General features: G+C 37.8%; 2 protein-coding genes and 1 long non-coding RNA gene across 3 annotated transcripts; 2 read left to right on the top strand and 1 right to left on the bottom strand.

The window, feature by feature from the left end:
- Window positions 1-11,710: 11,710 nt before the first annotated feature.
- LOC112423303 (small ribosomal subunit protein uS14) lies at window positions 11,711-12,021 on the bottom strand. The gene has a single exon (XM_024787041.2). It carries the CDS (start codon window positions 11,970-11,972, stop codon window positions 11,802-11,804), a length of 171 nt encoding a protein of 56 aa, XP_024642809.1. The 5' UTR covers window positions 11,973-12,021; the 3' UTR covers window positions 11,711-11,801.
- An 8,815-nt stretch (window positions 12,022-20,836) lies between these two features.
- On the top strand, window positions 20,837-51,985 carry LOC105499715 (histone deacetylase 2). Its single transcript, XM_011772495.3, has 14 exons — window positions 20,837-21,097; window positions 31,930-32,042; window positions 33,671-33,788; window positions 35,764-35,838; window positions 36,306-36,444; window positions 39,049-39,190; window positions 42,879-42,971; window positions 43,049-43,157; window positions 46,562-46,702; window positions 47,237-47,345; window positions 48,299-48,429; window positions 49,194-49,349; window positions 50,944-51,001; window positions 51,614-51,985. The coding sequence occupies exons 1-14, from the start codon at window positions 21,046-21,048 to the stop codon at window positions 51,642-51,644; spliced, it is 1,467 nt and encodes a 488-aa protein (XP_011770797.1). The 5' UTR covers window positions 20,837-21,045; the 3' UTR covers window positions 51,645-51,985.
- On the top strand, window positions 21,116-24,823 carry LOC139363284 (uncharacterized). The gene is made up of 2 exons (XR_011623309.1): window positions 21,116-21,364; window positions 22,380-24,823. It is a non-coding gene; the product is annotated as an uncharacterized lncRNA (long non-coding RNA).
- Window positions 51,986-71,700: the final 19,715 nt, after the last annotated feature.

The following is a 71,700-nucleotide window of genomic DNA, read 5'->3' as shown; positions in this document are numbered from 1 at the left end:
GCCACTGCGCTCCAGCCTGGGCAACAGAGCGAGACTCCGTCTCAAAAAAAAAAAAAGTCTTCTTTTGAGAAGTGTCTCTTCATGTCCTTTGCCCACTTTTTGATAGCGTTTTTTTTTTTTTTTCTTGTAAATTTGTTTAAGTTCCTTGTAGATTCTGGATATTAGATCTTTGTCAGATGGATAGATTGCAAAAATTTTCTCCCATTCTGTAGGTTGCCTGTACACTCTGATGATAGTTTCTTTTGCTGTGCAGAAGCTCTTTAGTTTAATTAGATCCCATTTGTCAATTTTGGCTTTTGTTGCCATTGCTTTTGGTGTTTTAGTCATGAAGTACTTGCCCATGCCTAAGTCCTGAATGGTATTGCCTAGATTTTCTTCTTGGGTTTTTATGGTTTTAAGTTTTATGTTTAAGTCTTTAATCCATCTTGAGTTAATTTTTGTGTAAGGTGTAAGGAAGGGGTCCAGTTTGTTTTCTGCATATGGCTAGCCAGTTTTCCCAGCACCATTTATTAAATAGGGAATCCTTTCCCCATTGCTTGTTTTTGTCAGGTTTGTCAAAGATCAGATGGTTGTAGATGTGTGGTGTTATTTCTGAGGCCTCTGTTCTGTTCCATGGATCTACATATCTCTTTGGGTACTAATACTGTGCTGTTTTGGTTACTGTAGCCTTGCAGTATAGTTTGAAGTCAGGTAGTGTGATGCCTCCAGCTTTATTCTTTTTGCTTAGGATTATGTTGGCTATATGGCTCTTTTTTGGTTTCATATGAAATTTAAAGTAGTTTTTTCTAATTCTGTGAAGAAACTCAATGATAGCTTGATGGGAATAGCATTGAATCTATTAATTAGTTTGGGCAGTATGGCCATTTTCACAATATTGATTCTTCTTATCTGTTAGCATGGAATTTTTGTCCATTTGTTTGTACTATTCTTGTAATAGGGAAAAAGTCTCATGAGATCTGATGGTTTTATAAAGGGCAGTTCTCCTGCACATACTCTCTTGCCTGCCACCATATAAGACATGGCTTTGCTCCTCCTTCGCCTTCCACCATGATTGTGAGACCTTTCCAGCCATGTGGAACTGTAAGTCCATTAAAACTCTTTTTCTTTATAAATTACCCAGTCTTGGGTATATCTTTATTAGCAGCATGAGAACAAACTAATACACTACTGAATCATAAATACTGATCCAACAATCAATTTTCAGCACCTCTGATATGTGATCACTCTGCTGCAGCTGACACCAGCGACATCTCCAGCCCCTCTTGGCTTCTGTGCCTCCGTTGACACCATGCTTCCCCGTGGCCTCCTCCTACTCCAATGCTGCCACAGTTTCCTCTCCAACAGGCACTTCTTCACCTCCTCTTATAAACACTGCTGTTCCTTGCAGTTCTGTTCTGGGCCTCTTATCTTCCCACTTCACACATTCTTCCCCAGTGGTCTCATCTACGTACCTTTGATTGGTTTTCTACTATTTGCTACTGACTTCCAGATCTTATATCCAGTTAATTACTTACAACTCAAAACCCTTCAAAGTTCTCTTGGAACCTTGAGAGTAATTTGCTTTGGAACCCAGTTATGCCTTTAATCTTTGGCCTGCCACCTCCATGTTTTTCCTGAACTAGACCTCTGGCTCAAAAATGACCATTGCTATGGTTTGAAGTTTCTTCCCTAACCCTCCTTATTCATATATTGAAATCCTAACCCCTAAGGTATCAGGAGGTGGGGCTATTGGGGGGTGATGAGGTTATGAGAATAAAGCCCCCATTAATGGGATCAGTGCTCTTATAAAGGGTATTCCAGTGAACCCCCTCTCCATTTTGACCATGTGAAGACACAGAGAGAAGATGGCTGTCTATGAACCAGAAACAGGCCCTCACCAGACACTGAATCTGCTAGTGCCTTCATCTTGGACTGCTCAGCCTTCAAAACTGTGAGAAAAACTTTCTGTTATTTATAAGCTATTCAGTTTATGGCATTTTGTTATAGCAGCCCAAACAGACTAAAACAACCATTGAGCATCTAAGTCATCACCACAATCGCTGTAATCAATCCTATTATATTGCCAGCATTTTTAAAATTGGTTATCATGACCCATTACTAGTTCTAGAATTAATTTCGTGGGTCACAATTGACTTTTTAAAGAATAGAACAAAGAATAGAATGGAATGGAACAGAAATAGCAGAATGCTTGCCTCCCTAGTAAGTATTGTTTTAAGATTTTTTAGTGTGTGTGCATTATGTTATAATAAACATTTTATTTTTTTATTGTGGCTCATAGACAAAAGTTTAGTACCCACTGGATTAGACCTCTGTGTCTTCCAGAGCATCCTGAATCAAATTATAAGAAACACAATTTGGAAACTAAATTTTCTGGGTTCAGTCACAGGTTCTGGTGCTTACTAGCTGTGTTTTCTTGGGAAAATTACTTAACCTCTCTATTTCTCAATTTTCTCATCTGCAAAATGGATTTAAAAATTGTATATCCTCATGGACCTATAGTGAAGATTAAATGAATTAATACAGTTCTTGCCTGACATGGATGAATGCTTTCTAAGTATTGTCTACTCTTAAACAATAAAATATCTAAATACTCTATTAAAGTTATCAAAATCATGAAAGTACATGAGAGATACTGAAACATAAGCATATTGTATATAATACGAAAATAGAAAAATTCATCAGATTGCTTTACCTAAAACAATCGCACTTTGAAAGACTTTACATTCATTCAGTGCCCTTTCTTGGTTTGGCACTCTTCTTCACCATTTTAAGGATTTTTTCAATCAATTCTTTTGAGGACATTTTGACTTAATTTTTATAAGTCTAATAAATGATTATCAGATTTGGATTTTATTTATATCATGTGGGCATGGAAGTTTTCTATGCATTATCCATGCTCCCTTCTTCCTTCTTACCCTGATATCAGTAAGAGATATACTTCTAGTCTACACATCCCCATACTTCTGGAAAGGGACTGTATCCACCACCTAAGCCAATGCTTCCAGCTTTTTGTGTGTGTGTGTGTGATGTGACAAAAAAAATAGTGCTTGTATAGCACTGTAGGATAAAAGGAAGAGGCCGCTCTGCTTGGAGATGACTGGTCAGATGTGACAGTGGCTTTGGGGCAAGAACAAATGGCAGCCCTAAGGCCTGAAGGGATCCATATCTCTACATGTGCAACCCATTCTCAGCATAAGATGGAAACCTCTGTATTCTAAACCAAGAAGTGCATGTCTTTCCCATTGCCACAATTACCAGTTCAGCATGGGCCCATGATCAAGTCTGGCCAAGGAAACTGACAAGAACAACTTAGACCCCATCATATCTTCCTCTGTCTTACTAGATGAGAAGAAGGACGACCATTGCCCTAATTGATGCCAACTTTAGGATGACACTAACTCTGTGGATGGTAGAAAATGTCATCTAAGGAACCTGGCTCTGACAAAACTGCAGAGCTGCTGCATCAGCCAACCCTGAAGTCTACCCTATTCTAGATTCCCTGTTAAGAAGATAATAAATGTCTTTATTGCTTAAGCCATTTTGAATTATGATTTCAGTTACATTCAGCCCAAAGCATCTTAGCTGATTCAATGGCTTGTTCTGTTTTATAGATTTTTCAAAACTGCAATTCACAGAATTATATTGTACTATGAAATATAAAGTATTACATACAACTTTGATAATTGGTGTTATGGACCACAGAGCACAGATAATCATAAGTGTTTAAATTTGGGGTTTTAGTCTCTTCTCAGACCCCCATTAACCCTTCCTTGGAAAAGCTTATTGCTAACTAGAGGTTTTTTGCCCCATCTATACCTCATTTAGATTCTTTAGCTTTTTGGTGGAATCAAAAAGCACTTCCCTAAGTCTGGGTAATTTCAACATGTAAGCTGCTGGAAGCCAAAATGACACCTACCTGCGTAACTGCTTTTTTTGGTAGTCCATAGGGAACTCTGGCACAGGAATTTTATATTTACTATAAAAAGATTTAAGTTCATAAAACAAGTAACTGTGGACATGTGTATTAATCCATTTTCATACTGCTATAAAGAACTGCTCGAGACTGGGTAATGTATAAATAAGAGAGGTTTAGTTGACCCCACAGCTCAGCATGACTGGGGAGGTCTCAGGAAACTTATGACCATGGTAGAAGACAAAGGGGAAGCAAGGCACCTTCTTCACAAGGCAGCAGGAAGGAAAAGTGCTGAGCAAAGTGGGGAAGAGCCCCTTATAAAACCATCAGATCTCGTGAGAACTCACTCTATCACAAGAACAGCATGGGGGAACCACCCCCATGATTCAATTACCTCCACCTGGCCTCTCCCTTGACAAGTGGGGACTATGGGGATTATAATTCAAGATGAGGTTTGGGTGGGGACACAAAGCCTAGTCATATCAACATGTGAGCCCCAGTGCCCTCAAAATGGCCCATAATTGATTGTGCTGGCTTTCATAGTATGGCCATCTTGAATGTGTCAAAAATCTACAACTGCCACAACTAGGAAAAGGCCAGGGCAAGCACCATAGGAGTTTTTTTGTATGTTGGCCATTGCTCTCCCAGCTATTCTTCAGGCTGCTATCTGGCATCATCCTCCAAATGTATTGGCATCCATGGAGCAGAAGGCCTGGAAACTCACAAAAACCCCTGTGTGGCCAGCATTTCAAAGCCCCTCCTAACTGACAGAGGATGGACAATGGGTTCTAGCTCCTGCTTGTGTCTCAGCAGGTGAGTGTATGCCAAAGGAGAGGAGTGGACTTAGTTTACAGAGCCCTAAACAGTGGTTGGGACAGTAACAAAGCAGTTCTGAAGATCCCAACCACATAGCTGCCCCTACATTTTTAGGCAGCTTTGAATGACAAATGGTAGCAAACTCACATCTTCGGTCTTGCAATCACTGTAGAGGAACTCCCTCCGTCTTCTCTGCCACTGGAATTCATCTAGAAGAAGCACATCTAGCTATGAGTAGGGGTCACTGGATTGGCTAGCCTATTCTTACAAACTCCCAGACTGCTTTTTGTTTGTGTGTCTAATATTAAAAATATTAAGGAGCTGAAGAACCTTGGCTGCTCTGACCCCTGGACTTCCCTTATGCATGAAGAACTTCCACTCCTAACTCAGCTGTTTGAATTTAGCATCTACAGAGCAACTCCCCTTGGGGAAGGATGACTGAGATAGCACAGGTTCTGGGGGCCCCTTCATGAGAACCTCTGCATTTCCATCACTTGAAGATACAGGGAGGCCAATCCTCTACCTATCCCAAGGCCAGTTCCAAGTTCTTGTCCCCAGGGTGTCTGACGCTTCTTTGAGGAAAACTTAACATACGTATTTGTTTCAATGGGGGTATGCCCTGCCCTTTTGCACAGTTAATGGCAGTTTCACTCCCTAGAGAGGAAGACAGCATTTGGACTTGATGCCCTTCATTTGAAAAAAATTTATGAAATTATTTATAAAAATAAAGCAAGTAACCATCCATTGTTCTCAGAGATTAGTCTGAGGTCACTGAAATCTATGACAGATGCTAAAGCCTAGGATTTTAAGGATTATGGAGAACAATAAACATTGACTAAATGTAGATTTAGATCCTTCCCTGAAAAAAAGAGAGAGAGAGAAATAGAAAAGATTTTCAATAGAAGAAAACTTAGGTGGTGGCCCTCTTATGAAATTATTTATTACTGAAGATCTAGATTTTGAGAATTATACTATCACTGACAGCACTGCTTTTCTAGGCCATAATGTCCTTGGTTATTTACATGGAGCACATAATCTGTGTGCAGTTAAAAGAAATAGACTATGTATATTCTTGGATGTAAATGGAGACGACAGCACTTGTTCTGGGCAGAGCATGTGGCTGATGCCAGGGCCTCTCCTTACCTGGCACCTTGAAGACTCCTTGATGGGAATAGTAACAGCAGCAGCAAACGTGCTGCTTCAGCAGACCATTAGATTTCCTCATCATGTAACTATGGCCCTTTTAGACAAATCACCTCAGTATTCTTTTTTTTTTTTTTTTTTTTTGAGACGGAGTCTCGCTCTGTCGCCCAGGCTGGAGTGCAGTGGCCGGATCTCAGCTCACTGCAAGCTCCGCCTCCCGGGTTCACGCCATTCTCCTGCCTCAGCCTCCCGAGTAGCTGGGACTACAGGCGCCCGCCACCTCGCCCGGCTAGTTTTTTATATTTTTTAGTAGAGACGGGGTTTCACCGTGTTAGCCAGGATGGTCTCGATCTCCTGACCTCGTGATCCGCCCGTCTCGGCCTCCCAAAGTGCTGGGATTACAGGCTTGAGCCACCGCGCCCGGCCACACCTCAGTATTCTTAAATGTATCACAATGGAGATCCTGAAGAGATCAAAGAATAGATGGAATGGGAGTCTCTTAAAAAGAAATATGACTTGGCCGGGTGCGGTGGCTCACACCTGTAATCCCAGCACTTTGGGAGGCCGAGGCAGGTGGATCACGAGGTCAGGAGTTCAAGACCAGCCTGGCCAAGATGGTGAAACCCCATCCCTACCAAAAATACAAAAATTAGCCGGGCGTGGTTGCAGGTGCCTGTAGTCCCAGCTACTCGGGAGGCTGAAGCAGGAGAATCACTTGAACCTGGGAGGCGGAGGTTGCAGTGATGGCGCCCCTGTACTCCAGCCTGGGCGACAGAGCGAGACTCTGTCTCAAAATAAATAAATAAATAAATAAATAAATTAATTAATTAAATTAAATAAAATAAAGAAATATGACTTTACTTTTATCCTCCAGCCTGTGAATTGAAATATTCATATTATAAGCATGTGTAATGGATATATACTTAGTACTCTTTTTGTTTAACTGATGTATAATTTCTGTACAACATGCTGCACTGCACATATTTTAAAAATACAATTTGATGTTTTGACCTGCATATACACTTATGAAATCATCCACACAATCACAATAATGAATATATCCATAAATTCCAAAAGTTTCCCCTTGCCTCTTTGTAATCCTTCCCTTTCTGCTCCTCCCACTGCTCCTCCCATCTCCAAGCAACCACTGAAGTGCTATCACTAAGTGCATTTTCTAGAATTTAATATAAATGAAATTATACAGTACGTATTTATTTTTGTCTAGCTTCTTTTACTTAGCACAATTGAGACTCATCTATGTTGCTTCACATATCAATAGTTCGTTTTTTAATGCAGAATGCTATCACACTGCATGGCTATATCACAATTTGTTTAGCCATTCACCTGTTAATGGACAGATTGTTGGGTTTTTTCAAGTCTTTTGCTATTATAAATTAAGCCCCTGTGAACATTCATGTACAAATCTTTGTATGTTTATATCCTCTTATTTCTCTTAAATAAATACTTACGTGTGGAATGGCTGGATCACAAGATAGATGTATGTTTAACTTTAAAAAAAAAATTAGAGACAGGGACTTGCTAGATTGCCCTGGCTGGCCTCAAACTCCTGGGCTCAAGTGATCCTCCCACCTAAGGCTCCCGAAAAGCTGAGACTATAGGCACATGATACTGTGCTTTTTTTTTTTTTTTTTTTTTTTTGAGGAAGAGTCTTGCTTTTGTCGCCCAGGCTGAAGTGCAGTGGTGCCATCCGATCTCACTACAACCTCCATCTCCTGGGTTCAAGCGATTCTCCTTCCTCAGCCTCCCAAGTAATTGGGATTACAGTGCCCACCACCATGCCTGGCTAATTTTTTTGTATTTTTAGTAGAGATGGAGTTTCACCATGTTGGCCAGGCTGGTCTTGAACTCCTGACCTCAGGTGATCCACCCACCTTGGCCTCCCAAAGTGCTAGGATTACAGGTGTGAGCCACTGCGCCCCGCCGAATGTTTAACTTTTATAAGAAACTGTCAAATTGTTTTCCGTATTGGTTGTGCCATTTTACATTCTCAACAATGGTGCATAAGAGCTCAAATTGCCCCACGTCTTTGTTAACACTTGAGGTGATCAGTCTTTCTAACTCTGGTCATTTTAACAGGTGTATAGTGGCATCTCATTGTGGTTTTGATGTGCATTTCCCTAGTGACTGAGGTTGAGCACCTTTTAAAGAACCTGACATCTGCCAATCTTCTTTGAAGTGTCTTTTCAAATTCTTTTGAAAAGTTCAAAAGAATTCAAGTTCTTTTTCCAATTTGTAGTGTACATATATATATAATATTCTTTCATAAAAACATATATTTTTGGCTACCTCATTCTAGATCAATATGATGAGGCAGATTACTACCTAAGAGGTCACCAACCTCTTATCCCCACAGCTACTAAACACACTTTACAAGTAGAAAATTTGTAAAGCTTCAGCCCATTCAAGGAGTAGAACATAGAGTTCTATTCTATGTTTGGAACATGGAGTTCCAAAAGTTTCCACTGTCTCAGGAATCATATACATAGTTTGGAATTTAGATGGCCTTGGGGCAGAGTGTGGGAAAAGTCAACTATGAGTTGTGCATAGATCCTAGGACCAGTGTGTACAAGTGGCATCCAAAGATAACTGAAAATAAAGGAGGTTAGAAAGTCAACTGCTGGGCCGGGTGTTGTGGCTCATGCCTGTAATCTCAGCACTTTGGGAGGCCAAGGCGGGTGAATCACGAGGTCAGGAGTTCGAGACTAGCCTGGCCAACGTGGTGAAACCTCATCTCTACTAAAATTACAAAAAATTACTGAACATGGTGGTGGATGCCTGTGATCCCAGTTACTCGGGAGGCTGAGGCTGGAGAATCACTTGAACCCAGGAAGTGGAGCTTGCAATGAGCCGAGATCGCACCACTGCACTCCAGCTGGGGTAACAGTATGAGACTCCATCTCGAAAAAAAAAGAAGAAGAAAAAAAGTCAACTGTTGTTTCTAAGTGGCTCTGGGATAAAGGGCAACATTAGGGTCTTTTTTATTTGCCTTTGTTCTCTTTGCTAACATGACTCACAGGAGGGTGCCACCCCTCATTATCTGCTGCACTGCACGGTGGCAGCAAGAGGCACATGAGACAACTGGGCCCCAACAAATTCACTGGATGTTAATCCCAGGGCTCTCTTGAGAATGCCAATCTTAAGAAGGTTCACAGAGGCCTAAAATTAAGCAGACTGGACACAGAGTGGGAGGGGTGTTACTGCTGGGAGTAAGTGGCTATGATTCAGTAGGCATGGTACTGCCCAGTGTGGCCAACAGAGCATTTCAAAGATGGCTGCAATAATCCTTTCAATCCGTAATGTTTTTCTGAAATGTTGCCTTGACATTGGAGTAGTGGGCTCTATGTCCCCCCATCTTAAATGTGGGTGCACTTTTGTGACTGCTTCATCCAAGAAGGGCTGTAGAGGTAAAGTTATGCGACTTCTGAGGCAAGATCATAAAAATGCCACCTTCTTCAACTCTGTTGGTACATCCATTCTTAGAAGCCATCTAACCATTCTTTGAGGAACACTAAGGAACCACATGGGGAGTCTTAAAGTCTATTACCACAAATAATTTATTTACAAAGCGGTAAATGAAAACTACGCAGTGGAGAAACCTGGTAGACACCACCTTGACCTAGTTTTCAAAGTTAACAAGACCGACAGACAAGGAAAATAGATTAATGCATCTCCTGTCATGGTCACTAAGGACACATCATCACTCCTGTGGTATTTCTGCAGACATCACAGCTAAGTGTAATATATGATCCTGGATTGGATCTAAAATTAGCAGAAAAATTAGCTGTAAAAATATACTGGGATAGTTTGTAGGAATTTTAATACAAACCCTGAATTAGATAAGTTTTATATAGATTTCCTAATTTTGATGACTTTATCTGATTATGTAAGGGAATGTCTTAGTTCTTAGGAAATACACACTGAAATGTTTCCAACCTACATTTAGGAAAAACAAAAACAAAAACAAAACGTGTGTGTGAATAATTGGCGAATCTGGGGAAATGGTATACAGAAGTTTCTCATACTATTGTTGCAATTATTCTGAAAGTTAAAAATTATATAAAAATTGAAAACTCTCCCCAACCCTCTAAAAGAAGGTAAGGACTTAAGCATTCATGGGATAGGGCTGGTTTGGACATTGGCAATACTTACTCCTACATGTTTCTCTGGATCTAGCAACATTCACAGGCTGGCTGTGTTTTAGAAAATAACAGATGATCCTCAGGGAATGGGAATGAACTACAGAGGGACGTTACTGATATTTAGACAGGGGTTTGGACCAGCAAGGGTCTCCCTACAGCAGAGGGTGGCCAGTCTGTGCAAGCTCTTCCTTCTGTGACACCTTGTGGCAATGAAGAGCTATTGCGGACCTCAGTACCATCTGTTCACAGGACAGACCTGCTTTTAATTCTGTCATCTCCTAGAGTTCTTCGACAATTTGAGAGGAAAGATGTTTAGGAAGGGATACAATCCTTCCAGTTAATACGGCATGTGAAACTTCAAACTAGAAATGGGAAAAATAAGAGATGTAACAGTGCTTGTGTCCTTAGTTTATAAAGTAATGCCAATCATATTTCTGTAGCTTTATTGTACAACAATTGTGTCAAAAACTATGCAAGTATTAAGATATAATGACAAAAGTATGATTGAACAGTTCTCTCCAATGCGAAAAGTGCAACTGCAAAGCAAAGTTGTGTAATAGTGTCTTTGCACATTAATGTGTTCTTGAAAAGCTGAGTAAACTGAACTTTCATAACTGCAACCATATTTTCACTGCACCTTGAGCATTTAGAATAATATTATAGGACGAAATTTTGAAATGTGAAGTCATAGAAACTTTTTATTTATCTAAATATTCAGTCTCTGAAAAAAATCATGTTTTGCTAAAGTACAGTATTCCTACAAATTTAGATGTTTACTTAGTTAGAAGCGAGTGATAAATCATGTAAGCTTAAGAGCTTACATGTTTAAAATTGTGGACCACATAATACGCAATTAGTTTGTATAACACTTAATTTACTGATAAGAAGAGTGAATTTTTGTATTTTATTTTGAATTTGCATTATGTAATAATAAAAGCTGTTTGGGTTATAAGTAAGAGAGATCCATATCAACTAGTTCAAGCAAAAAATGGGAATTTATTGGCCCATATAACTGGGGAGTTTAGAGGCAGTGCTAGCTTTCAGGCATGGCTTAATCCAGGGGCTCAAATGTTTTCTTTCTAGCTAGCTAACTAGCTAGCTCTCCCTCTGCCTATCATCTATATCTCTTTACTTCCCTCTATATTTTTCTCAGTTCCTCTTTGTACAAACAGGCTTCTCCTTAAGGTCAAGGAAGACAGCCAAAAGCAAATAGAGTAAGTTTCTCCAGTTTGCTCTGTCAGCAATGTCTGGGGAAAATATTCTGGCCCAATTTGGATTACAAGCACACGCCTGGAATGGGAGGATGGAGGCTATGTGCTTTACAACCCTACCAGGATCCTGGCCCAGGATGAGTGGCCAAACAGGATGTTAGGAGTTATAGTTCACCCAAAGAACCAGAAGATGAAAGAAAGAAAGAAAGAAAGGTAGTAAACCGACAAAAACTATAGTTACCACTGTCCCCTATGCTTCAATAATGTACACTTTTATAATTCTAATGGACATAGAGATAACTATGCATCAAAAGCTTTTTAAGCTAAATATTGGACCAATGCATGAAGACGTATTTTAATAGATTTAAAGAAAGCACTATTTGAAACAGCCAAAAGTTTTTTAATCTAACAGGGTTTAGTTAAATCTTAATTTATTTTTTTTTATTTTTTTTATTTTTATTTATTTATTTTTTTTCAAATGTTTATTTTATGTACAAAGAACTATCATGGTTTTTCACTGAGTAGATGGCCTTGGATAATGCTTTGAAGGAAGATCATTTAGTCCAACTTAATGAAACCGATATCCTTCGCGTACTGACGGAAACACTGGCGGCACATATTGAGGCCATATTTCCGGATCAGACCGTGCCGGTTTGAACACACGCGACAAGAGCGAGAACCCTGGCCGAATTTTCGCGGGTGGCTCCAGTACAGCTGCTGGTGACCCATCTTGCTCTCCGAAGTGCAACGAGGTAAAAGGCTAAATCTTAATTTATGCATGAAATGTTTTTGCATGTATTTATACAGAAATGTATTATTGAGAGGGGAAAGGCAAATTTAATACATTATGTATGTATGTATGTATGTATTTATTTATTTATTTATTTATTTTTTGATACGGAGTCTTGCTCTGTAGCCCGGGCTGGAGTGCAGTGGCCGGATCTCAGCTCACTGCAAGCTCCGCCTCCCGGGTTTACGCCATTCTCCTGCCTCAGCCTCCGGAGTAGCTGGGACTACAGGCGCCCGCCACCTCGCCCGGCTAGTTTTTTGTATTTTTAGTAGAGACGGGGTTTCACGGTGTTAGCCAGGATGGTCTCGATCTCCTGACCTCGTGATCCGCCCGTCTCGGCCTCCCAAAGTGCTGGGATTACAGGCTTGAGCCACCGTGCCCGGCCTACATTATGTATTTATAAGACAGCATATAAACAGTAAGTCCCAATTTTTGTTTTACAACATATATCCTCACCTGCTTACATAGACTTATGTGTATTTCTTTTTTGTTTGTTTTTTTTGAGACGAGTTTCACTCTTGTTACCCAGACTGGAGTGCAATGGTGCGATCTCGGCTCACTGCAACCTCCATCTCCCAGGTTCAAGTGATTGTCCTGCCTCAGTCTCCCAAGAAGCTGGGATTACAGGCAGGCGCCACCATGCCCGGCTAATTTTTGTATTTTTAGTACAGATGGGGTTTCACTATGTTGGTGAGGCTTGTCTCAAACTCCTGACCTCAGGTGATCTGCCCGCCTCAGCCTCTCAAAGTGCTGGGATTACAGGCGTGAGCCACTGCGCCGGACCAACTTATGTGTATTTCAAAAGTAAGGAAGTGTGTGCGACAAAATGATATTAAGGGCTGGGAAGAGAGATGCATGATAAAAATTTATTTCCTTTTTGTCTGTATTTTCTTATTTTCTATTAAATGACATATAAAACAAAACTCAAATTCCCTACAACTCAAAGTTTTATGCATTCAACCCTAGCTACAAATATAATCCGTTCCTGGCCAAGTGTGGTGGCTCACGCCTGTAATCCCAGCACTCTGGGAGGCCGAGGTGGGCAGATCACCTGAGGTCAGGAGTTCAGGACCAGCCTGGGCAACATGGTAAAACCCTGACTCTACTAAAAATACAAAAATTAGCTGGGCGTGGTGGTGAATGCCTGTAGTCCTAGCTACTCGGGAGGCTGAGGCAAGAGAATTGTTTGAACCCGGGAGGCAGACGTTGCAGTGAGCTGAGACCATGCCACTGCACTCCAACCTGGGTAACAGAGCAAGACTCCATCTGAAAAGTAATATAAAAAAAAATAATAAAAATAAACAAATACTAATCCATTCCAAACTATCATGGTGCCTAGTGGCAAAAGGCAGAAGTCAGGTCCCACTAACTTACCCAGTTAACATGAGCGAAATGATTCAATTTATAAGAAAATTTAAGCTAAAAATCTAAGTGGGCTACCCTGATGTGCAGAAAATGTTTGGATACCAAGCATTAGTCAATGAGTGGATCTCGGCTCATCTATATCAGAATTACTTTGAGAAGTTTGTTAAAATGCAGACTCCCCACATCTCAGTCCAGAACTTCCAATTCAGAAATATAGAAGGTAGGCCATGGAACTGGCATAATAAATCAATTCCCAGGGAGTTTTTATATACACTGAAGCATGAAAACTCCTGTTTCAGAAATGATAAGGTAGAAACAGTATAAAAGGGAAGTGATCGGTCTGCCAAGAGAGACTTCCCTACATCATTTATGTTACAATCATCATTAATAGCACAGTTGCCTTGTATAACATTTTGACTATGAACATTAATCAGAAAAGTATAAAGTTTCATTAAACATTTGAAAAATAGAGTAATTTTATTACATGTAGGGCTCAACATTTTTTTTCCCAGTAAAATACGCTCCAAATTTTTAGGGATTAAAATTCATAAAATTCACAAAATTCTTACTACAGAAACCATCCTAGGATCTCATCTATGTTGTTAACAAAAGTCTTGAAAATATGATTGTTCTTGGAAAAAAAAAAAAAGAAAAGGCATGTAAAGAGGGAGGGAAGAAAGAAAGAAAGAAAAACTCATCAGAACTTTGCTGGGCACCAAAAGAGAACTTAGGGAAAGCACCTTTAAAGTCATAAAATTCCATCAAGGGTAGTCTCTAAATGATTTAAAATATAATTTTAATAAACCAAATTTCAATTTACAAATTAACTTATGGGGAATCTACAATTTTAGGGAATACCTATTATCCTAAAATTTTAAGATAATAAAATGAAGAAATAAAATGATCCAATTAAACTTGCTTCAACCCTCTACCTAGGTAATGTGCATTTGCAAGTATATTGTAATGGAAAGCAGTGAGTAATAAAGGAAACAAATGGAAAATTTTTGTTTAGTAGAGTAAAATGTGTTAAGCTAAATTCTGGTAAATCTTTATTATAAAGACACTGAATAATTTTCTATTGGGAAGAGCAAAAGTCTTCATTGCTTGCTATAAGTACTTTTAAAGTACTTGGAAATATATTGTAAAGGAAAACAGCAAAATACACAAATTAAGTGACCTTTTCAGTTATTTCCTTCTTTAGTGTCTATAGTGTCACAAGAGTTGAAAGAAAATTTTTAAGATGGGAGAGCTTCAGTGTACCAGACTGCAGTTATGTAGCTCTCAGTTTATTCTTAAGTGACATAGTACTGATCCTTTTACTACGGTTGCATTAGAAAGGGTTCTCCAGAGAAACAGGATCACTATCAATCCGATGGAGTTTTCTAGTTAAACCTATCCAAAACTTATGTAAAATTTCCTAGGAATTTTCTGTTTCCCACCTATGATCAGAAAGAATCTAGGAGTCATCCTAATTTTGATATTTTATTCATTCAAATTAGGATGACTCCTAGATTCTGTGGGTTTACAATATAAAAAAATTCTCATTGCTTACAATGCTTTGGCATTACAGTTGACCCTTGAACAAAACAGTTTTGAACCATGTGGAATTGCATTTCAACCAAATGCAGCATTCCCTGGATGTAAAACCCATGTATATGGAGAGCCAGCTTTTTTTATACTGTGGTTCCGTATGATCAACAGTGGGACTTGAGTATGCATGGATTTTGACATATGCAGCAGGTTCGAGAACCAATCCTTCACGTTTACTGAGGGAGGGATGACTACATTTTGTCATGAACTGTAAAGCATTTAAGATTTTACCCTTCTTGCAAGCTAATAAATTAATCTGCTGGTTTCATGGATGCTGGCAGAAGTCACAAAAATTCTAGTTAGGAGACAAAGTACTTTATTGCTTATAGCACAGAAAGCAGCATGAGCATCAGCATATTTGTGAGTTCCTCTTGCCCCCAACTCCCACAGGGAATATATAATGGACCCAGATGCCCCCTGCACACTTAGTGGGTTGCACTGCAAAAGAGAAACCCAGATCCAAGGGTCCAAACTTCTTGAACTAGCAGCAAACAAGCCAATCTCCCTTACCCTGATATTGAGCAGTTACACAAGAGTCATTGTACAGTTACCCTGACCCACTTAATTGTCTATGTGTCTAGCTGCAAAAATGCTCAGTCTCAGGAGACAGGTAAAACTTGCAATCTGGCATACTTAGCAAGATTATGCAGGGACACTCAGGACCAAGACAGATCTTCCTCTTCTAACCACCCACCCTTACACGTTCTTGGTAGAACTCAAAATTTCATATGAATATGTGACTCCATTGACCACTGTGATTAACCTGATGTATAGAGGCTTAATTCCATTTGTCTCATATAGCACTTAATTAAGGGACTATCAACAATACCCAAGCAGCAGGACAAAGTATTGACCTTAATCATGACACCCAGAGTTCTGAATACCATAAACCAACAGGGTCTACCTTGGAAAGTCAGTGGCTTTCTCCTTAAGACTCTCATTTGACCCTTCTACTTGGTTTGTGGCATTAATCCAGGCATAGCTGGATGTTTTAGGGATGGTTCAGAATCTGACATCTGTTGCAATTCTATCATCTATAACAATTCTGGTCAGTGAGTTGAGTTGGAGCTGACTGCCTTCTAATGCCCAGGTGATATCATTAATCACTTCAGCTGAACTCAGTGACAAACTCACTCTGTCGCCAGGCTGGAGTGCGGTGCTGTGATCACGGCTCACTGCAACCTCCGCCTCCCAGGTTCAAGCAATCCCCCACCTCAGCCTCCTGAGTAGCTGGGACTACAGGTGTGCGCTACCACACCTGGCTAATTTTTTGTATTTTAGTAGAGACGGGGTTTCGCTATGTTGGCCAGGATGGTCTCAATTTCCTGACCTCATGATCCGTCCATCTTGGCCTCCCAAAGTGCTGGGATTACAGGCGTGAGCCACCGCGCCCAGCCTCAGGGACAAATTTCTTACCACTTTTCTAATTATCTGACTCCCATTGTTGGGACAACCAACCACAAAGTACACATAAATAAGTCTGCTTTCCCGCTGGAAAGTTCCTCCAAGTAACTAGGGTGGCCTTATTTCAGAGAGCTGCCCACAGTCATCTGAGGTCTATGCAGTCTATTCCAGGTTCCTTAAACAATCTGAAAATTTACCCTATTTGCAAGCTAATAAGCTAGCCAGCCACAGTTTCATCATGCTAGTATTAGACTCAAGACTCCTATGTTAAGGGATAATTTATTACTCATGGCAATAGCAATGACCAGAGCAACAGTATTAATTTTTGTGCTGCTATTCTGAACCCCAATTCCCATATGCCAACATGAAGATGCCACATAATACTTGTACTGGCAATGGACTGCAGTATAGTATAGTATAGTATAGTATAGTATAGTATAGTATAGTATAGTATAGTATAGTACAGTACAGTATAGTATAGTATTAGTATGGTCCAGTCCAGTCCAGTCTAGTACTTAGAGAACCTGATTCTTTTATAATGGGTAGTAATCATGCTTGTTCTTCTCTCCAGAGGGAGTCATTTTTACTATCTTGGAACGCTGTTCACTACACAAACATCACTGAAAAGATAGTTTCAGACAAAACCAGCACCTCTGTTCTCAAGATATTCAGAAACCCAGAAAATTGTCTCCCAAGGGAAGCCTGTAGTTGGGAGAAATTACGAGAAACCACTAACTTCTAATTCAGATTTTGCATGAGTTAGGATTATATTCAGCTACATATAACAAAATCTCAACTACAGTGGTTTACCTAAATGTGTTTTTCCATTTGTTTCATTTTTTTTTTTTTTCCTGCATGTCACCACAGTCCAGGAAGTACACAGTCCAGGTCTGGAACGGCTACATATGCGGTCAACAAGGACCCAGGTCCCTATCCTTCTGCTCCACTATTCTTGTCATGTGGCTTTCCACTCCATGGTCACAACATGCATACGCCACCTCCATCTGTACAGTTCTGGTGGTAGGTGGAGAATAATAATGACTAGATTTTAAGGAAGGTTAAAAACACTAGGATAGGAGGCCAGGTGCGGAGGCTCCTGTAATTCCAGCACTTTGGGAGGCTGAGGCGGGTGATCACCAGGTCAGGAGTTAGAGACTAGCCTGGTCAACATGGTGAAACCCCACCTCTACTAAAAATACAAAAATTAGCCTGGGGGGGTGGAGGGCGCCTGTAATCCTAGCAACTCCGAAGGCTAAGGCAGGAGAATCTCTTGAACCCGGGAGGAGGAGGTTGCAGTGAGCTGAGATCATGCCATTGGGCTCCACCCTGGGCAACAAGAGTGAAACTCTGTCTTAAAGAAAAAAAAAAAAAAAAAAAAAAACACTAAGATAGGAAAGAGGAAGAATTAAGAAAATTAAGATACACATGTAGGGTGATCAGGAGACACTAACAAGTTAATTTTCTCAGATGCAGTGTGAGTATAAAAATTAGAAAATTTGAGCAAGTGGGTGGATTAGATCAAAGTGATAGTTTCGAAGGTCATCTGCAAAGCATTAGTTAACAGTGTAACATGAATGTCTTGAAAGGTTTAATGTAACAGTAATTTAGTAGATAAGTTATAGTTCAAAAATATATTTTTAATGTAAATGGGTAATTTGAAATTTTGTTACACAAATGCACAGTTCAAAAGTACTATAATCTCTCATTGTTAGATGTTGCTATTCAGGTTTATGAATTACAGCTTGTAGTACTGTGTAAAGATAGGCACTATGCTTACAAGATCAGAATTCAGCTTGAGGCTGTTTGAGTTTACGGCAACACTCTAGTGTGCCACTGTACTTCTCTACCTTCTGTATCACCGTATGGAATTGCCACACAAAATTAGCACTAAGAAACCTAAATTTCCTTAGAGTAGAAATAAGCTTATATGAATAATTCTTTTACAGGAATTAAAAATTAAACTATCTGCTGCAGTTGTCAGCAGGGTTTAATTTTTAGCATAAGCTGAGGCTATCAGTTTCTTAACAGTCCTATTCTTAAATAATCATTTATGTTTAAGAGATCATTTTACCGAACAATTTCAACACACTAAATATCTTCAAGATTGAAAAAATAAGCACCTAGAGATGGAGCAGAAACTAAAGAAAAACAATTTAAGGAAAAAGACAGTCCTTAACTATGCATGCATCCTATGAATTATCCATGCTTTCAGTTGGTTTCCTTTTACTGCATGCTGTCTAAAACTCCATATTTAAAAGGGTTTGATACAGAAGAGTTAGAATGTGGTCAATGAAATTTGGAGCTTATCAATGGGTTTCAATAACTGATGCCACTTTTAGCTCTGCTAACATAGTAGAGATTATAGACAGAATTCTCTTGGCCGACTCCTATCATTGGATAAAACTCCTTCTCCCACACCAGTTTCTAAAGGTAATACAACTTGCTTCTATTGGTTTAAATTATTAAATAACAAATAAGTTTCTCAGCCAGTCAAAAGATATGTCCAGGCTCTTCTTACAAGTTCAATGTTAGGTGCTGTGGATACAGAGAGTAATTAGTAATCGTCACTGTTATTATAGTAATCCTAATAATCCCTTATTCATATAGTTCTTCATTTTTAAAAAGTATTCCATATTAATTTTCTTATTTGAGATTCTCAATACTACTCTCTAAGTAATACTGCCCCATTTTACAGATAAGGCAATTCAAAAAAAGTTTTAGTGACTTGCCCTAAGTCACAGACACTAGAGAAACTATTATATGCAAGATAAACCTGGTTCCTTCACTTATGATACTCTATTCATAGTGGGACATTCAGACAAGTTGTGGGCAACTGCAACACGGTGAAGTGTTGAGCTACAGCATACAAGGTACATGGAATGGAGAACAGTCTTGGCTGGAGACGGGTCAGGGAAGTCTTCCCAAAGGAAACAAAGTGTCATTTCAGACTTCATTGTGTTTGCCCTGGGTAAGAACATTCACTTCTACTAAATTCACTTATTCTGTTCTCAGAATCTTCCAAGTTGATTTTGTACTTGATAGAGCACAACTTAGAAGGTCAATTAACTTTACCTCTAGGCCAGTGCTTCACTCACCGTAATTTCTCTAGCAACTTCATCAGTCATCTGGGGTCTTGTTAAAAATACAGAGGAGGGGGCAGAGGGAGGGCAGGGGCCACCCTGGACTTTTTCTAAATCTCTTGGGGGTGAGGTTGGGAAAAATTGCTGCTTTAAGCATGAACACTTTCGGGATTTTGAAGTAAAACAGCAAAATAAAAAGGGTATTTTTGGTAGTGGCTCTAAAATTCCAGCATCAATACAGCTTTTTTTTTTTTTTTTAAGAGGGGTGTATTGTGGGGGAGGGGGAATCTTAAATTATATAATCGGGATGGGTGCTATGAAACAGGCTGTTAGCCTCTAGCCCTCACCTGCAAGGTGGCTGGCTTAAGGTAGGTGCTTGATAAATGTGTATTTATTGAACACAGGAACACATATATTCATAACTTCCAAGAGTTTCGAAAGTCTTTCTGCTCCAATCTTCCAGTGTCTAGGCAGCAGCATCGCTGCAGAGTGGAACAGCAAAGGTGCGTGGAGTTTGCAGAATGAGTTCAAACCTCCAGACATATCAGTTAGCAGTAAGAACAAGTTCCTTAATCTGTCTCCATCTATAATGAAGGAGTACAATTACCACTTACTTCCTAGAGTTGTTGGGAGCCTTAAGTGAGATTACTATAAATAGATTATCAATGAAATATAAATTTAAGTGCTTAGAACTGTATCTTATAAATGAGCTCCACAAATGCTTATTAAAACCCAAGCGGTACCCTCTCCCCTTAACATCAGTGATAGGTCCCTTTATACCTCCTACCCATTACGGGCCAAAACAATAATAATAATAATAATAATAATAATAATAATAAATGAACAAACGACAAACGAGAAAACTAGGCTACCAGGCACTGGGGCGATGGGCCGCAGCCCGGCGCGGTCGTGGGCCCGGAAGGGGCGCGGGAGTGGGCTCTCCCCGCCGGGCTCCCGGCACGTGGTCGGCTCGGGCGGGAGCTTCGCGGCAGTGGGGGAGGGGAGCAGCGTGGGACGCCGACAAGGGGTCCAGACCGCCAAGGCTACGAGGCGCCGACTGCGCAGGCTCGGGGAGAGGCGCAACCACTGCGCGCAGACCTGAGGGGGGCGAACGTTCACCCGGCTGCACGCTCCCTGGATCTACTTGCGCAGCGAAAGCTTGTCTTCTTCCTCATTTTAAGACTGTGTATGGCGCCGCCTTGCGCAGGTTGTTCACCCTCAGAGGGCCTCTAATCTCGAGCCCGAAGCGACCTCCTTCTCCAGCCGTGCCCCTTCCTCCCCCGCGGAGGCCGCAGTGGGCGCGCCTACCTCCCTGCGGCCTCCGGAGGTGGTTTGGTGGCCCCCTCCCCTCTCCCGTGTCGCTAGTTGGTGCCGCTGCCACCCCCGGTTCCGAGCTTTCGGCACCTCAGCCTTCCCGGCGCCCCCTCCTCTCCTCCCACCGACCTGCCCTTCCCCGCGGGACTACCGCCCCCACGTTTCCCTTAGCCCTTTTCTCTCCCGGCCGAGCCGCGGCGGCAGCAGCAGCAGCAGCAGCAGGAGGAGGAGCCCGGAGGCGGCGGTGGCCGGGGAGTCCATGGCGTACAGTCAAGGAGGCGGCAAAAAAAAAGTCTGCTACTACTACGACGGTGAGCTGCGGGGCCGGTGTCCGGGTGGGCGCGCGGGCCGGGTGCTGGGTTCCGCGGCCGCCGTCGCGAGTGGGCGCCGGAGCTGAGGGGTGGGAAGGAGGAGGGACCGACATTTGGCCGCATCTTAACCCGTTCCCGGCCCGGCGCGGTTAGAACGAGACCGTCTTCCTCGCGCAGCACCCGCGGCTCCTGCGGGCGGGAATCGGGGGGCCGCCCGGCTTGTCTCCTGCCTCTCTCCCTTAGTCCGTGCCGTCCGCAGCCTCGAAGGTGGCCGCTGCTGGGGACGGCGCCGGCCTACCCCGCCTTGGTGGTGGCGGGGAAGGGGGCGGCCCATTCTCTCCTCTCTCCTGCCCACCATTCGTGGCAGCGCAGGTTTGGGGTGCCCGGCGTAGGCTTTCTATCCCCTCGACCCGTCCCCCGCGAGGCAAAATTTCTACCCCGGCCTTGACTCTACACAAAGCCCCGCGGCCGCGAGAGCTCCGCCCCTCCCGTCCCCTTCCCCCCTCCTCGCCAGCTCGCCTCCCCTCCCCTGCGTTGGGTCTGGCCGGAGCGTCTTCTCCTTCCTCGGCTTCCAGTCTTTCCCCGGACCCCTCCTCCCGGGTGGGCGCTGGAGAGTAGTTACTGAGGGTGGGGGCTCAAGTCCGGCTTGTGGCTTTATCACACCCATGTTTTGCGTGGGCTCCAACCCTCTCCTTTGTTCGCCGGATTCTTTGAGCGCCTCTTTCTCAGGATTCAAATGGAAGGGCTCCACTTCCTCAATAATAGTTCGGATTTTCCAGTTTCAGGCAGAAAGCCTTCGCAGGAAGTAAGAGGTGGTAGGGAGATGTGGAACTGCTACCGCTTGTGTTGTAGATCACACTCGATGGGTCCTGGCTCGCCTCTGAGAGTGGTGGTTACCACCCACTTCTTTGTTGCTCTTTGTTCGATCGGGAAATCGACCCTGCTTTGGGGATTTAGAGAGCACTGGTATCTTGCAAAGGCTGTTCCTAGGTGGTGGGCATCCTGGTGTGGGAAAACTTTGAGAAGTGGGAGAAGTGCAGAAGTACTAAATATTCTAATAAGGTAAATTTGAGCTCACCGTGTAGTGAATTACAAAAGTCAGATAATTTTAAGCATTCTATAATTTGGAGTATGAGCAGTAATATTAAATCTTCGAATCCTGTTTCGTGGCTGAATGGAGTAGTAACCTGTTTTACAGATTTCACAAAGGCTTGGTAAATAGTTTCTAGTAGGTTACTCTTGAGAAAAAGGATTCCAAAATTTAACAGAGAACCTATCCTAGGCTCCTTGACCTGAAAGTCCTGATTTGTATGAAGCAATACAAATTTTGGAAGCTGTTTCCTACATTTGGTGTATTGTAAATCACAGAATCTTAGAGAGGTAAGAACCTAGAGCACCAGCTTAGAATAAATCTGCCTTTAACTTGTAAATGGCCGTACTCTCTTTTTAGTTAAAAAGGATTAATCTTTTAATGACTCTTATATATAAAATAACCACCTGTGTCATTTGGAGAAAATCTGAAATCTTACAGAATAAATCTGAATTGTCTGATCTGCGATAGCTAGGACAGAATAATAACAGCCCTACTTTTAAAAAATGATTTTTCAGAGGACCAGATATGTGTTATATAAATTGATTTGAAATTATGCCATCGTGGAGGGGTGGAGATGGAAATACATTTTAATTTCAACATGATTTACATTGCATATTTTGGGTTGTTCTTGCCCTGCATTCCTTGATCAAATTGGAAAGGAAGTAACCCTGTGTATAAGTTAATTTGTAGAATTACCTTGTTTATGAAGTTTAGAGATTTATCCTTGTCAAGGGTTGGAGTAAAGAGGAAAGGTTTTGGGTAGGGAAAGTGGTACTGAGGTTCTTCTGGAAGCTGTCAGTTGCTGTTGGTAGTGATGGGCTTTGATGAAGGAAGCTGCTTGTAATTTCTTGTCACCACAGTGGAACCCTAGAACCAGGAGGGTACACTTGAGTAGCAGTTTCTGAACAGCTCTCTTGTCGTGGGTCCATTTGTGATAATCTTTGTTGTGTGAATGGGAGCAGGCACTAGTCCCCGGGGAAGGATGCAAGGTTGATAAGTAGAGTGGAAATATTTGTCTTGTGATTGTGACTTAATATAATACTTTATTGTAGCCCATTCACCTGCTTTACCTGATGGCCAGCAACCAAGTGAATAGCTGATAGTTTGGAAATCTCTGGTGGGTTATTTTGTCTTTTGTCTGTGACTCACTTTTTTTTTTAAAGTGGAGTTCTTAGTTGCTTATATTTCACATAATCTGAATTTTTGTGGGAGGGAGTTAAAATATTTTGCAGAGATTATTAAATTTTATAGGTATTATGCTAATTATTAATATGTGATAGCGTGCTGACCTCATCCAAAAACTTACATTTTTATTACTAGAGAACACTGTTTTGTCAGCTTAGAAAAGCGGCAATACTAATTCTTTTTTTATTGTGAGAAAAGAATGCAAGGAAAGGAGCTTCTGTACCTATGTGACTTTAAGGTATATAACATGAATTGGATTGGGAATGGGTTATATCTGTAGTAATAGGGTCTGAATTATCTGCTAGCCTAGGTTAGATGGTTTTAACTTCTTGGTAAAGGAAGTAGAAGGAAGAAAGTGAGTGAAAAAGAAAAGGAGGGAAGTAGCAAATTCTATAACCATAGGAATCCTACCTTTAGTCTTCCTGGGGCTGTTAGGCACACTGAGCCTCTTGGCCACACAGAATGTCTGCCACTGAGGCTGTTTGCATCTTAATGAAAGAACTTTTAAAGATATACATATTGTTCTCTGCACACATTATGTAATCTTCCGGTAACCGTTTAGGTCACTGAAATGTTGGTCCCAAGGGAACCTTCAGACATTGATGGATTAGGTATCCTTAAATCTTTGAAAAGTAAGAGAAGTTATTACTTCTCTGACTGTAGCTATTGACCCATGCCTCCAAATTCCCAAAAACATACTTCTAAATCATGTTCATTCTTTATACACTAGATCATCATCAACAATCTGTAAAATGATACAGCTAATTAGATAGTCACTAAGATCCTTTCTGGGCCTTAAAACGATGTGATTTTTCTCTACTTAAATATAATTAGCAGCCAAGCTGTGTTAGGCTCTAGTTATAGTACTCACATTTTTAATACTTTATCTAGACATGTTTAACTATACTTTGTTTTGAATTAATCTTGAGGCCAAATATATTTAGTGCCTGTTTTTATGGTGTATGCAGTATAATAGGGTTTATATACCTAATTATGTAACTATACACAAATTGCCCTGTGCTTTAGTTTTTACTACTCTGAGAGGGATGCATAATCAGATTTGGAGACAAGTGGTCCAGAAAAAAACACTCAAAGACTGTATACAGATAAAACTATATAAACATAAAAGTTGTCAAGATTAGGCCAGGTGTGGTGGCTCAAGCCTATAATCTCAGCACTTTGGGAGGCTGAGGCAGGCGAATCACCCGAGGTCAGGAGTTCGAGAAGAGCCTGGCCAACATGGCGAAACCCCGTCTCTACTAAAAATACAAAAACTAGCTGGGTGTGGTAGCAGGCACCAGTAATCCCAGCTACTCGGGAGGCTGAGGCAGGAGAATGGCTTGAACCCAGGAAGTACAGGTTACAGTGAGCCGAGATAGTGCCATTGCACTCCGGCCTGGGCAACAAGAGCGAAACTCGGTCTCAAAAAAAAAAAAAAAAATTACCAAGATGATACCTCCCAATGTACTCCTTCTTTAGCAAATTATAGAAATTCTACTTGGCAGTCAACGGTTGTCAGATTTTCTTAGACTTGTATTTAGGAGTGGTACCAAAGTCTTTTGCTGAATAACCTTTAATACAACTGCATAGATTCTTAGCTGTAGTATAAATCTTTATTATCCGTGAAATAGGTAATCATTTCTTTGGAGGCAAATAAGTGCTAAATTAATTACAGCAGCAGTTCATAAATACCAATAATACTAATTGCACAATAAAATGTGACTAAATAAGACTGAAATTTTCCTGTACTTGTCTTTCCCCCAGAAATCTTTTGCCTCTCTTTTCTTTCAAATTTTACCTTATCAGAGATGCTTTCTCCTATTACCTAAGTCCCTGTTACTGCCTTATTTTTCTTCCTTTCGGTTGTACCATATAACTTTTGTCTCTCTCCTCACTATAACATAAGCTTCATTAGGACAGTCTGTCTGTTTTGCTTGTGTCTGTATCTTTGCCAACTACATTTAAAAACGTAGCTTTTTTTTTTTTTTGAATTAGTGATGAATAAATGATTAATTCCTTATACCTTTTTTTTTTTTTGAGATGGAATTTTGCTCTTGTTGCCCAGGCTGGAGTGCAGTGGCGTGATCCCGGCTCACTGCAACCTCCACCCCACTCCCAGGTTCAAGCAAATCTCCTGCCTCAGCCTCCCCAGTAGCTGAGATTATTACAGGCACATGCCACCACGCCTGGCTAATTTTTGTATTTTTTAGTAAATACGGGGTTGTACCACGTTGGCCAGGCTGGTCTCGGACTCCTGACCTAGGTTGATCCACCCGCCTCAGCCTCCCGAAGTGTTGGGATTACAGGCGTGAGCCACTGCGCCCAGCCAATTCCTCATTAGAACACTTTCATAAAACGTTCCTTCTAATTCTTGGAACTCCTCTGTAGGTAGGATGGGTGGCATTTTGGCATTTTTTGTATTGTTTAGATGAAAACAGATTCACATTTCTGTTTGGTGCAGTCTACCACTTTTCCTTTTCCACATTGACTCTAGTTTTAATGTCCAAGGAGAGATCAACATCTGGAATCTTTATTTTTCTTTTCTCCTTTTCAAAGAGTTTCCTCTGCTACCAAACAAAAATCCTTAACAAAAACTTTAAATGCTTCTGTTGACAAGTCCTTAAAGGAAAACACTTGGGATTGGAGAAGGCATCTCTTAGGGAATGTTAATAAATTTAAACTTGGAAGAATTCAGATAAGTCTAAGAATTTTTTTGTACTGATGAGTAAGCCTTATTCCTCTGTATTTCAGTAGCAGTCTGCTTATACTTACTTGTTCATTAAGCCAGCTTTGGGTTCAGACATATCAAATAGGCTTAAAGTTCCTACTGTGTGCCAAATAGACAAAAGATTGCTCAAGTCCTAAGAAGGAAATAAAAGACTGCAGGTATAAAGTAAGAGAGGGGGCCGGGTGCAGTGGCTCACACCTGTAATCCTAGCAGTTTGGGAGACTGAGGCGGCAGATCATGAGGTCAGGAGTTCGAGACCAGCCTGGCCAACATGGTGAAACCATGTCTCTACTAAAAACACAAAAAAAGGTTAGCCGGGCATGGTGACGGGTGCCTGTAATCCCAGCTACTTGGGAGGCTGAGGCAGGAGAATCGCTTGAACCTGGGAGGCGGAGAGGTTGCCGTGAGCCGAGATCATGCCATTGCACTCCAGCCTAGGTGGCAAGAGCAAGACTCTGTCTCAAAAAAAAAAAAAAAAAAAAGTAAAAGAGAGGGGACCTTTGATAGGGTAATCAGAAAAGGGAAGGCCTGAAGGAAGAGAATGGGCCAGCCTTAAAAAGAGTTACTACATAAGGTATTACAAATAGTAAAGCCAGATAGTTATTAATAGAACTTGGTGCACTTAATGGGAAGGAAGATGAGGAAAATGTGGAGTCCCATGTTGGGCAGTAAAAGGTGGGACTGCACAAAACTGTGTGGTAAGAAATTTGACTTTACCCAGAGGTGGAAAGCCATTGAAAGTTTTTCAAGTACAATGCAATTATTTCTCTTCAAATAATTGATAAGGAGTTGTGGACTATAGGCTGGAAGCAAGAATTGAACGCATTTTAGTCCATATAAAATGTAATGGTTGCATTTTAGATAGAAATAGACACATTTAAGAGAGATTTGGGCCTCAAACCAATAGAACTTTTTGATGGATTAGAAATGGAGTTGGAGCTGGGGGATGGTGGTAGAGAATAAAGCCAAGTTTCTGGATTGAGCAGTTAGGTGGTATGTGGTACTTACTCACTAAGGTTGGGAATACTAATAAAGAGCTGTTTTGAACATGTATTTGGGATCCTTATTGAATTCAAGTGAAAAGACTGAGAAGAGAGTTAACCTCTGTGAGTTTATAATCCAGAGAGGAGAGTCTAGACATAGAAATTTGGGATTTCTCAGTTTATATCAGGTGAAGTATTGAGACTGAAAAAGATGCAGCATAGACAGACAACTGGTCCCAGGACTTAACTCCCAAGAGAAGAGAATTTAGGGCAGAACTATTGTTCACTGATGAACCCAAACACTTAGAACAATACCTGCTTGGCACATGGTAGGCTCTTGATTTATTAAATGAATGGATGCACTGAAAACCCTTGATCTTTAAAGGTTGACGGTGGAGTGGCCTTGGGCTAGGAGTAAAATCCAAGAAAATGGTATTATGGACGCCAAGGCTCCAAATGTCTCAAGGAGAAGTGACTTCCTTGAAATATGTATTAAAGATGTGTTAATATGTATAAAAAATGGATAGTGGGCTACGTAGTCTGGAAGACGAAAATAATACACTTTTTTCTTTTTTCTTGTTTTTTTCTGAGTCTTTTTTTTACAGTCAACTTATCTTTGGGTCTAAAGGTACATTTCACAGTTCTGAAATCCAAAATGACCTGAAAATTGAAAAAAATTTTGGTAACTCATTTGGAATCAAAATCTTAACCTGAATCAATGTGAGGCTATTTATGATCTTTATTCCGCTGTGAATACTGTAAATATTCACACTTTTTTGCTGCAGAAATATTTATGTTTGATTATGTCATGCCCCCCAAACTCTAGGCTATTACGTAATATATGGCAGGTGTACCATATCTCTACAAAATCTGAAAAAGTGTAAAATTGGAAACATACCTAATTTCAAGGAATATGGATAAGAGATTGTGGACCTTAGTAGACACTTCCATTCTGTTGGCTTCTTGAAGAGTGAGCAATTTGTAAAAGTTTGCAGATAAATAATTCTTTACAGTAATTTCTTTGCATTGACAAAGTTTGTTGTGTTCAAGGAACCACCTTGAGCTGATTTTTCTGGATATTTATTTTATTGGTAAAGTATTTTTATGTAAAGGTTGAGTATCCTTTATCTGAATTCTTGGGACCAGAAGTATTTCAGATTTGGTGACGTTTTACAATATTTGTAATTATTTACCAGTTAGCATCCCTAATTCGAAAATAAAAACTTTGACATGCTGCAGTTAACATTTGCTTGACCATTAAGTTGGTGCTCAAAAAAATTCAGATTTTGGAACGTTTTGGATTTCAGATTTTCAGATTAGGGATAATCAAGCTGTATTTTGACGAAAATCAGTAACGTTTAAAATGCCCAAATTATTAATACATTACTGACCATGTAAATGATGAATAAAAATTGTAGGGTCTTAAAACTTCTTAGCTTTTTTATGCTTTATGCAAAAGTGGTCCGGGCACAGTGGCTCATGTCTGTAATTCCAGCACTTTGGGAGGCCGAGGCGGGCAGATCACCTGAGGTCAAGAGTTCGAGACAAGCCTGGCAAATATGGAGAAACCCCGTCTCTACTAAAAATACAAAAATTAGCCAGATGTGGTCGGGGGCCCTTGTAATCCCAGTTACTTGGGAGGCTGAGGCAGAGAATCGCTTGAACCCCAGAAGCGGAGGTGGCAGTGAGCCAAGATCGTGTCACTGCACTCCAGCCTGGGCAACAAGAGCGAAACTCCATCTCAAAAAGAAAAAAAAAATGGATGCCTGCAAAGTAGCCATCTAGAGAATTGTGAGATACAGAATTAGTGGGAAAAAGTTGGAGATGGTTATTTTATAACCCCTTTGTATTTTAGAAGAATTCTTTTTTTTTTTTTTTTTTTTTTTTTTGGATACAGAGTCTCTCTGTCACCCAGGCTGGAGTGCAGTGGCACAATCTCAGCTCCAGGGTTCAAGTGATTCTCCTGCCTCAGCCTCCTGAGTAGCTGAGACTACAGGCACACGCCACCACACCCGGCTAATTTTTTGTATTTTTAGTAGAGACGGGGTTTCACACTGTTGGTCAGCATGGTCTTGGTCTCTTGACCTCGTGATCTGCCCGCCTCAGCCTCCCAAAGTGCTGGGATTACAGGCGTGAATCACCGCTCCCAGCCAGAAGAATTCTTGGTTAACCAAATAATTATCTGTAGCTTGGCTGCCCTGTATACATGTATCATTTAAGTTCTTTGTGTGTTCTTTGTGGGACTGGGGTCCCTAAATTTCAACAGAGAAACTTGTTGAAAGCTATGCATATTCGTATACAATTTGAGGACCCTATTAGTAAAAAGTAAATTACTCTGATATATTAGGTACATAGTTTCTTGTGTTGGTTTTCTTTAAATTAACCAAGATCCGAAGCCTTTATTTAAAATATTTATATTTCATATTATGTCTTGTTTTTTTTCAGCCTTCACCCTGCCATTTCTAGTGAATCTATAAGTGCCCTTGGCATTCCGTGTTACTACTTAAGAACATTAGCTGTGAGCTGCCTTGCCGGAGTTTGAATCTAGCTCCTTCACTTGCTAGCTATGTGACATAGGCAGTATTACCTGACTTGTCTGTTTCTCATCGTTCTTTACTATTATACAATAGGAATAATGTAATAATACCCACATCATAAGTTTATTGGTAAGATTAAAAGATATGTGAAGTTCTTAGAATAGTACCTTCTCGTAAACTCAACAAGTGTTAATTACTGTTTTTTGTTTTTTTTTTTCCCAAATACACTTGCTCAGAAATTGCTACTGTAGTCTCCAGTTACTGGGGCCTGGGGCTTTTCACTGGATTTTCAGTGTGCGCATAACTAGAGTATTTGATGTTATGACGTAGTAGATGTTAGAGACATTTGATTTGGGTAATTCTTACGCAGAGGCAGATAGATGGAAGTTAGTGTTTAGTTTGTGTCTTTTCTATTTTAGGTGATATTGGAAATTATTATGGACAGGGTCATCCCATGAAACCTCATAGAATCTGCATTTCTAGTGAAAACTAGAATTTATTTATTTTTACTTTAATGATTAATTTCTTTAGTAGCGATAACTAAGAAATGCTTTCCCTTGTATTAACTTAATTACATGATGCTTTATAACACTAGTGGGTTTTCCATATCTAAGAATTGATGAGACCAGGCTGCTTTCAAGGAATTGTATGTGCCTTATATTGTCACCATGTAAGGTAGAGCTTTATGGTAGATTCTTTCTTAATAGGTAGTTTATTTTCTGCATTCATTGCCTCTTAATTATAATTGCAGAGGAATGTTGCAAAGGGCCATGGCTCTGCTTTGCTAAAGTCTATATTGTTTCTTAGCCTTGTTGGCACTTGCGTTTGAAAAGGTGGCTTTCCCTTTAAAAGACCTTGTGTATATGAATTGTTTTGAGAAGAGAGCTGTGTTGAAAATGAAGTTAGGTAAAATTAGAGGTATGATACCAAGAAAAGCAAATATTTGTGTTGTTAGAAGCATGGATTTTGTAAAAGCTGATTGCTTATCCTGGACTGTTATCAAATATGTAGAAGAGAGGACAAAAAAGTTTTGGGGTTGTTTCCATTAAACAAACAAAAGGTGTATTTAGGGAGGACTTTGAAAGATTTAGCGGATAAATCGCATTCTTTATCCTAGCTTTTATTGTAATATATAAGTCTATGTTGAAATGATAGACTCCAAACCATTAAAATAGCTTGACTCTCCTGACCCTGTGGGGTATTAGTTCCAAGACCTCCACAGATCGCAAAATTCATGGGTGTTTAAGTTCCTTAAATGAACTGGTATAGTATTTGCATATAACCTATGCATATCCTCCCTTATACTTTAAATCATCTCTAGATTACTCATAATACCTAATACAATGCAAATGCAGTGTAAATAGTTGTTACACTGTATTTAGGGGAAGATGATAAGGAAAAAAAGTCTATACATGTTGCACACCACCATCGATTTTTTAAAAATATTTTCAGTCCTCGGTTGAGTCCACAGATACAGAGGGTTGACTTTATATATTTAAGAGACTTCTTGTTATTTACTATTATAAGAAACACTGGAGCTTTACCTAGACGTATTAATTTTATTGAAATTTAGTTGATGAAAATCTGTGATTTTGGTGTTATTTTCTCTTTTTTAAATCTTATGCATGAGTTTAAAGACATTGTGATATAAGATGCCATTTAACAAGAATTGTAACTTTAACAAGGAATTATATATTTAACAAGGAATTAAAACTTTTTAGTCATGAAGAATGAGACAGTATTTTTATCACCTTGCAAAATGTCATGCTGTGTCTTAGTGGAGCAAAACCTCATTTAGGACCTAAATTTCAGTTACCAAAACTTCCCTGATGGGCCTTAATATGGACACAGTATGTTTTAACATTTAAAACGCCATTGGCGTTTTATGAGATTTCTGAAATGCCAGCAATTCATCCAAGAAGCAGTTATTTGCTGAAAACATTTTAAATCATACCAGTAAAACTCAGAGAACTTACCATAAGCATCTGAATTTGCCAGAGAATACTGAAAGCAGGCATCACTTCAAGGAACAGAAATTTTAAAAACTGGGGGTAACTAAAAATCAGAAAAGCTTGCTTTCCTTAATCTACAGATAAATGTATGTAATAATGGAGTCTTCAGCTGGTAAAAGTGTGCATAGCATCTTGGTCGTCTGATACAGTTTGAAAGTTGCAAAATCTAAGTCACTAAGGTTTTAAATACATTTTGTTAAGTAGTAAATGCCTTCTAATGATAGATATACATAAATTCAAATAATTCATGGAGAGTCTCTTGTCTGTATTTAGTTTGTGTCTTTTCTATTTTAGGTGATATTGGAAATTATTATTATGGACAGGGTCATCCCATGAAGCCTCATAGAATCCGCATGACCCATAACTTGTTGTTAAATTATGGCTTATACAGAAAAATGGAAATATATGTGAGTATTCCTTTTGATACATATTCAGCACTGATTTTTTTTTTTTTTTTAGCTACTGTGAAACTTTGTCTATTACTCCCCTTTTGAGGGCATTTAGCAGATGAAAAGATCTGGAAGAAAACAAACTTCTTTTTTTGTTTTATTCTTAGGAGATGAATAAGAATGAGCGCTATAGCCTCTTTTTTCCTCTTCCTTTAACCATTTAAAAAAGTTCTCCCTACCTTAGGCTTTCATGTTTCTAGAGAACAACTCCATATAGCATATTAACTATTTTTATTACAATCATTGGTAACCTGCCTATGCTGCTGAAAAAACTCTTTTTGTTTTATTCTTTTTTTTTTTTTTTTTGAGACGGAGTCTCGCTCTGTCCCCTAGGCTGGAGTGCAGTGGCCGGATCTCAGCTCACTGCAAGCTCCGCCTCCCGGGTTCACGCCATTCTCCTGCCTCAGCCTCCCGAGTAGTTGGGACTACAGGCGCCCGCCACCACGCCCGGCTAGTTTTCTGTATTTTTTAGTAGAGACGGGGTTTCACCGTGTTAGCCAGGATGGTCTCGATCTCCTGACCTCGTGATCCACCCGTCTCGGCCTCCCAAAGTGCTGGGATTACAGGCTTGAGCCACCGCGCCCGGCCCCCTGTTTTATTCTTAAGAGATGTATAAGAATGGGAACTATAGCTTTTTTTTTCCCATCTTCCTTTAAGCATTTAAAAAAGTTACCCCTACCCTAGACTTTCATGTTTCTGGAGAACAACTCAGTATAGCAACAACTCAGTGTGGCATATTAACTATTTTTTTTTTTTTTCCAATAATTGTTAATCTGACTGTGCTGCTGAAAAGAGTTGACCTGCAGCTGTTACAAAATAATTACACATAAAATTAATCCCACATATATTTACAGGGCATATAATACATATAGAATACTGTGTTAGTGGCCAAGCATAGTACAAATAACACAAGTGCAACAGCTGCCTTAATGTTTTTGTAGATAAAGATGAGGGTATGTGTAAACAAATACAGACACAACAATTAGCTATTTGGGGAGAAAATAAATATTTAAAGCAATTAATGTTAGGCAGTATATGTGAATATGTGAATTTTCAGTTACATGTAGACATTTAGAGAAGAGGGGAAGTTAGAATAAGATTCAGTCTGGAAGTCTTGTGAAAGAATTGTGTCATAGGTGAAATTGAGCTCTTCAGAACAAAGAAGATTAGGATAGAAGAAAGGATGAGAGGTCATGAACAAAGATTTAGAATTGACACTCTCGTTTAGTGAGTGATTTCATTGATGAAATCATTGTATGTTTTATCATGGAAAAGGAGAGAAAGTAGAGTTTATGAACATATGGATTTGACTTTTTACTCAACCTATTTCCACTAAAATAAGGAGTGATTAAATCATAGTTGATATGCCTGTGTAATGCTTTTAAAGGAGTTTGAATTAGTTTTGAAATTGATTACTGTTTTCTAAAACACATGTATAAGTTTGGGTTGGTTTTGGAATTTATATATTTTGTTCCGGTAGACTTAGTTCTTTTGAGGAGACTATTAGGAGAATTTGTATATTTGTTTGATAATACTGATATAACCAGTTGTAATTCCACAGTTCTGACATTTATTTCTCTTCACAGAGGCCCCATAAAGCCACTGCTGAAGAAATGACAAAATATCACAGTGATGAGTATATCAAATTTCTGCGGTCAATAAGACCAGATAATATGTCTGAGTATAGTAAGCAGATGCAGAGATGTACGTTTCTAAGTAAAAAGTATTTTCACATTGATAAATGTAAATTAGTATTTTTAGGAGCTTCAAATGATCCAAATCTGAATATTTTTCCTGTTGGTCTAATATGTTACAATTACTTGCTACTTTGAAAAGTCATTGTAACGCTACTAAAGCTACTTAAGAAAAAAAACAAACCTATGTGAAGCTTACTGGTTCATGAAACTGCTGTTTGGATATTGTTCTACTCCTAGTTTGCTCCCCTGATAACTTTGGGTAAATACATATTGGTAGGGAGACCTCACTCCCTTGCTCCCTTGCTTCAAAAAACAAAAACAAGATTACACTTTGATTAGCCTTAGCTTGACATATACCTCTTGTCTTCTCTTTGTGTACTTCAGTTAACCTGGACTATAATACACATCTCTTTTTCTGTGTTGAGATGTTAGTGAAGCTTTTGATTCTACATAATATTCTGTTGTACAGGTTAAAAATATTTTATTTTGAGAGATTGGTAACAAATTGGCTTGAAGGTAGAATGCAAAAGTCAGCTTAAAATTATTGGAACAGTATCTTAAAGCTTGATACTGAAGATCATTCTCATTAGTGTTTGTATTGATTGACTTCAGTGATGATTATAATACTAAATTAGTGTAGGTACTAGACATCTCATATTTACAACCTCATATACATTTCTACCGTATCTTGTTTGATTTGTTATAATGCTACAATATAATTAGAACAGATAGTATTTAATTATTATTTTTTTTCAATGAAGTTTCCAACTTAGATGCAAAAGAGGCATGGGTAGCCCTTGGGCAAACAGCGTAACAGGATTGATATAAAACCTGCATAATAATGACTTATATTAAGCTTATGATCCTGGCTGGGTGTGGTGGCTCACGCCTGTAATCCCAGCACTTTGGGAGGCCGAGGTGAGTGGATTACCTGAGGTCAGGAGTTCGAAACCAGGCTGGCCAACATGGCGAAACCCTGTCTCTACTAAAAAAAGTACAAAAAAATTAGCTGGGTGTGGTGGCGTGCACCTGTAATCCTGCTACTCAGAAGGCTGAGATAGGAGAATTGCTTGAACCCCGGAGGTGGGGGTTGCAATGAGCCGAGCTCACGAGCTCACGCTATTGCAGCCTGGGCAACAGAGTGAGACTCTGTATCCAAAAAAAAAAAAAAAATTATGATCTATCTGAGCAGTAAGAAACTAAAATGTATTTCTTATAGTGCTTGTGACTTAAGGATGTACAAAGATATTAATATATAAAACAAGGACCCTTATTCTTGAAGAGGTTACAATTCAAGGGCATAGGGAAAGAGTAAGAAAGGGTTATATATGTCTGCCATATCCCCTTCATTCTGTCAATACTGAGGAACTAAATGTGTGATGTTGTGTCATTTATCTGTATATGTTTTTTCCTTGTTGTCTTTAATATCCTTCTGTATTTTGGCTCCCATGAACCTGGTTAATTCTTACAAGCTTTCAAGATCAAGATTAGCCACGGAAATAGGCAACCAGCTGTTACATCTTTTTGGTTTAGTAACTTCCTGACATGCATTTCAAAGTTACAGATATTAATACGTATTTAAGGAGTTTTAAAGAAAGTAAATCATACAGCAATTGAAGTTACTTTTAGAATGTTAACTTACTGTAATATTAAGGGAAAAGGTCTAGAAAATTTAAGCCTGTGTTTTAATTAAATGAGAACTGTTGTGCATAGACAACTATTGAGTTCTTGTTAATAGACCAGAAATATTCCACAGATACTCCTGATAAGATTTGATGATGATCTTTCACAGATAACACTGTAATTACCTTGGATAAAACAATAAATATATTTTAAAGTTGTAAACTTTATATTACACTGTGAAGTGTATGTTTGATGATTGCATCAAGCAAAAAAAGTATTCGTAGGAAATAGTTTTTGTAAGAAAAGGCTTTCATTAATTTGCAGAGTGTGTTGAAATTAATGAAATCCATCTTCCACAGTTAATGTTGGAGAAGATTGTCCAGTGTTTGATGGACTCTTTGAGTTTTGTCAACTCTCAACTGGTGGTTCAGTTGGTAAGTGCTAATACAATCAGATTTAAAAGTTGTTCTAAATTTGGTGTGTATCTTCCAGGTTATTTGTGTAAAGCAGGAGTTTTAATGATTGTGAATTTTGATAACAAAAGGAAATCAGTATGTTTATAGTACAGTACAATTTGCTTTCAAACCTCTGTTTTGTTATTGTGACTTAAATACTTTTGTAACTTACATTTTTCACTTACAGACTTCTTTCATCCCCCTTGTCTTCTAGCTATCATTGTTAGTACCACCATCTACATAAACCATTATTTAATCTCAGGGCGCAGCTCTGGGAGAATGTTTTTCTAAGGAGAAACTCCTATTTGTGTCATAGATGATTTCTGTTAAGTTTTATGATTTTAAGCTCTTTCTTATGCATGGCATACACTTGTAGGGTTTTCGTCTCGTTGTACTAATTTTTTATGTTAAATATTTAAAAAGTCTACCTTGTTTCTACTTCTTAGCTGGAGCCGTGAAGTTAAACCGACAACAGACTGATATGGCTGTTAATTGGGCTGGAGGATTACATCATGCTAAGAAATCAGAAGCATCAGGATTCTGTTATGTTAATGATATTGTGCTTGCCATCCTTGAATTACTAAAGTATGTTAATTTATATTGGTACTTTTTTCAGTGATAAAATGTTTTCATTAAAACACAATAAAAGTCTGTGGCTTAAAAAAAATCAGGTAAGCCATAGGTTGAAATAGTTAATGGTGAATTTTCTGGGAATTCATTACAAAACAATGAAGAAATGCAGGAAGTTTGCCCAAATCTTCAATTATTAAGAGTTAGTGTGTGGCCAGGCACTATGGCCGAGGCCTGTAATCCCTACACTTTGGGAGGCTGAGGTGGGTGGATCTTTTGAGCCCAGGAGTTTGAGACCAGGCTGGGCAACATGGCAAAACCCCATCTCTGCCAAGAAAAAAATTAGCCAGATGTGGTGGCATGCATCTGTAGTCCCAACTACCCAGGAGGTTGAGGTGGGAGTATCTGAGCCCAGGAAGTAGAGTCTGCAGGAAGCCATGTTCCTGCCACTACACTCTAGCCTGGGCAACAGTGTGAGATCCTACCTTAAAAAAAGAATTAGAAGTGTATAAAAGGCCGGGTGCCCGTGGCTCACGCCTGTAATCCCAACACTTTGGGAGGCCAAGGTGGGTGGATCATGAGGTCAGGAGTTCAAGACCAGCCTGACCAGCATGGTGAAACCCCATCCTACTAAAAACACAAAAATTAGCTGGGCATGGTGGCACGTGCCTGTAATCCCAGCTACTCAGGAGGCTGACGCAGGAGAGTTGCTTGAACCTGGGAGGCAGAGGTTGCAGTGAGCCAAGATCATATCAGTGTACTCCAGCGTGGGCGACAGAGCAAGACTCTGTCTCAAAAAAAAAAAAAAAAAAAGAATTAGAAGTGTATGTAAATGTCAAAACTCCCATTAAATATCCTTTTTTAAAAGTAGTTTGGCAGTTTTCATTTTAGTTAGTTTCAACTAATAAAAAATGACAATGACCTTGGAAGTTTATGTTCTAGTATTTTGTAAATTGTAAATTGAAGACAAAAATTTGAAACCAGTATTTAAGGAAATTTGTTGACCTGTTGAGTTAGTCTAACTGCCTAACTTCCATATGTGAATGAGGCTTTGTTCTCTACTGATGGATATAAAATTATCTCTGAGTTGCTGCAGGAGTTATTTTTCCTTAGCTGTGGCTGCAGTTTGAGAGAGAGAGATCTGTAGAGGTACTTATGAATGTGGACATTTGCAATGTTATTTTTTGCCATCAGTTATGACACATCTTAGCAGATTCTACTTTATATTGTACTGAGCTGTTTTTTGCTTGTAGTTATTCCATGCATGCTATCCATAGAGGCTGATTTTTCAGTCACTGAAAATTGATACTGACTCCTCAAATAAACAGTAATTGAGCAGGATCAGTGTAACATCTTGTCAGCTCATCAGGAGCAAAGGAAAATCATTTGCAATCATTTGCCTTGTGTTTTAATTGACTGTTGATGTTGGTTCCAGTGTCTTCAACTCTTTGAGCAAGTTCTTGCCCACTCAGCTAATAGTTTTAAACAACTTTAATTTCTCTGGACACAATTTTTTGGGGTGGTGTAATCAAACATGATTTAATAAATTGACTTGGTGGACAGCTTTCCTTGCTTATCTAACACATGAGCCACTCAGAAACTTTACCTTGATCACAGCCTCATTTCTGTTTTTTAAATTTTGTGAAGAAATTTTGCTATACTATTATACGCTCTTTATATTCTTATGAGAATAGTCTCATGAGTGCTTAGTCTGGAAATATCAATTTACATTGTATTGTTTTATTTAGCACAGCTATGGCACCATTACATAATAAATACAATGCTTTGCCATCTAATAACAAAATCTCACTTCATTGTACTTCAGAAGGATGACATGAGAAGTCCATTTTCCCTTTATTTTGACATGAGTATACACTGGTAACAAAATGTCATGATATGGTGATTCATGTGGCTCCTAAACTGTGTTTGAGTTACAACTGTGTCATTGTTATCTGTGGTGTTCCAAGCACCAGTTTGAAGTGATGAGAGTACCACATGTAGCCTCTGTCACAGCTAACCAATTCTGAAGTTCAAATGGAGCCATGGGTAATAAACAATTGAGCATGGCCATCTTTCAGTAAAACTTTTTCTATGGACACTGAAATTTGAATTTTTTAATTGTCACATGTCAGAAAATACTCTTGTTTTGGTTTTGTTTTTAAACCATTTAAAAAATATAAAAACTATTCTTAGTTCAAAGCTGAAAAAAGAGGCAATTGGCCAAATTTGGGCCATGGGCTATAGTTAGCCAATCCCTATTTTATAATATTGAAGATTTACTACAGAGGTGTTTTAATTAAAGTAACAATCTTGAGTATGGTATAATCTTCAGTTTTTCATATATTAGAAATATGTGCTATGTTTTTGAAGCATGTAGAATGGAACAAATTTCACAAAGAGTAAATATGTATTTTTTAACCTACGTAGGGCCATAAGTGGGTATTTAAAGGCCTAAGGCTCAAACCTCAGATATTTGAATAGCCTTTTAGGCCGAATTTAAAAGGTGATTAAACATCCTGGAATGCTAGAGCTCAAAAATAGGTTTCCTGAATTTGTGGTGCTTCTTCCCATCTTATAACCTTTAAAGAAAAAAATAAAAACTTATGGATTTGCTTTCAGGTATCATCAGAGAGTCTTATATATTGATATAGATATTCATCATGGTGATGGTGTTGAAGAAGCTTTTTATACAACAGATCGTGTAATGACGGTATCATTCCATAAATATGGGGAATACTTTCCTGGCACAGGAGACTTGAGGGTAAGACTAAATTCTGTCTTAATAAATACTGTGAGACGAACCTAGGAGATCAGTAACCTTATACTTGAAGTAGAATTTTTCCTGAGTTAATAATTTGAAACTTGTATGCAGAATTCAATTACTTCATATGCAGTAACATTTGCTAAAATTCACTGTTGCTAACTAAGCAAAAATTTAGTGAGAACTTAAGGACTGTTTTTTGTTTTTTTTTTTTCTCAGCTGTTTTCTTTGGTTGAATAAATATTTTTGAATATCCACAAAGCACGAAGCCCTTCTCTTGATGTTCAGTTTGAATCTTCAAAACTACCTGATGGTAGCCTATGTTGCTATTGATTATAAGGATCGGTGGAATAAAATAGACTAGGTCTTTTTAGGTTCTTCTGCTCCTCTCTTTTGTGATTGGTCTTGACTTTTAGTAGGTCTAATTTTAATCTTTTTTTTTTCCTTAAACTTCTAAAATTGGTAATGTATTTACGTAGAGAAAGAATAGTGTAGCCCTGCCTGCCTGTTACATTAAGTGTATTTCTATTTTATTTCTGTTATCTTTTTCCATTTGATGCTCTTGTCTTTTATGACTGAAAACCACTGGTCAAATCCTATTTCTGTAAGCTCATTGAAGGTTTTTTGCCTCACCACACTTTTTTTGAACCTAACTACACACATGTTGAAATTTATTCAATAATTTAAACAGCTGTTTTTAGTTCAACCTGGATTATATGGGAGATTTGTCTTATATGGCATTGAACAAAGTTCTAAACTATTTTATTAAGGTTATTTTTCACGTCTATGGTATGTCGTTACAGTTTAGCAACCAGAATTTAAAGAGTTGCCATAAAGTATTCTTAAGCTGTATGGCTTTTCTTTGTTAGACCACAATGTGATCCTTTCTCAGTAAACTCTTTGAGTAAAAGAGTTACCTTAGTAAAACTTTTCCATACTTACAAATGGGTGGGAGGTCAAATGTTTGGTTTGAGTTTAAATTATTTAACTTTTAAAATTGCAGATTTGTAATTTCAGTTCCTTGCCAGTAAACTCCTTCAATTTATCCTTTTCGCCACCTGGTCATACAGACTAGTGGTTCTCAAACAGTGGACCCTAAACTGAGGAGAAAGCAGACCAGCATCACCTGGGAACTTGTTAGAAATACACATTCTTAGGGCCCAGAAACTGGGTGATTTGAGAATCACTGCTGTAAACCGATAGAATATATTTGTCAGCAACCATTACATCCTAGTGGAAGTCAAGCAAAAGTCTTCTTTGTTTTAAGCTTAAAGAATAAGACAGTATCTTTGCAGTATGATCCTAGTTTATCTCAGAAGTGGAAAATGGAAGCCTCATGTAATTTCTGACAGGTGAATGTCACTATGGTCTCTTCTCAGTTATTATTCATAATTCTTACAGTTTGAAGTTTTTGAAAATATTAAGAGAATGCATGTTTTAGAAGGATTTGAGACTGGTTTTCAACATCTCTTTTTCTTAAGATTTTACAGTCGCTGTATTAAATGATGTTTTAAGGATAACATTTGAATATTTTAAGCATGTCCCCATAATTTTGTGAGAGAATTAAAATCAGTCATTACATTATACGTACAGCTGTATTTGGACTTTCTGTGTAACTCACGTGTATCTTTGGATGTTAATTTAATAAACACTCGCTTTTTCTGCCTGCTAATTCATTCTAATGCTGAAAAGAAGGCTACGCTGAGCTTAGCTCATTGTTGAAACTCTGTTTGCTTTAATTCGAGTAGTCAGTGGAAGAAAGAAAGGTGGCGTAGTAGCAGTTGCAGAATGAGACCTGGAAAAGATAAAGCTTAGTCTAACAAGGGCAGCAGCTCTGAGTTGCCAGCTAGTTAGTGGCAGTTAGGATGAGAAGTGCTGACCAACTTTTCTGCATTCTGAAATCTTAGAGTCAAAATATATTTCGTCTGTGTTTTAACTGTGCAGTAGGAGTGTAAGGATTCACTATACTTTGTCTTTTCCATATTTGTATGGCTTATATTTAGTTACTAAATCTTAATAAAAATTTAGACTGCAAGAAAAATTGGGAGAGGAGGTGTGTAATTTTGCTTGCTTTCCCCTCGTTGGATGATGGGTCTCATAACTCTAATATTGAGGGTAAATTTTGCTTTTGTGAAATTGAACTGAAGCTAAGACCATTCCATGAGAAGTTCAGGAAGAACTTGCACAAGTGCTAGTAATCCTAAAAATTCATGGATCTTCAGACATTATAATTTAACACACATAAGAATTAGGCACCCCACACCCCAGCCAGGCACGGTGGCTCGTGCCTGTGATCCCAGCACTTTGGAAGGCTGAGTCAAGTGGATTACCTGAGGTCAGGAGTTCGAGACCAGCCTGACCAATATGGTGAAACCCTGTCTCTACTAAATACAAAAAAGAATTAGGTGGGTGTGGTGGCATGCACCTGTAGTCCCAGCAACTTGGGAAGCTGAGATAGGACAATTGCTTGAACCGAGGAGGCGATCTTGGCTCACTGGAGTGCAGTGAGGCGAGATCACGCCACTGCACTCCAGCCTGGGTGACAGAGCAGGACTCCATCAAAAAAAAAAAAGAAAAAGAGTGGCACGCTCCTAATCCTTTGGTATTGCAGTTAAAATACTAGTTTGTAGTAATATCTGTACTATACAGTATCTTCTAGGAATACATAACACACACACAAATGCATACGCACACATACAAATGCATAACATATACAAATAAGTATATATAATACGTGTATATATCATTTAAGAGTATATGTAGCTGGAACCTTTGTGTCTTTTGAGAGAGATTAATGCCTGGAGTGATACTCATTCAACCAGTAGAAACAAAATTTATTTGAAGTCCAATTAAAGAACAACTCTGATGCTGGGCGCCATGGCTCACACCTGTAATCCCAGCACTTTGGGAGGCCGAGGTGGGCGGATCACCTGAGGTCCAGGAGTTTGAGACCAGCCTGACAAACATGGAAAAACCCTGTCTCTACTAAAAATACAAAATTAGTCGGGCATGGTGGCGCACGCCTGTAATCCCAGCTGTTTGGGAGGCTGAGGCAGGAGAATTGCTTGAACCTGGGAGGCAGAGGTTGCAGTGAGCCAAGATCGTGCCATTGCACCTCTAGCCTGGGCAGCAAGAGCAAAACTCCGTCTCAAAAAAACAAAAAAGAACAAATCTGGTGCTTTAGTTGGTAGCTGTTAAATCTTCGAGAAAGTCTGGGTCGTTCTTTCATCATAAGTAAACTCATACCAACAGATTGTGAACCACAAGAAGGATTCTGCGGATGATTGTCCTGCAGGGCTTTTTGGCTTCATTTATTTTCCACAGGTTTACTCATAAAGTTGCCTTGCCATCTTACATATTCTGCTTATGATGGATTTTCTGGTTTAAGGTAATAATGTAATTTCATTGCCTTTAACTGCTTGTGTTAAATTTCTTTTCTCTCAAAAATAATCACTACAGATTAATTGAAAATGGTTCTTGTGTGCTTTACAATCAGTTTATAAATATTGGAGCATATACTTATTTGTTCTTTATTATTTCCTTTCTCAATTTGATTGTTCCGGTCTCAACTTCTAAGATGAATTCAAAATTGGATCCTTAATAGTCTTTTAGTCTTTTCAAAATGTAGTAAGCAAATGTCAAACTTTTTGTTATAGAATATTCTCTAAGATCTGTTTATGTATTTTAGGATATTGGTGCTGGAAAAGGCAAATACTATGCTGTCAATTTTCCAATGAGAGATGGTATAGATGATGAGTCATATGGGCAGATATTTAAGCCTGTAAGTATTGTTTTCAAAATTGGAATGGAATTTCAGAATGTTATTGGAGATGCTAACATTTGTTATCTTGTGTGTAGATTATCTCAAAGGTGATGGAGATGTATCAACCTAGTGCTGTGGTATTACAGTGTGGTGCAGACTCATTATCTGGTGATAGACTGGGTTGTTTCAATCTAACAGTGAAAGGTAAGCAATTCAAAGGGTGGTATTCCCAGAAAAAAAATGGTTTTTCTTCCACCTAAGAACTTCCCATAAAAGTTCTCATTGTAATTTCTTGCCTGCTGTTTTAACACTATACTCTGCATTTTTCCTGGGGTTTTGTCTGTTGTATATATGACTAGAGTTATTCTTGTTACATTGTGGCAGATTTATATGTACATTTATATATGACTAGTTTTTTAGTTTATTGTAGTTTGAACCCAAGGCAGCTATTTTCGAATGTTTTTGTTGACTCAGTGTCAATAAAACAATGCATACTTTATTACTTAATTGGATTATTCTCATTAAGGAAGAAGAGGGTTTAGCTCTCCTCACCACTTTGCCCACAGCATACTTGTAACCCTTCCCACATCTCTATTTTTTACAAATCAGAATTTGGTTGTGACATTTAGTGTTTACAGCAGCATCTTTAAACACTTTCCAGCTTATATTCGGCAAAGAAAACTTGGATAAGTTTTCTTTGCCGAATAATTGTTCCTAAGTTTCACATTTGCTTAGTTTTCTCTCCACTTATTGCTAAACTACTGGTGTCTCAGTATCTCCATATGTTCAGATCCATTGAGTATTCTGTCACTTTTACCTTCTTGAAAAACAGCCTTCTCATCTGTTCATGTTTGGATGACTGTCTTTGGTAGACCTGGCGGGACATATAGCTGTTCTCTGCTTTTTTTCTGTTGTATTGGTTCTCCCTGGTGGCTCTATTCTCTGTCGTTAATTTTTTTCTCATGTTTTCGTGGAGCGCCTTCTCAAGTAGCTTCCTGATAAAAAGTGTGTGGGAGATTAGGAGTGCTGCAGTACATACTAAATTTTGATCACGTGTTGAAGTCAGCATATGATGGAAGTCTAGGCCAAAGCAAAATATCACCATTCTGGAATGAACTTCTAGGGTGTAAGAATAAATCTGAAATTTAATAAGATCTTAAAATTTATTTGTTGGTTAGAAATGATTTTTATCATGAGTGTTTGTGTATGATTTTAGAGGTTTTTTTCCATGTGAACTTTTAGGTAGCAAGTTGATACTCTGCTTTGTATTCTCTAAGATGTAGAGAATTCTCAGATAGAACTTTCTCCAGAACAACTGCTGGTCTTAATGGAATTGGATAACTAAATACAGATATTAAAAGCTTCTTTACTTAATGTTACGATTGCTACTATACCAGCTGTATTAGAATTATGGTATAGTCTGTTATTCTACATTAAGTTAAATGATATTAAATTAATTGTCCCTTTGTAGGTCAGCAGTGGTTGAACAGCATGTAACTTAATGTGTTAATAACCATCTTTTGCCTCAAAATGTTTATAAACTTTCTTTTTTTTTTTTTTTTTTTTTTTTTTTTATGAGACGGAGTCTCGCTTTGCCGCCCAGGCTGGAGTGCAGTGGCTGGATCTCAGCTCACTGCAAGCTCCGCCTCCTGGGTTCACGCCATTCTCCTGCCTCAGCCTCCCGAGTAGCTGGGACTACAGGCGCCCACCACCTCGCCCGGCTAGTTTTTTGTATTTTTCAGTAGAGACGGGGTTTCCCCGTGTTAGCCAGGATGGTCTCGATCTCCTGACCTCGTGATCCGCCTGTCTCAGCCTCCCAAAGTGCTGGGAGTACAGGCTTGAGCCACTGCGCCCGGCCTATAAACTTTCTAAAACGATCTACCTGATGTACTCTTAAGAGTGTGTATTAACTATCAGTTTTCCTGTTAGACATGAAAGTCCTTAATGTTTTTGTACTTAATAGTTTTTATAATCGTTTCACTCTTAGAGAAAAATTAACGTTGTATTTCAGCTAATAGTGTTTCAGTTGTATAAAGCATGTAAGGATATTTGTAATTCCGAAGTCTTAAACTTCATTCTGAGTTTCTCTACTGCCAGCTTTGATTCAGCTTTTTCTTTTTCTTTTTTTTTTTTTTTTTGAGACGGAGTCTCGCTCTGTCGCCCAGGCTGGAGTGCAGTGGCGCGATCTCGGCTCACTGCAAGCTCCGCCTCCTGGGTTTACGCCATTCTCCTGCCTCAGCCTCCTGAGTAGCTGGGACTACAGGCGCCTGCCACCTCGCCCGGCTAATTTTTTGTATTTTTAGTAGAGACGGGGTTTCACCGTGGTCTCGATCTCCTGACCTTGTGATCCGCCTGCCTCGGCCTCCCAAAGTGCTGGGATTACAGGCGTGAGCCACCGCGCCCGGCCTGATTCAGCTTTTGCAGATCTGCTGAAGTTAGTTATCTCTTGTCCATCTCCTTGCTCCCATCAGCTATGTTCTTGCTCTTGTATTCTCTCCCATTCTTCATTTTTCTGAATTTTGGCTTTTAAAAAAATCCCTTTCCAGTCATCTTTGTCAAGTTTTGGAATGAAGGAAAAGTAAACATCTCTTTGTTTAGCCAGCTATCTTGACTTGGAAGCCTGTAAGTTAACTTTTTGTATGTTTGTTTTGTCTTTAAAAATATCCAAATGGTTTTTATCTGTTATAAGAAACTTTTCTAGTAGCAGTAATAAAAATTGGGTGCTAGAATTATGTAAATCACATAGGGCAACTATTGAAGAATGCTTAATGAAAATTCCCACAGTATACAGTTACATGAAGAGAACGGATAAACTTTGTAAAATTAACTCTGAATTGGAAAGAAATATAGAAAAACGATTTTCTTCTTTAAAGATTGAGTTATGTGCCTAACTGGTAATATTCCTCAAGGAGAACTTACTGGTAACTTATAAATGATTATTGAATTAAGACATGTATCCACAGAAAATATTTACTTTTATGTTAGGTTTACTATTAATATTATATTTAAATTTTTACACATACAAGTTGAAGAAGTTTTTGAAAATAGTAATAGATATTTTTAACTCTTAAGTTATGAAAATTACTCAGTACCACTACCTAAAGTTAACTCAGGGTTAAACTATGTTGTTTAGCTTTCCGTAATTATTTTACACATGTCCATAAGGAAAGAAGTGGTAATAAAAATTAATTTAGATTATACATAATGTTTTATTGTAACCTGATTAATTTCACCATGTAACCCTACATGAACATCTTTCTGTGTTAAATAGGTGTATGTTCATATTATAGTCTTAATATAATTGTGTACTTGACTTCCATCAGGGACACTTTTAAAAAGTGTTTAAATAAAAGTGTTTTAAAAAGTGTAAAATAGTGTTTAAAAACTTTTAAATAGCTAGTTAATCTTAATTTTTTAATGTATTATTGTGTGAAACGTGTTTGGAAAGGAGTTTTAGACTCGAACTTTTTTACATTTTTATTTGTTTTTTAAATATTTGGAAAACCATTTTGGTTGAATAACATTTGCACTTACTATCTTTTTAAAATTTATTTTTCAAACTGTTGCAGTATGCAGATTTTGTTGTTACCCAAATCTTCTTGTCTTAGGTCATGCTAAATGTGTAGAAGTTGTAAAAACTTTTAACTTACCATTACTGATGCTTGGTGGAGGTGGATACACAATCCGTAATGTTGCTCGATGTTGGACATATGAGACTGCAGTTGCCCTTGATTGTGAGATTCCCAATGGTAAGTGTTCTTATTATGATATCTTTATTGTATGAACTGTCAGTACAGATGCTCCTCCACTTATGTTGCAATTAGGTCCTGATAAACCCATCATAAGTTGAAAGTATGATAAGTAGAAGATTGATACAACACACCTAACCTACCAAACATGACTTAGCCCAGCCTACTTTGAACATGCTCAGAACAGTTAGGTAAGGCTACAGTTGAACAAAATAATCTAATACTGAGCCTGTTTTGTAAAAAAAAAAATGTTGAATATCTCATGTAATTTATTGAATACAAGACATTGAAGTTGTGACAAAAAAGCCAGAAAACTGTAAGTCAAGCCGTTGAAAGTCAGAGACTGTATATCAAAATGGATGGATGGATGATTAGAGTAAGTGCCATTCTTTATAAATAGGAGAACATTCACTTTATGTTCACTTTTAAACCTTTTCTTTGGAACTATTTCACCACCTAAATCTGGATTCTGTGCATGGATTTTTGTGAAAACTCAGCTTGTAATGTGTAACTCTATTTTATTGTTTTCAATAGAGTTGCCGTATAATGATTACTTTGAGTATTTTGGACCAGACTTCAAACTGCATATTAGTCCTTCAAACATGACAAACCAGAACACTCCAGAATATATGGAAAAGATAAAGTAAGAAACCGTTGAATTGTTTTGATAAACATTTTATCTTGACAAAGATTTAGGATGCTTTAGAGGGCCAAGTATGATGGGTCCTTTTAACTTTATTAGACATTTCTCTTGTTTCTTTCTAAAGGATTTGAAACATTAAGTTACTGATTATTATTATTATTATTTTTTTAATTAAAAATTTTTTTGTCAGGATGGGTGTCTCGAACTTCTGGCTTCAAGTGATCCTGTCACCTCTGCCTCTCAAAAGTGCTGAGCTTACAGGCATGAGCCACCATGTTCAGCCATTTAATTTCTTCAGTTAATGGAAATAATATTTTTTTATTAGTTGAAAAGTATTTGAAAATTGCAAGGCGCACTATAAGTTATTTTCATTGTCTGAAACATTTTGTTAAGGCTTTGTCTCCACAAGCAAAGTAGAGACATTATAGTACATAGCATGGGCTTGAGTCACCTCTACCACAAACAAGCTGTATGATGTTTGATAAGTTCACCTGCCTTTGTGCTTGTGTTTTCCCCTCATTGAAATGGGGGACTAAAATAATGCCTCCTTGGTCAGTCAAGGTGGCTCATGCTTATAAACCGTAATGCTTTGGAAGTCAAAGATGGGAGGATAGCTTTAGACCAGGAGTTTGTGACCAGCCTGGGCAGTATAGTGAGACCTTGTCTGCAAAAAATTTAAAAATTTGCCAGGTATGGTGGCGTACAGTTGTTGTCCTAATGCAGAGGCTGAGGCAGGAGGATTGCCAGGAGTTTGAGGCTACAGTGAGGATTTTGAGGCTGCAGTGAGCTATGATCTTGCCACTGCACTCTAGTCTGGGCAACAGAGGAGAGACCTTTTAATTTATAGGTTTAGCTAGACCAAAGATGAAATTTTTTGCTAAATATTTTCTCTTGCATGTAAGAACTGCAAAGAAATTGAATTTTGTCTAATAAACTTTGCGTGTGTAATTTAGACAGCGTTTATTTGAAAATTTGCGCATGTTACCTCATGCACCTGGTGTCCAGATGCAAGCTATTCCAGAAGATGCTGTTCATGAAGACAGTGGAGATGAAGATGGAGAAGATCCAGACAAGAGAATTTCTAGTAAGATAATGCCTTTATTTTTCCAGTTTGTCAAAATGATACTTCAAATTGAAGGTTTTAGTGGCCTAAGAACTTCACTGTTAAGTCATGTTCACGAGCACACTATTATTATTGTCATTTTTGCCACTTTCAGAGATTTACCTTCCTGATCTCAAAACCTGATTTGGGTGTCAGCAGTTTCAGTTTGTATGGCTGGATATACATACATGATTGAAAGTTATCAAAAGCTAGCCACTTCAGTATATTTGGCAATTAATAAGACATCTCATTTATCTGAAGTAGGGTGAACCAAATAACTAAACATCTGTTTGATTTTGCAACTTCTCATTACACTTAATATGATGGTTAGATTGTAGCATAATGGTACATGTAGTGGTATAGACTGTCTAACATATTTGGTATTGGTACTTTTTTTGGTCTGCTTCACCTCTCAGCTCTGAAATAAAATGCTACTTTTTAAGTAATGATATTATTCCTATCCCCATTAGAAAAACACACTTTTCCTTCAGAGTTTCAGCATTTTTAAAAGAAAAAGAAATTCCCCCAATTTTTATTATGTGTTTTTGAGCCATTTCTTCATACTTGAAAGCAAAGTTTTCAATATTAAGTAAACCATTCATTCCATTCAAATTTTAAAATCATTAGGCATCTGTTATCCTTTACCTTTAAATGTGGTAACTGCTGGTGCGTTTGTATGAGTATGCTATAATGATTATAAAACCTATGACTCTTTTTGTCAAAATTTATTAAAATCTTTTGTGCAGTTCGAGCATCAGACAAGCGGATAGCTTGTGATGAAGAATTCTCAGATTCTGAGGATGAAGGAGAAGGAGGTCGAAGAAATGTGGCTGATCATAAGAAAGGAGCAAAGAAAGCTAGAATTGAAGAAGATAAGAAAGAAACAGAGGACAAAAAAGCAGGTCAGATTTGTTTCTTGGTAGTTGTTTTAATTGTAAATTTAAAAAATTGAGCTACATTGTAATGTTTATGGGATCCTAAAGTCAGTTTCACAAGTATCAAAGGAGGAAGTATGCTAGGTAGATGACTCTCTTTTTTCTTACATGTAAGTGGTGCTTAGCTCTTAAAGCTTTTATATAAATGTTATTGTTCCTGTTTGCTTTAATAATATAGGAAACTTTATCTTCTTGATAACGTGGGTTTAAAATAGTAAACATTGTACTGTGATAGAGATTGGGTAAGAAAGAGGACAAAGTAATTATGAATCTATTTGTAATGCATGGTCAGAACTGAACTTCTAAGGTAATTTTTAACTACCTAAAGCTTATTTAATGGGAGAAAACACAAAGAAGAGTTACATACCCTTAGACTAGTTTTGCCATTTTGAAAAAGGTCAAATAATGGATTTTGTTCAGAAATTGAAGAAAACATTAAAAGCTCTGAGGAAAGCTAGGAGGGGATTTGGGATGTGGGTTAGGAAGGAGTTAATACGTTGATACATTGCCTTACCTTAAAACGCTGTGTTAGCTTTAGGCAATTGAATTTGCTACCTGAATCTGTTACCTTTCATCTGACTTCCCAGAACACTTACACATGCCTCTGCCATTTTATTTAACACATATTATAGCACCTCACAGGATTTTGTCTCCCTGTTAGATTGAGCTGCTCATGGCTAGGGAACACAATATCTTAAATACTTGTATTCTCAGCGCTTGATGCATTTCCTAATGCAGGTAATGGTGATGAGCACACGTTTTAGTTAACCTGTTAATTTTTATCCTGTAGCATGTGAAAAACTGATTTAGAGGTACTGATCCAATTTTTCCTATATCTATCAAATTGAAGTTATGTGAATAAGCTGGCTCTTTTTTTTTTTTTTTTTTTTTTAACTAGAGAGTTCGTAATTTGTAACATCTGACACATCTAGTTCTATTCTTTTCCTTGTGAATTCACTCCTCAATAGGCTACATACAGTTCTCTATCTACCATTTTATAATTTTAACTTCGCAGTGTATTATAATGATGGCTTCAGTCTATATTTGTATACTGATTGACATCCAAAAATTCAAGCCATGACTGAGGTAAGGACTTGACTTTAGCTGTAGGATTTTTCTAACTTTTTTTCTTTTCTTTCATTTTCACTATGTCGTCGTCTTGTCTATTTTTTGGTGTTCTCATTTTTAAAAGCTTTATCTTTTCTGTGCTTAAAAAATAAACCCTCTATTTGGTGATGGGGCTCTTCTGATAGGGCCTTGCAGTTGTTAAACTTCTTCAGCCTACAGAAAAATGAAATACACTTTTTAAATCTATAGGTCAAAACCTAGAGTTAGGGCCACCTTTTCTCTTCCTCCCCACCCCAATCCAGTGACTGTTCATAGCTTGTACTGCCATCGTTTAGGAAACACCCAACACAAAGCTTATTTAGACCCTAATTCATTAATAATAAGATTGCATGATACTTTTTTATATTTTAAAAATAAAGTATATTTTGAAATAATATATATACATTTTATATTTCAAAATAGGTTTTAATCTTTTCCCAATCTTTATTTTTAGACGTTAAGGAAGAAGATAAATCCAAGGACAACAGTGGTGAAAAAACAGATACCAAAGGGTAAATGATGTTCCTTATTGAGTACTTTTTACATACTATAAAAATGCTAAACATGTTTATTGGTGTGTGTGTGTACACACTTCAGAAATACTAGACTGAACCTTAGAACATCATTATGAGGTGCTCTGAATTTTAGTTTGTATTGGTACATAAGACAACATATGCCATCTTACCTATTGGTTTATCAATATAAACTAAGTCAGTTTGTATTTTTATACGTCATTTATCTGAGATCCTTTTTTGCTATTGTCTTTTATATGTGCACTTAATGGTTTTCATGGTGTTCTTATTTCTGTGTACATGATTTTTTTAGTGTTGTGAGATAGGTACGTTTAAGAAACAATTTTAAGTAAAAACAGTTGAGGATTTTATTGTCAGAAAGCATGTAAAAGTTTGAGCGTACATAATTTTGTGCCAGCCTTTACAGGATAACTTGGAATGATTATAAAATCACTAGAAAGATTAAGGCATTAATTATCCAGAAACACTTAAGACATTATCAATTAATGTGTTTGTTAGCATGAGCCTACAGGACCTGATCAATAGAGTAGGTCAGTGCATTGAAATCGAGATTGTGCCATTGTTAATATTTCACATTGCCTCTTTTAACAGAACCAAATCAGAACAGCTCAGCAACCCCTGAATTTGACAGTCTCACCAATTTCAGAAAATCATTAAAAAGAAAATATTGAAAGGAAAATGTTTTCTTTTTGAAGACTTCTGGCTTCATTTTATACTACTTTGGCATGGACTGTATTTATTTTCAAATGGCTTTTTCGTTTTTGTTTTTCTTGGCAAGTTTTATTGTGAGTTTTTCTAATTATGAAGCAAAATTTCTTTTCTCCACCATGCTTTATGTGATAGTATTTAAAATTGATGTGAGTTATTATGTCAAAAAAACTGATCTATTAAAGAAGTAATTGGCCTTTCTGAGCTGATTTTTCCATCTTTTGTAATTATCTTTATTAAAAAATTGTACTTGGATTGTCTTTTGTCTGTTTATTACTACAATATGAAATCTTGTTTCAACGGCTAATGACATCATTTCTTTAGACTTACAATACACTCTAGATGAAAGATAATAATTACAGCTCGAAAGATATCTTATTTGCTGTTTCTTTGGGAAGAGTATTTATAGTAATTATTATTTATTTTTGCAATAGAAATTCTACCACCTTGCCCTCTATAACTTAGCCAGTTAGTATCAGTGAAGATTAACATCCCATTACAATTTATGAAATAATAATACAGACTCTACAATTGAGATGTAGGAGTTCTTTGAGCTGACCCAAAGATCCTCAAAAATTGAAATGGAAATTCTGAATTGAAAGAAGAAACGGACCAGAACTTGTGTTGACCATACTTGCCTGTTTAGTATGTTGCTGGGTTATAATGGAACCTGCTATTCAGACAAAACCTGTTTCTTTTACTGCATTTACATGGCATCCAGATTCCGTTATTAGTTACATGACATCCAGGTTTCTAAGTCAAGGAAGTAAACACAAATGATTTATCATTCAACAACTACTTACTGTGTGTCTGCCCATTTTAAGACTGGGAGTGTAACTGAATAATGGAAAAATGCTTTCACTCAGAGCTTACATTCTAGTGCCAGGAAGCAGACAAGTGAGGGTAATTCCTGCTACTAAGATGTGCAAAGAAGACGAAACATTTTAGGAACTTGCCAAAATCAGTAAAATCTCCTTTTTTGTCAGGCCCAAATTGATTCTTTTGAGATAAAATATTAAGAGAGAAAATACTTCTCTACAGCTCTGTTAAATATTTCAGACATTCACAATAGCACGTGGACTTTTGTAATGAACAGCTGTGCACCCACCCAGATTTAACAAATATTTTACTTTTGCTATATTTGCTTCAGTGTTTTTTTCTTAAAATACACCTAAATTGAAGCTCTCTTCGTGTACTTTTGTCATTCGTAATCCCAGCCTTAAGAAGTAATCACTATTGTGATTATTTTATCCATGTTTTTGTGCATGTTTTACCCATGTTTTTGTACTTTAGCTACATATTTGTTATCAACCTGTAAACCTTTATGACATTAGGAACTAAGGAACTTAGTCCCTTGGTTAGGAGGATAGTTAAATGTATTTAGTGTTGGTGAAACAGATGGTATTACATTTAGACAATTCTGTAACTTTCGTTTTTTTCTTTTTATTATTTTTCCATAGCTTACTGGGGTACAGATGGTGTTTGGTTACATGAGTAAGTTCTTTAGTGGTGATTTGTGGGATTTTGGTGCACCCATCACCCGAGCACTGCACCCTATTTGTAGTCTTATCCCTCGCCCTCCTCCCACCGTGCCTCCTGTCCACCATGATGATCCTCAGTTTCAAATAAGAAAATACCATTTCCCAGGCTCCAGATGTTCCGGCATCCTCCCTATGGATCTCCCAGTACCTGCAGCTCACAGGACAGTGGGGGCTGTGGTAGAGTCACCTAGGAGATCCCGGAGATGGACAGTAAAGATGGGAACTGAGCTCAGTACTCAGGTGCTGGGAGACAAAGGCCCTTTGCTTTTTTCCATCCAATATTCTGATCTACCCCTGTTGAGACATGTTAAGTATAGTTCATTTTGACTGCTATGTATTCCACTGTGTGAACATACTGAAATTGTACACTTTAATACTATACTGAATCTCCTTGGGTGTATTTAAGAGTTTTTGTTTTTCTAAGTAGTTTGTTATATACAACTAACACCTCAAGAGAATTAAAGCAATTTCAGCAAGGTGATTTGGTACAGCATTAATATCCAGAAATCAGTAACAGTGACCAAATCTGTTAGAAGAACAAAGACCCCCATTTGTAATAACAAAAATTTCTAGAAATAATTTGTAAAGACGCTATGGTTCTGGTGTCTAGTAAGGTAAGTGTAACATAGTAGGATGTCAAAATACTCTAATACTTTAAAAAATTCATGTAGGATAAAAATGATATTTGAAATTGGCAAGGACAGACATTATTTTGTAAGTGGAATTAGGATAACAACTGATAACCAAATGGAAAAAAACCCAGGAGTTTTCTGCCCTCCACTAGAAGATTTAAATAGGAAAAGATAAAACTACCAAAAACCTAAACTCTTAAAGCAAATGGATTGGAGAAGGCCTAAGTGTGACACCAAACTCAACTATAAAAGAAATGATATATTTGATAACAAAAATTAATTCAGTGGACCAACAAAAACTTTGAAGCCAAGTCAAGAAAAATGACAAGAGACAGTGGGAGGCAGCTTTGTAACACATCCCAGGTCAAAAGGCTCATATGTAAAGATAGTAGAGGAACAATGTATAAGGATGTGAACTGGGAAACAGTTTGTAAATATGAAAAGATCTTTAACTTCAGTAAATAAAAAGCTATAGAGAGACTTACTTTTTAACCTCATTTTTAAAACATATTTTGTTTATTTATTTTGAGACAGTCTCACTCTGTCACCCAGGCTGGTGTGCAGTGGCGCAGTCTCGGCTCACTGCAACCTCCACCTCCTGGGTTGAAACCATTCTCCTGCCTCAGCCTACTGAGTAGCTGGGATTACAGGTGCCTGCCACCATGCCTGGCTAATTTTTTTGTGTCTTTAGTACAGGATTTCACTGTGTTGGCCAGGCTGGTCTTGAACTCCTGACCTCGTGATCCACCCGCCTTGGCCTCCCAAAGTGCTGGGATTACAGACGTGAGCTGCTGCGCCTGGCCATTTATTTTTTTTAGAGAAAGGATCTCGGTCACCCAGGATGGAGTGTGGTAGCATGATCGTATCTCACTACATCTTAGAACTTCTGGGCTCAGGGTATTCTCCCACCTCAGCCTCCCAAGTAGCTGGGACTACAAGTGTGCACCATCACACCTAGCTGATTTTTAAATTTTGTTTTGGAGAGACGGTGTTTCCCTGTGTTGTCCAGGCTGGTCACAAACTCCTAGGCTCAAGCGATTCTCCTGACTCAGGCATAAGCCACTGTACCTGACCTAAACCTATCATGTTACAGACTTAGAAAGCAACTATTGGCAAGTGTTTGAGGAAACTCATGTCAGGTTTAGTAAACTAAGACATTAACTCAAAAGTTATTTAATTCATTTAATGAAGGTGCCACATTGTCTCAGTTGTCTGTGGCATGGGTGGACACTGTTCTAAGTCAGCATTGGTACTCTAAGCTAGTTATATCATATCTAAGCTTTGCCCTTCTACCAGAGCTACTAGCATTCTGTCAGTGGGTGATTATTTGAAGTTTTTACATTGAAGTTAGTCACCTGCATCTTCTGTTTTTTTATGGTTTTGATATAGCAATACTGCTGAAGTTTTTTTGATAACTGGGATTGGTAATATTTGTTATTCACATTGTGATATAAATGATAGGGGCTTTTGAAAACAAGTAGTAATCATTTCAATAACTTAGGGTCTCTTCACTATAATCTTAGGAAAATTACTAACTTCTGTGCCTCAGTTGCTTTGTAACTTAAAATGAGGAAAATAATAGTCCCTGCTTCATAGGTTTGTTGTGAGGATTGAGTTAATAACATAGTTAATGCTCAGTAAGGGTTAGCTGCTTTTTTTTTTTTTGGTCTTTTTTTTTTTTTTTCTTAAACAGAGCTCACTGTGTTGCCCAGGTTGGAGTGCAGTGGCATGATCTCAGCTCACTGCAACCTCTGCTTCCTAGGTTCAGGTGATTCTCATGCCTTAGCCTCCCAAGCAGCTGGGATTACAAGCGTGCACCATCATACCTGGCTAGTTTTTGTATGTTTAGTAGAGACGGGTTCCCATCATATTGGCCAGGCTGGTCTTGAACTCCTTACCTCAAATGATCCACCCGCCTCGGCCCCACAAAGTGCTGGGATTACAGGCATGAGCCACCGCGCCTGGCTTGCTGTTGTTATGAGGTAAAGGTAGGTAGTTGGGTAAGAGTGGTGCCAGGGGAAGTTCTAAATTTTCGAGTGTTCCTTTAGATGCCAGATGGGTTGTATCTGAGCCTTTTGTTGCAGTTTGAGGCCTACTAGCGTCAGACTGCTAGGTCGTGGTGGATAGAGAAGCAATCTTTTTGAGACCTGATTTTAGCAAGGATACAAATAATATTTGACAACTTTGGGGGGATTTAATGCCTCTGTAATGTACTCAAGGATAATCTCAAGAAAAATGGTATTAAATAGATTACAGAAATATAGAACTATCTTATTATTATTATTGGCTATTTACATGAGCAATGTGGAGAAATGTTCAGGATCACAGCATTTAGCAATTTCTCAATTGCTGCATTTCCTCACTCTACCACAAGATGGCAGATACTGCATTTAAAAATTTTTCTGTGTGTTTTACAGTCACTTGGTGGCCCATGTAACAAGCAGAGCAACATGTATTAACAGGTTCTTTTTGAATGCAATATTGGATTAAAAACTATTCGAATTAAACTACAGTTAAGTATACTGTTTAAGGTTTTTCTATAAGAATTATAACACTAATTTCTAAGTTTTACATCTGCAAAACACAGAGTATATCTGGTAGTCATTGACTAATTGTGACTTTGCTGATCAGACAAAATGGAACTAATATTAGAGCCAGAATAATTTCTGTTTTGACTGGTGGTAAGAATCGGTTAGTATACAGAATGGGAAATAATTGAAATTTATTTCTAGGAATTATAGCTTAAAACAGTGAATATTCAGGGGCATTGGGTGCTTGTTCCACGACTACTGTTTACTAAACTAAGTACCTAACTCCTTTGGTCTTTGAACACTGCAGAGTTATGATTAGGATTATTATGAAAAATTCTTTTTTAGTAGAATAAACAGCCGGTTAAGGACAGAAGACACCTTGATTAGATTCTGTTATTTGCTCTTTTTATTAAGGTTGTTTTACTCTAAATGTTAAAGAAATGTATAATATTTCTAAAGTAAAATGAGTAGCAGGATTCTGAATAGGAAATTTTTTTGGCCAGACCCATTTTGCAACCAGTGGTTTATACTTAGGAGTGAGTTGAACAAAGAAGCTCTAATCTGTTTTTGTGTTGTGGATTTTTGATTCTATTGATAAATCAGTAGCTTCCAGCTTCTCTCGTATCCTCTACTAGTCATCTTTTTGGTTTCTTCAGAAATAAACATCCAGGGTCACTTCCATGCACTTGCCACATACTTAATAGGATGGTGTACAGGTTAAACTTTTAAAGGAAAGTACAGACAGGCAATTCCTAAAGTAAAAGAGAACACAGTATCAAAACTGGTTGTACTTAACAAATACCAACAAAAAGTCATTACACTTCTGGCAACAAATAATGTTTGATTTAAAAGGCCAAGAATTTCCCCTTTTGCTTTTATTTTTTTAGTATGCTATGTCCTTAGGTGAGAAATGCACTTCAAAAATTTTCTTATTCTGAAGTCTAGCCAGAAGGTTTGAAGTTGTGTTGCCTTTGACTAGACTAGGTGAAATTAAGGTGCTCAAGAGGGCACTGTTGTGCCCTGTTGTGCCCGTGGTAGATAATTGCCCTCCAAGCGTAAGGATGGGAGATCTGTTCACCAGTATTTCCAAAGTCATATTCTTAAAAAGGCTAGATTTCTAATTTTCATAGAATCTAGGTATGTTCTTTTCAACTCAGCATCTGATAAGAAAGTTTGGGCAAGTAGATGTGAAAAATTTACTCTAAATACCATTTTCCAGGAAAGAATATAATTCAAAGTCCAAATTATTACTAGCTGTCATCTTCTCCAACAATCACATAAGCATTGTTATTGTCACACACATTTATTTGTATAATTCAGTGTTCATATGTAATAGGCTTAGGCATAATTCCTGTGCTATTTCCTTTTGATGCCAAACACCCTTTTGTAATCTGTTTTGTCTGAAATCCAAATTAATATGTCTTAAAGTAAATGACAAAGCACTGGGCTTTCTTAACGTAATGACTCTTCTGCCATCCTATTTCTAGAGTTAGGCAGAAAATTCTGTAAATCTATCTTATTTCCAGTCTGTTTGCGACTTTGGTGGGCAATAAATCTGTAGATTTATCTGGGTACAGAAAAACACATCTGTACCCCAATAGGTAAGTAAGGTAAACAAGCCTCGTCTTAAATTGTTTGTGCTTCTGACCTGACCTCAAAACACCATCGTCATCTAGAGCAGCAACATGTAAAGAACAATGCACTGGAAGTCGCATATACGGGTCTAGCACCAGCCTTTACATTATACAACTTTGCTTTGGGCAAGTCATTTAAATTTCTGTGCTTCAGTTTACTAAATCTATGAAACTGACTAGGTAACAGCTGACATGCTTTTCCACCACTCCCTGTTTTTACTTGTATCTGATGTCACAAATTGATCATTCCTTTCTGGCCTTGAGATCCATATCAACCCAGATAGCCATTAACCCAGATAGTAAGAGTTGGCATTAAAGATAAAATGTTTTTGCCTTTCCTGTCCTGCAAGCTCTTTAAAGTCCAAAATATATATGCCTTTATGTCTTTATGTATAATAGGTGTGCAATATCTTTCTTGGTTGTTGAATAGGATAGGCTTATTAGACATTCCTTTTAATGTCAACTTTTTTTCTCATATTTAAACATTTGCCCATAGAAATTCATTTTTAAAAAGTTTTAAATCAGTTGATTATACCAAGCATTACTATTAAAAAAAATCAAAGTCAGAGACCATGTAAAGTTAAATATAATCCTTAATAATAACAGGATTGGAATAAGGGATAAAAGAAAGAGAACTCTCTCTATATATATGTACACACACACACACACACATATAAACACACACGTATATGTGTGTGTGTGTATATACATTCTAGAGAATCCACACTCATGGGTCACTGGATGGCAGAGAAGTCCTCAGAGCATTGCATGGGTATAACTTGTTGAAAATTCACTCTCTAGGGTTTTTATGGTATTAGGTCTAACATTTAAGTCTCTAATCCATCTTGAATTAATTTTCGTATAAGGAGTAAGGAAAGGATCCAGTTTCAGCTTTCTACTTATGGCTAGCCAATTTTCCCAGCACCATTTATTAAATAGGGAATCCTTTCCCCATTTCTTGTTTCTCTCAGGTTTGTCAAAGATCAGATGGCTGTAGATGTGTGGTATTATTTCTGAGGACTCTGTTCTGTTCCATTGGTCTATATCTCTGTTTTGGTACCAGTACCATGCTGTTTTGGTTACTGTAGCCTTGTAGTATAGTTTGAAGTCAGGTAGCGTGATGTCTCCAGCTTTGTTCTTTTGACTTAGGATTGTCTTGGAGATGCGGGCTCTTTTTTGGTTCCATATGAACTTTAAAGCAGTTTTTTCCAATTCTGTGAAGAAACTCATTGGTAGCTTGATGGGGATGGCATTGAATCTATAAATTACCTTGGGCAGTATGGCCATTTTCACGATATTGATTCTTCCTATCCATGAGCATGGTATGTTCTTCCATTTGTTTGTGTCCTCTTTTATTTCACTGAGCAGTGGTTTGTAGTTCTCCTTGAAGAGGTCCTTTACATCCCTTGTAAGTTGGATTCCTAGGTATTTTATTCTCTTTGAAGTACCATTCAGGACATAGGCATGGGCAAAGACTTCATGTCTAAAACAGCAAAAGCAACAGCAGCAAAAGCCAAAATTGACAAATGGGATCTCATTAAACTAAAGAGCGTCTGCACAGCAAAAGAAACTACCATCAGAGTGAACAGGCAACCTACAGAATGGGAGAAAATTTTTGCAATCTACTCATCTGACAAAGGGCTAATATCCAGAACCTACAAAGAACTCAAACAAATTTACAAGAAAAAAACAAACAACCCCATCAAAAAGTGGGCAAAGGATATGAACAGACATTTCTCAAAAGAAGACATTCATACAGCCAACAGACACATGAAAAAATGCTCATCATCACTGGCCATCAGAGAAATGCAAATCAAAACCACAATGAGCTACCATCTCACACCAGTTAGAATGGCGATCATTAAAAAGTCAGGAAACAACAGGTGCTGGAGAGGATGTGGAGAAATAGGAACACTTTTACACTGTTGGTGGGATTGTAAACTAGTTCAACCATTATGGAAAACAGTATGGCGATTCCTCAAGGATCTAGAACTAGATGTACCATATGACCCAGCCATCCCATTACTGGGTATATACCCAAAGGATTATAAATCATGCTGCTATAAAGACACATGCACACGTATGTTTATTGCGGCACTATTCACAATAGCAAAGTCTTGGAATCAACCCAAATGTCCATCAGTGACAGATTGGATTAAGAAAATGTGGCACATATACACCATGAAATACTATGCAGCGATAAAAAAGGATGAGTTTGTGTCCTTTGTAGGGACATGGATGCAGCTGGAAACCATCATTCTTAGCAAACTATCACAAGAACAGAAAACCAAACACCGCATGTTCTCACTCATAGGTGGGAACTGAACAATGAGATCACTTGGACTCAGGAAGGGGAACATCACACACCGGGGCCTATCATGGGGAGGGGGGAGGGGGGAGAGGGGAGGGGGGAGGGATTGCATTGGGAGTTATACCTGATGTAAATGACGAGTTGATGGGTGCAGCACACCAACAAGGCACAAGTATACATATGTAACAAACCTGCACGTTATGCACATGTACCCTACAACTTAAAGTATAATAATAATAAATAAATTTAAAAAAAAAAAAAAAAAAAAAGAAAATTCACTCTCAAACGTTTGCTGGATATCTGCCCTCTACAGTGTTAGGGAAAGCTGTTCATGGAAAGTTGTCTCACAGGAGGAACTCTTATCATGAAACTCCCTGAGCTGGTGCAAGGGAAGCTATCTAGTGCTGCCAATCATTATACACAGCAGCAGTCAGATCCTAGAGAACTGGCTGGAGATGTAGGAGTAAGGAGCTAAAGAAGCCATGTGTGTTTCAGGGACCTGATGAGAAGAGCACACCTGAAAGTGAGAAAAGAAGCTTCTTCCTCCACTAGCAAATCAGCTTGACATCATGCCAAGTGGCAAAACAGAAATATTTAAAGGGTTCAACTCCAATACTGCAGTGCAAACAATAGAGGAGATACTTGAAGTTGAGAGGCAATAAAGTGTTAACTAGCCTATTCCCCTTTCCAAGGGACTTTGGTGTTACCTTTTGTGTGCAATGAAATAGTGTGTCCGCTATTATCTCTGGCCTGGGCTTAGCTAGACCTGAGTCTCTTGCTTTGCCCTCCATTCCCTAAAAGTGAATCCATTCTTCCTTCCTGCACAACTATCAACATCTTTCCGAGCCATTATCACCGCTATTCTGAGGGTGAATTTGTTGACTTTTACCATAAAGAACAGAGGGAACTCTAAAACAAAATGTGATTTTGAACAGTGAAGTCAGATGATATTCAGGCAAACTGTGTGTACTTATTCTCAGGGAGGCTATATAGGGCAATATAAAGACCATTGAAACTAGGCTCCATCACTTATTTGTGACCTTGGATAAGTTTCCTACACCTCGGTTTCCTCATCTATAAAACGGTGAAAATATCAACTTCAGATAGCTATGAAGTTAAATGAGATATGAGTTTATCTCTGATCTTTCCCAAAGCTTCACTAGTATATTAAAAGGAGGTAAAAATCCAGAAGGAAAATGGAAGAGGAAACCACAGCAGAGAAGGGAAATGACCATTTAGGAAAGTTAACCAGCAAGTCGTGACTAAAACCACCTGCAAAGGGAAAAGCTAGGGAGCAATCGGTTCCCAGGCCAGAACTCCAGAAAGGTCTAGAAATGTGAGGCATCATAGAAAACCAGTGCAGACTGGAGTTGAAAATAGGAAGACTGACTCATGTCATTAAGAGGAGTATTTAGACCCTTGGATACTCTCCCCTACACTGAGAAGCCTAAGGAGCACCCTCCTCCACACTAATGAAAAAGGTGTACCCTCTGCTGAAGTTGAATCAGATTGGCTCTAGACTCAGAGGCACAGGAAATGAGGCATCACATTGAGAAAAATAATAGTCTTCATGTTGAACTGTGACACCCCATTGAATCTCAATATGGATCTCTTTGTGTTTATCCTTGGATTTTGTTGCTCCTTAGATTTGTAGATTCACGTATTTCATCAAATTTGAGAAGTTCTTAGAAAAGATCAACAAAATTGACAAACCACTAGGCTAAGAAAAAGATTATGTAAATAACTAAAATCAGAAATGGAAATGGAGATATTACTGCCAACATTACTGAAATAAAGATTATGAGTACTATGAAGAATTGTATACCAACAATTCAATAGCCTAGATGAAATGGAGAAATTCCTAGAAACACAGAAATTACCAAAACTGGCTCAACAGCAGATGGAAAATTTCCATGGACCTGTAACAAATAATGGGATTAAATCAGTAACCACAAACCTCCCAATGAAGAAAAGTCTGGGACCAAATTCACTGATGATTTCTACCAAACATTTAAAGAATTAACACCAATCCTTTTAAAACTTCTGAAAAATAGAAAGGAATATCCTTAACTATGAAGCTTTCCCGAGACCAAAGGCAGTCAAAAGCACCACAAGAAACAAAAACAAAAGCAAAACCCCAAACACCCCTGCCAAAAAAAACCCTACAGACCAACATCTATTATGAATATAGATGTAAACCCCCAACAAAATACTAGCAAACTGAGCCCAACGGCATGTTAAAAGGATTATAAATCACAACTAAGTTTATCTCAGGAATACAGGATAAGTTAAATATAAGATAATCAATCAATGTAATACCCAGCATTACTAGACCAAAGAAAAAAAACCACACAACCATTTGAAGTGACACAGAAAGGACATTTAATAAAATCCAGCACCCTTTCATGATATATTTTTAAATGCTCAGAAAACTAACAATAAAAGGGAACTTCTTCAACATTATAAGGAACACTTATGAAAAACCCATAATTAACATCCTCAATGGTGAAAAACTGAAGTTTCCCTTAGATCAAGAAAAGAGAAGGATGTTAGCTTTCATCATCACTATCCAACATTGTATTAGAATTATAGCAGAGCAATTAGACAAGAAAAAGAAATAAAAGTCAATTAAATTGAGAAGAAACAAGTGAAACTATCTTGATTTGCAGATTACACAATCTTATATGTAGAAAATCTCAATCCAAAAGAAAACTACCAAAGTTAATTAATTCAGTAAAGTTGCAGGGTGCAAGATCAGCACATGATAATCAGTTGGTTACTATATACCTAACAATCTGAAAAGGAAATTAAGAAAACAATTTTGTGTACAATAGTGCTCAAAAGAATAAGATAACTAGAAATAAATCTAACCAAGAGGTGAAAGACTTAATACACTGAAAATTACAAAGCACTGCTGAAAAAAATTAAGGATCTAAAAAAATGGTAAAACCTAAATAATACTAGGCTCATAAATTAGAAGATTTATGATTAAAATGGCAATACTACCCAAAGCAACCTACAGATTCAGTGCAATGCCTGTCAAAATTCCAGTATCAGAAATGGATTAAGATTATAAAGAATACTGTAATATTTGCAGTCTTTCCTAGATAAACCAAAGCTGAGCAAGTTCATCACCACCAGACCTATCTTACAAGAAATACTAAAGGGAGCTCTTCAATCTGAAAGGTGGGGAAAAAACCACTCACACACAAAAATAAAACAATTGAAGATTAAAAAAAAAAACCCACTGATGGAAATTCAGTATATTGACAAACCCAGAATACTTTAATACTGTAACTATGGTGTGTAATCCACTCATAACTCTAGTATGAAGCCCAAAGGACAAATCTTTCAAAAATAAAAATAGTTACAGCAACTTAGAAAGAGATATGCAATATAAACATATGTAAATTGAGACAAAGTCAACATTTGGTGGGGGATGAAGTTTACATTTAGAATTTAAATTTTTTTCTTTATTTTTATTTTACTTGTGATCTATGATAAGTTGTCATCTTTAAAAAATAACTGTATATCTATACATTGTTTCTTATAAGTATAATGTAACCACAATATAATATAATCACTAAAAATGAAACCAATAAATTAAAACATACTACCAGAGAAAAATCACTTAACCACAAAGGAAAATAGTAAAAAAAAAAAAAAAAGGGAAAGGAAAAGAGGAGATACAAAACAAACAGAAAACAAGCAACTAAATGGCAGAAGTAAGTTCTTATTTATCAATAATAACACTAAATGTAAATATGCTCAGTTCTCCAAATAAAAGGCACAGAGCGGCTCAATGGATAAAGAAACAAGACCTAACTATATGCTGACCACAAGAAGCTCACCTTACCTATAAAGACACAGACTACAAGTAAATGGGTGGAAAAAGATATTCCATGCAGCTGGAAACCAAGAAAGAAGAGGAGTAGCTACATGTATATAAGATAAAATAGACCACCAATGAAAGACTGCAAAAAGAGACAAAGAAATTCACTATATAATGATACAGGGATAAATTCAGCAAAAGGATATAACAATTATAAGAATCTATGTGCCCAACACCAGAACTCCCAAGTATTTATAAGCAAGCAATAGATCTAAAGCGAGAGATAGACTGCAATACAATAATAGTAGGGAACTGGCTGGGCGCGGTGGCTCAAGCCTGTAATCCCAGCACTTTGGGAGGCCGAGACGGGCGGATCACGAGGTCAGGAGATCGAGACCATCCTGGCTAACCCAGTGAAACCCCGTCTCTACTAAAAAATACAAAAAACTAGCCGGGCGTGGTGGCGGGCGCCTGTAGTCCCAGCTACTCGGGAGGCTGAGGCAGGAGAATGGTGTGAACTCGGGAGGCGGAGCTTGCTGTGAGCTGAGATCCGGCCACTGTACTCCAGCCTGGGTGAAAGAGCGAGACGCCCTCTCAAAAAAAGAAAAAAAAAAAAAAATATATATATATATATATATAGTAGGGAACTTTCAAAATCCTCCTCTCAGTAATGGACAGATCATCCAGACAGAAAATCAACAAAGAAACACTAGAGTTAAAATACACGCTAAAATGAATAGACCTAACTGACATTTACAGAACATTTCTTCCAATTGCTGCAGAATACACATTTGTTTTATCAGCAGGTGGAATATTGTGCAGAATAAACCATATCTTAGGCCACAGTACACTTCTCAAAAAATTCAAAAAAGTAGAAATCATATCAATATTTTTTCTGACCACAATGGAATAAAACTAGAAATCAGTAACCAGAAAAACCTTGGAAAATACACAAACAAATGAAAATTAAATTATATACTCTTGTATAACCAAAGGTTGAATAAAGATATTAAGAAAAAAATTAAAAATTTCTTGAAACAAATGAAAATTGAAATGCAACATACCCAAATCTATGGGATACAGCAAAAGCAGTACTAAGAAGGAAGTTTACAATACTTCCCAAAGCAATTTACAAATTCAATGCAATTCCTAGTAAAATACCAATGATACTCCTCACAGAAATAAACAAATCTGAAACTTATATGGAACCATAAAAGATCCCAAATAGCCAAAGCAATCCTTAGCAAAAAGAACAAAGCTGGAAGCATCACATTACCTGACATCAAAATATACTACGAAACTAAAGTAACCAAATCAGCATGGTACTGGCATGAAAACAAACACAGACCAACAGAACAGAATAGAAAATTCAGATATAAACCCATCATTTACTACCAAATAATTTTCAACAAAATTGCCAAGAACATACTACGGGGAAAGGACAGCCTCTTTAATAAACTGTGCTGGGAAAACTAAATAACCATATGCAGAAGAAAGAAACTAGACTCCTGTCTCTAATGATTTACAAAAACCAAATCAATATAGATTAAAAAATTAAATCGAGCTGGGCGCAGTGGCTCACGCCTGTAATTCCAGCACTTTGGGAGGCTGAGGTGGGTGGATCACCTGAGGTCAGGAGTTCGAGACCAGTCTGTCTAACATAGTGGAACCCCATCTCTACTAAAAATTAGCTGGGCGTGGTGGTGGCTGCCTATAATCCTAGCTATCAGGGAGGCTGAGGCAGAAGAATCGCTTGAACCCTGGAGGCAGAGGTTGCAGTGAGTCGAGATCACACCATTGCACTCCAGCCTGGGCAATAAGAGTGAAACTCCATCTCAAAAAAAATGAACCTCTCTTCATTCCCTCTTCCCTTCTGATTTGATCTTGACAAATTATATAAATGTATTAAATTATCACATGTACCATGAAATACGTATATTATGTATCAATTTATAAAACATTAAAAATATCTTTAAGAAGGTATAGTTTATTAATTATTTTAAATACTTATTATTCCATAAAAGTTATAATGTATATCTATATTCTTGACATGGAAATATATTTACATATATATTAATTAGTGAGGGAAAGCAGATTATATAACAAACATATAATGTGACTACATTGTTGTTCAGGTGATAACAAAAAAACAAATACATACACCGAAAATAAATTTCACAACATTTAATCTATTAATAATACTTCCCCAAATTCTTTGAGCATAGAATTCTTTCTTGTTTTCGCAACTGCTAATAAAATTGGGACCTAGTACCTGCAGAGCAGATTATGAAAGATTTGAGCTTAAATGGTGATCCAGACTCTATATATGTGTATCAACATAAATAGAGTCTAGAGGGTTAACAATCAAAATATTAACAGTGATTTTTTTTCTGTATGATGTGATTAATATGTTTTTAAATTTCTTCTATTTATTTCTCAATTTATCTTCAATGAAAACATAAATTACTTTGATAGTTTCTTAAAACAACTCATTGGCTGCAAAATGTGATTAACTTTCTACCACTGAAATATTGTTAACATTTTCTAATTTCCAGATAAGAGGAAAGTTGGAGATGAACAATTTACACAAAGAAGCAAACTTTGGGATTCTCTGTATTTTTGTCTTTTTTTAATCCAACTAGAATATTGAAGAGATCAAAAAATATAACTATAAAGTACTTGCTGACAGTGTACAACCTGCCTGATGGAGACCTACCACAGAAAAAAGGGAAATATTAGATTACAGACCTGTCTCTTGGAGAGATTCCAAGGGAGTCTAGGGACTGCATGTACTAGCTGGTCAAACTGAATTTCACTCAAGAAAAGCTGAAAAGTCCGTAACAAAGCACTGGATCACCATTTAAGTTCATGTCTCTCATAATCTGCTTTGCAGATACTAGTTCCATGGTATATTAGCAGTTGATAAAACAAGAAAATAGCTCAATGCTCAAAGATTTTGGGGAAGTATTAGATTAAATGTTGACAAGTTCATTTTCAGGAACACCTTCACAGATTGAATGTGCAGGAGTGACTGGTGATCTCTTAAAGTGAGGTATCACGTTCACAGTTCTCTAACCTATTGACCACACAACACTTTTTCTCCACGGAGCACCTCAAAGGACAACACTAGTGACTTCAACTAATGCTAACTAAAGAGCTAGGTAGGTCCAATCAATGAGGTAACCTGCAGAAAGACATCCTAAGGCTGAGCAAATGGCCTGCAAGTGGCAGAAAGGATTCAATGTGGACCAACAGATAATATAAGAATATAAAGTCACAATACCAACTTCAGTAGTATTCGTTCTTCTCTAAAAATACTTTGTTTTTGAAATGATACATGATTATTGTAAAAAAAAACAAAAAGTAGTGTAGAAATGTACAAAGAAAAAGTAAAACTCGCCTTAGATGCCATCATAGGTAATTGTTAGTAGAACTCAGAAAACAATTTTAAGGACTTTCTATACCTACTCCATATGAATTTATGTATTCATTTTTACAGGATTACATTCTACACATGGTGTTCTTTAACCTATGGTTTTTTGACGCATTTGTTTTAAAATATTTTCCATGTCAATAAATACAGATCTACCATTCTCTAAAGGTTGCATAGTTTTCCTTTATGTGGATGTGCTATAATTTGCTGAGCATTTAAATCCCCCTTGATGGGCATTTATGGTCTTTCCAATGTATTGACAATGTAATAGTGTCAATTATCCATTCATTGAGACTTTTCCATTGGTTTCCATGGTTGAAGGCTTACCTAGATCTCCTCCTAAGTTTTTAAAAATTGATCTTCTTCTTTTGTTTTTCTCTAAATTATGGATGTTCTCCAAGGTTCTGCTATTAGCCTCTAGTGAGTTTGTCTGTTCTCATGGACTCACATATTATTTCTCAGTACATGATTTTAAAACTCGTATCTTTAATCCCAATATGTAGCCCCCCTGGAACCTTTCACATGTGTTCCAGTACTGTATTTCCAACTACATTCTGCACGTATTTACTCGGATAGCCTGCCATCGCTTCAAGCTCAATGTGTTCAATACTAACTTCATGAGCTTTTACTCTAAACTGACTCTCTTTCCCCACTACAATATGTGTGTCAATAACCTAGTTACCTTCCCATCTTTGAGTATCTTTCTCCTTGGTTTCCTGTATTCAGTCCATTATTTATTTATTTTTTCTTTTATAATATCTCTCAAATATGTCCATTTAAAATCATTGAACATCTATTATATACTAGGTGTTATAAACTGAACGTTTTTGTCCCCTCCCATAAAATTCATAAGTTGAAATTTTAATCTCCAATGTGATAGTATTAAGAGGAGCCTTTGGGAGATAATTATGTCATGAGGGTGGAGCCCTCATGAATGAGATTAGTGCCTGTATGAAAGGGACTGCAGATTGCTTTCTTGCCCTTTTTCTGTTAGGTGAAGATACAGTGAGAAGATGACCATGTATAAACCAAGTAGTGGGCACACATCTAACACCAAATCTCTTCATGCTTTTATCTTAGACTTCCTAGCCTTCAGAACTATGAAAAATAATGTTTGTTGTTTAACACAGTCTATGGTGTTCTGTTGTAGCAATTTAAACTGATTAAAACACTAAGCATTTAAAAACTTTTATAATTCAGTCTTTAGAACAATTACATATGCTGATTTCATGCCCATTTTATAAGTAGAGAAAGTGAGGTTTAAGGCAGTTGGGTACCTTGCTTGAGGTCACAGAGTTTATGAGTTGTTGGGCTGGGATTCAACCCCAATTTTTCTGATTTTTGAAGTCCATGCTTTTCCCAGTAGCACATGGTTTTGTTTTTTTTTTCCACTGAATTTTACTGTAGTTATCTTCTACATTTCGCCTATGCATGATGGCCAGAGCCTCTGAGTTTGTCCTCCCCCCCTTCCAATCTCTTACTGCTTCAATCAACCCTTCTCAATGTATCTCTCCTGCCAGGTTAATTTAGCTTAAACATATATATCCCAAAGATATAGGTCCACAAAAGCTTTTTGTTGAAACTGGCAGGAGAGAGAGTGGTGAGTTTCCAGTGGCTTCACAGAACTTCAATTTTTCTGCTCCCAGTAACATTTTCAAAAACAACAAAAAAAGAAAGTTATAAATAATCAGAAGAGGACAAAACAGTTAAAATTTCAAGAGTACTTGAATGAGACCTCAAGTCAGGTGAAATCTAGAGAGGAATAAGATGTGGAGAAGGGACAAGCCCATGGTCCAGATGTTGCCTCCTTTCCCCTCTGCTCCTTCCTATGCACCAAGAGGAGGAGGGTCCCTCTGCACAGCACAAGAGACAAGGTCTGGGAAACCTACCAACAATCCACAATGGAAACTGGAAAAGGAAACTGATGTTTTGATTAAGTGAATATTTGAAATTATTTCATTCCAAAGAAAAATATCCCAATGAAAGTGCCAAGCATTCAATATTCACAAACAGAAAACAGATGCAACATGTGTTCAGTCTGAAACTGACTTGGGAATAACTCTCATGAAGCTTGAGTGAGTACATATTTAAACAATATAATTCATAATAGCTTTGGAGAGGTTTCATAGAGGAGACAGAGGGGTACTATACACACATTTAGCTATCCCTAGAGTATATGCATGAACCAAATGTAATAAATATATGTCTGCTGCTTAGCTTTGCAATTTCCACATACTTTTTAAATGATGGAATCACTTACCATATAAAACACTAAAATATTTTTTAGCAATATATATACTGGTAATGTTTTTAGAACCAAATTATCAAAATAATTAACCAGTGGAAAATATTTTTTTTCTACTTCCCTAGTTCAATCCTTTCCTGAAAAAATTTTCTACTTCCTGATTTGGAAAATGAATTTGGAGCCAAGATTTACTTTCTCTTAGAAGGAAACCTTCAACAAAGCTTTCTCATCCTTTGATCCCCTTAGAAAAATGAGGCTTACCACTCTTCAGAAAACAAAATTCTTTGATAATTCATTTTTCAGTAACTTAAAAGTGTGTTTGGAGTGCAAAAATAAAATCATAGCTTTAAAGTGGTAACAGAATGGCTAAATTTTAGCTAATCTTTCATCCAAGTGGATCAAAATGTTTTAACAGGCCTGTAAAGTGCTTCCACGTGTTTCTAAGCAGAAAGCTGAGGATGGATACTAAATTGTGACATTTTACAGTTTATACTGCCATCAGTATTTTGTATGTATTTTTTACTGTTGCTGTTGTTCTTTGTTTCAACAAATGAGGTTTTTCACATTTTGAATCTGTTGTTTTAGCAACCATTCCCACATTCAAAACAAATTCACATAGAATATATTCAACAAACATGATTGAATGCTTGCTATGTACAAAACACTACACTGTGCTGTTAGGAAATTTTCTATGTGAGTTAAACTTTCATATTGGTTTATTTATGCGTTAATTTTATTGACTAATTTTTTGCAACAAATTTTCAATGTGATTTTCTTTATTCCAGTTCCTCACTATCCCACCGTGCAATTGACCATGTACCTCTGAAGTCTCAGTTAATATATATAAAGCATTCAATAAAATAAAAAACATGAATTTTGTTAAAAATGTGATGTAAGATTAAATATTAAGTGAAATTGGAAATACATAGTTACAGTATGTGGTCTAAGACTGCTGCAATATAAACAGATATGTGAACACTAAGGTATCATGGTAGATTATATCATTGGCCCTGATTCCTCTGCCCCACTGTCCCTCCCCCACATCCACACTCTTTACCACGCCATTTCGCAATGCTTTCCCGTGGTAGGCACAGCATAATTCTCTACCTTAGGCTTACTCATGTGAATTGCTTAAACCAATAGAATAAGACAGAAGTGACAGTGTGCTAGCTCCACGATTAAGCCTCAAGAAATTTTGCATGTTTCCACTTTCTCTCTTGTGTTCTTGCCATCCATGAGAAGGATATGCCAGAGCTTGAAGTTCACAGGTGCTTGAAGAGAAAATTTAGACATTTGGAGATGAGTTGCCCCAGCAAAAGTACCCTAGACAAATCTAGCCTAGAGCAGATCTCTTAGTCAACCTACAATTTGAGCCCAGTTGATAGCAGCTTGTGAGTTTGCTAGGGCTGCCATAGCAAAGTATCAGAGACTATGTAAGTTAAAACAACAGACATTTATTTCCTAACAGTTCTGCAGGCTGGAGATCTAAGATCAAGGCATCAGCAGGTCTGGTTTCTTCTGAGGCCTCTCTCTGTGGTCTGTAGATGGTTGTCTTTATTTCACATGGTGTTTTCTATATGCTCAGGTTTGTGTCCAAATCTCCTCTTTTTACAAGGATACCAATCTTATTGGATTAGGACCCACCTTTATGACCTCACTTTATCTTAATTACCTCTTTAAAGACCCCATCTCTGAATACAATCACATTCTGAGATACTGGGGATTTGGATTTCAACACAGGAATTTTGAGGGCCATAATTCAGTCTATAATATCAGCGAAGCTCAACCTAAGTCAGTCAATACTTAGTCCT

Source organism: Macaca nemestrina, chromosome 5, assembly GCF_043159975.1.
Source record: "Macaca nemestrina isolate mMacNem1 chromosome 5, mMacNem.hap1, whole genome shotgun sequence".
Lineage (NCBI taxonomy): Eukaryota > Metazoa > Chordata > Mammalia > Primates > Cercopithecidae > Macaca > Macaca nemestrina.
This window is presented reverse-complemented; position numbering and strand designations above follow the sequence as displayed.

Coding starts and splice junctions, on each gene's coding strand:
- LOC112423303 (XM_024787041.2), bottom strand. CDS start 11,972: ATGGGTCACCAGCAGCTGTACTGGAGCCACCCGCGAAAATTCGGCCAG.
- LOC105499715 (XM_011772495.3), top strand. CDS start 21,046: ATGGCGTACAGTCAAGGAGGCGGCAAAAAAAAAGTCTGCTACTACTAC. Junction 42,972..43,048: donor ATGGGCAGATATTTAAGCCT/GTAAGTATTGTT, acceptor TCTTGTGTGTAG/ATTATCTCAAAGGTGATGGA. Junction 43,158..46,561: donor TTTCAATCTAACAGTGAAAG/GTAAGCAATTCA, acceptor TTCTTGTCTTAG/GTCATGCTAAATGTGTAGAA.